Here is a 72089-nt window from a genome sequence, read left to right as displayed (position 1 = left end):
ATTTTAGAGAATGCTTACCTCTGCTTGCAGTAGTGCAATTCCAGTGGGGATTGGTTTGCGCGCTTCATTCTGCCCATATGCTGATGTCAGCTGCCGTCAGAGCATGTGAGAGGTACAGTATTATATATTGAGCAGCTTCATCTCAAAAATTAAACTGGTGAATGTTCACTGCTCTCCCTCTGAGACAAGAATATTCTTGTATACTTCCTGTAAAGTCCTGTATAATTCCTGCAGGATTGCATTAGCCTTATGCATACCATTTACCTTTCCATTCTGTTCTTGAACCTGCATATCATACAATCTAAACCAACCCCCAAGAAACGGTCAGAAGACAATCAACCACAGCCATCCACATCTGCTACCACAACTGCACATGAAGGTGGTGGTGGTGATGATGATGACCCTCTATTCCTGCATTAACAATATTTTTTCAATGTAATGTGTTAAATTTACTTATGTTTCATGATTAAATATGATTTAAACTTTCATTCAGACTGTGGTATACTTTATGTCAGGCTTTTGGGTGATTTTTGAGTGATTGTGAGTGATATGTTTTGCTGATCTGCCCCTAACCCCACTTTTCCAATAGGCCCCATTATTTTTATTAAGTAATTTTCTATTAAGTGAGATTTCGCTGGAATGCGACTATGGTTATAGGAGAACTACCCGTAGTTGAAGCCCTAGCACTGATCTCTGTTGTGCTAATAAGTGACAGTTTGCCAATCTGAGAAAGATCCATTTACTTCTACTCTCTGAGTTGAACTAATCCAAGATGAAAGTTAAAGTTCAAATCTGACTGAAATTGAAACAGCATGAAATTGTAACCCTAGGATACAATGTTGCAAGGCCCATTTCCCTAATACCTCCCCAGAGTTGATGCTTTGGCTGGGAGGGCCAAAAGATAGATTCTGCACCCTGTAGATAGGAAGGAGAAGCCTGCTGTACAGAATAAGACAGCATACTCGGAAGGCACTGAGGAGGGTCACTCAGTTATTGACCTCATTACAGCCTTGGTTCAAACATGGACAAAAGAGCCAAACTCCAGAGGGGAGGTAAGAGTGACATTAAGGCTCCATTTAACTGACCTTGTCATCAGGACCCCCAGTAAAGCTGGTATCAATGTGAGTCAGGAGAAAAACTTTCCACTGGTTGTGAGTTATGCCTGGCATACAATAAAATGGCTGTGGTCACTGGAGGTCAGCCATCTCAGCTCCAGGAGGAAGATCGAGACTTCTTAGAGAAGGTGTCTTGTACTGAGGACAGAATCCATGCTGATCATCCAGGAGTACACATCAGTAGAACCAACAAAACAGGCCATTGGACTTTTACACTCCCACATCATTTAAAGGCAGATTAGATTAGATTAGATTAGATTACAGTGTGGAAACAGGCCCTTCGGCCCAACAAGTCCACACCGACCCGCCGAAGCGAAACCCACCCATACCCCTACATTTACCCCTTACCTAACACTACGGGCAATTTAGCATGGCCAATTCACCTGACCCTGCACATCTTTTTGGACTGTGGGAGGAAACCGGAGCACCCGGAGGAAACCCACGCAGACACGGGGAGAACGTGCAAACTCCACACAGTCAGTCGCCTGAGATGTTAGTGGGTTGCTGCCAGTTTCCTAACATGTGAGTTTCAGTCAAATCAGTTACCCGCTCACAGAACCCTGACTTCCTCAGTTTAAAATTCACCTCAGTATTTCTGATTATTAGCTACGTCAGATAAAAAAAATTTAAAGAGCTACCTTCTTTTTTTTTTCAAGATTGTTTGATCTGTTGAATACTTTGCAATATTTTCTGTTTTTATTTATGAAAATGATAAGGCCTCTTCGAGCCAAAATAACAGATACTTGGTGTTGTTTTAGTTTGGCTTCCAAAAAACTGAAGTCGCTTACACAGCTCCAGATGTTTGTTCTATTAAATCCAACTTCTTTATTTCCAATTTCTGATGGCTCTGAACATCTGCTGTTGGGATCGGAGATTGAATTCAGGAATATATTGCCAAGAACCACCTTACAGACACCTGTCTCCAGAAACTGCAAACTGACATGGTGCCAACACCTGAAGTTCAACAAAAATCAGAAAATAACTGAAAGACAATACAGGAAGTGACAGAAATCAATATTATTGAGAAAAGTGAGGTCCAAAAACAAAATTGCACAAGGTAAGATTAGTGAAAGATGGACATTTACAATGGACTGAATTTTATGTTGTTTTGACCAAGTAACATTTTTACTGGGTTTCATGAAAGGTTTATCTCTGCAAGGCCTATCAAGTATTCTTACTGTTTCTGAGGAGAAAGTGAGGGCTGCAGATGCTGGAGATCAGAGCTGAAAATGTGTTGCTGGAAAAGCACAGCAGGTCAGGCAGCATCCAAGGAACAGGAGAATCGACGTTTCGGGCATAAGCCCATCTGAAGCCCTTCTTATGCCCGAAACGTCGATTCTCCTGTTCCTTGGATGCTGCCTGACCTGCTGCGCTTTTCCAGCAACACATTTTCAGCTTCTTACTGTTTCTTACCAAACATACCTCATTAATTACTTACCTTATACATATGGCACACTTCTCATTTGGTTCTAGCTCCATTGTCAAGTCCGGAATGCAGCCTGGTCCAGTCCATGAGCTGTGTATTATGTCCTCGCTGTAGCATTCCAATGATAGTTGGCAGTGCAGCACTGAAGTACAGAACTATCCTGTAGGTAGATCAGAGATGTGCCAAGAGGGTTCAAAGAGGCTAGCACATGTCAGTTGCCAGTATCCATGGATGTGGAGTGAATGCGGCTGATGTTAATGAATGGTGCTTTGAAAGGTTGGTTCCTGGCATCCGACATGGATCAAACAGTGAGCTAAAGACATTGAGAAATCTTGCTGACAAGTTTTGCTTGTGGCGGTACAAAAGAAAACTCCATATCAATGAGATGAGGTATGAAGTTAATAAGGTTGTTGACAAGCAGTGATCCCACTTAATAGGCAACTCACTGCTACCTTATGAGAATCTCACTTTGATGCCTGTTAAAAGAGGTAGTGAGCTATTATGTCAAGATAGACCTGACTGGAATTCTTACTCAATTCTTTTAGATTACATTACTCATAGTGTGGAAACAGGCCCTTCGGCACAACAAGTCCACACCGACCCTCCAAAGAGCAACCCACCCAGACCCATTCCCCTACATCTACTCCTTCACCTAACATTACGGGCAATTTAGCATAGCCAATTCACCTGGCCTGCACATTTTTGCACTGTGGGAGGAAACCCATGCAGACACGGGGAGAATGTGCAAACTCCACACAGACAGTTGCCCGAGGCTGGAATCGAAGCTGGGACTCTGGCGCTGTGAGCCACCGTGCCGGTCCTTTAAATACTTTTGTTGAGTTATTGTTCCATTTTGAAGAACTATTTATTGACCACTCTTTATTATCCTTGAGAAGGTGGTGGTGAGTCACTTTGTAATCAAGCTTGTAGTGTAGGTAGGCCCAAACTACTGCTGTTAATAAATGTATAGAATTAGCGAAACACTTCCAAGTCAGGTGCTGCAAGATGGAAGGGAACTTTCTGGTGGTGATATTCCCGTGTGTCACCTGCTCTTATTCTTCACGTGGTAGAGATTTTGGTTATGAAAGGCAATGCCAAGGAGAATTGGCAATTTATTGAAGTACATCTTGTAAATGTACACACTGCTGCCACTGTGTTAGTGATGGGGAGGGTAAATGTTTACAGTGATTAATAGGATGCTGATCAAGTGGGCTGCTATGGCCTGGATTTGGTGAGCTATAGTCATCCAGGTAAGTTGATGAATATTCTGTTACCTTCCTGACTTGAGCCTTGTAGATGATGGACAAACTTGCAGAATTCAGGAAATGATTTACTTGCCACAGAACTCCCAACTTCCTACCTGACCTTTTAGCCAGAGTATTTATACCCCTGATTAAGTCAAGCTTCTGGTCAATGGTAATTCCCAGTGTATTGATGGTGATGATTCAGTGCTGGAAATATCATTGAATGTCAAGGGCAAATAGATTTTCCCTTGTTGGAGATGGTACTTTCTTGGCATTTGTATGGCATCAATGTTAGTTGTCACTTATCAACACAAGCCTAGATGTTGTCCCAGTAGCATATGGATGTGGATTGCTTCAGTACTTGAGGAGAACATTATTGAACACTTAGCAATCATCAGAGAACATCACATACTGATGTTGTAATGCAGGGAAGGTCATTGATGAAGCTGTTGAAGATGCAAAGCACATAGCCTGATTATCTTCAGCAGCAAGTCCTGGGGCTGAGATGATTGACCTCCAACAATTAAACGTTATTCTTTTGTGCTCAGTATGACTTAAACTAATGGAGTGCTTTTATCTGATTCTGATTGATGTAAATTCTGCTGGTTCCCTTAATCCCATGTTTAGTTTTGTTGGTACCACATCATCTCTGGAATTTAATTCTTCTCTTCATGCTTGTCTCAGAGCTGTAATGAGGTGTGGAACTGAGAGTTCCTGACAGAGCCTAAAGGGAGCATCAGTGAGAAGTGAATATCTGAATGAGTTCAATAGTGTTATATTTTGTTATCTTGGGACTCTTCTTTCCACCAGAGTCCTGGGTGTGGAATCCAACATTTATTGGGAAATTTTTACAGAAAATATTAAATGGTTGCAGGAAAACAGAAGTTAACTCATTTCCACCTTGCTTTATATGTCACAGGCTATGGATGAATTTCAAAAGTAAAGTAAAATTTTCAAAAAAACATTTAGTAGAACCAGTGATTTCCAGTTACTTTTGATCAGGCATCATTAACAAAATGCTCCTACTTAAATACGTAGAAAAGCTCAGAATTCCAAGTTAGTTTCTAATTGTGTGCACTCAGCCCAAGGGAAGGTCCCTGCCTCATTGTTCTGAGCTCCTCCTTGACAGCAATGGTTTGTGATTGCCTTCCAGCCTTAGAGACAAGAAAGCAGATCGCAATTCTACCTTAGTAAGAACAGGAAGTAAACCCCTGCTGTTGGCATTATTCACACTATTCATTTAGCTCACAAGCTCCTTTTCAGAACCACTGAAGATTTACAGTGCAGAAGGAAGCCATCTGGCCCATTGTGCTTACACTAGCTTTTCAACTGAGCATCGGTATCTAGTGGCATTTTCCTACCATTCCCCCATACCATTGCACATTATTTTTATCCAAATAATCGTCAATGCCTTCTTGAATGCCACATTTAAATGTGAGCTCGCCACACTTCCAGGCAGGGGATTCCAGACCCTTGCTGTTTCTTAAATGTGTTTATTATCATTCTTAAAAATATTTTATTGATGATTTAAGTTGAACTGGCCCTTATTATCAATTTCTCCATCTAGCAACATGCATAAAGGGTATGAGAACTAATGAGGACATTGAATTTGCTTTAGTTGAAGTATTCTGATTCTTGGAGAATGCATCTGCTTTTTGTATTTAAATTGGCAAGGAAAGCGCCCAGTCGCTGCATAAAATTTGAATATCAAGAGATGCACTTTATTGAGCTCATAAAGCTAGAACAGAGAAACAAAGCAGGGTGACAGCAGGAAGTTTGGAAAAGCAGCAGAGGATGAAGGAATGATTTGCTGAACCAAGAGACACCTGGGAAGCAAGGGCAAGAGCAGAACATGGCACATGCAGAGAACAAAGAGTAAAGAGAAAGGCAGGCAAAGAGATGAAAGGAAACCTTCAAATATCAGAAAGCTGAGAAGGGGTTTGAATGGAAAGAGCACTAACATTGAGAAAAATGAAAGTACATTTCAGGAAAGTCAAGTAAATGGATGTTTGAATGAAGCCAACATCTGTATTGTCTGTGAAACTCGTTTGGAAAGGAAGGAAGTCAAAGGCTTAAGGACATTTTAAAAAGTATCTAATTCATAAGGACAAAACAGAAAGTAAGCAAGGAAGAAACAATAAGGTCAACAGCATAATTGTAAAGTACAGAAGTGTATCTGTTAGAAAGAGACAGACCTAATGAGTGATGGAAATAACAATTCAGTTGGAAAAATGAACGGAACTGGCTAATAAAATATATTGGTCTGACCTATCATGTATACTTCAAACTAGTAGTCCAGTACAAGCAGTACTTTCATTTTTGAGGTATTTCTGATTTCTTTTATGGATATTTCACCTTGGAAAGCAAGTATACATTCAATTCAGGTTAAGAAAATTAGAAGCTGAAAATATGGCAACAACCTGACTTGATAAAAATAATGGTGCTAGAGAAAATGGCTCCATGTTAATTGGAAATGAAAACAAATAAAAGCAAACGTACAAAGTTGATAAATGGTAAGCAAGCATTTCTTAAGAGAACTTATTTTACATTAAATTTAACCTGGAAATTCCTGCAGAATCTTTATGGTGCCTGGTGTTAACTATTGAATTGTAAAACCACTTTAATGTGGAGACACTGTAGGCGACAATCTATCCTTTCTCTCCCAAAGCACAAATATGGTTCACATTCACGGACCAGTACCGTTTGATTATGCATCACTATCTACATTTTAAATTTTATTACCTGCTGTGGGGCATACAGCACTGGGACACATATATTGACCAGAGGTGCTAATAAAATTATAATGAATTCATCATTAATGCAAATGATACACAGAGAGTACAATAAATGCTCAGTCTTGACTATTGGTTCTCATAATCCAACAATGAAAATTCAATTCCAGTTGTCACTTATCTAGAAAGGACACTTGCTGAGGATAACTCAAACAGACTAAAAAAAATAATTCTGCTTCTCTCAGCGAAAGGAAAAGTATCTGTGACTCAGATGTGACCAGAGTTTAGGAAAATATTGCCAATATGTTTAAGGCATATTTCATGTGAGAAGATTGATAGCAGAGAAATCTTCCCCAATTCATTAAAAAAAGGTAAATGACCACAAGTTAAGGTACAAAAATGTCTTCTCAGCAGACAGAAAAGCAGATAGCGCTAAACTTGCCGAGCAATAGTTTGATATTTCATTTCAACCCCTCCTTGGATTTCCATCAATCATTCACACTTCTGCTCATTTCCTTGTATTCCACCAAACTCAGTCCTATTAACAGAAAGAAACTGGTTTTAAATTGATTTTGTTAACTCCATGCTTTAGAAATATTTCCTATTTTCTTGCCAGTTTCTTTCACCTTTTTTCAACTTCATTCGTCTTGATCCACTTCAGTGTCTCTATCATTTCAAAGAAGCTCATCTCCAAACTCTGGAACCTAGGTCTCTACTTCCTGCTCTGTAACTGGATTCCTGACTTCCTGACTAACAGACTACACTCAGGATGAATAGGTGACAACACCTCCTCCACCACAATCCTCAAGGCTGAGTACTCTGCCCCTACTAGACTCTTCATACACATACAACTGTGTGGCCAAATTCTGCATCAACTTCATTATGTTGACAACACCACCATTGTGGGTAAAATCCCAAACAATGACGAGATGGAGTACCGGAAGGAGATAGTTTGTTTAACTGCATGGTGTAAAGACAACAACCTTGCCATCAAAGTCAGCAAAATGAAGGAGCTAATCATTGACTTCTGGAAGTGGACTGGAGGGCATGACCCTGTCTGCCTCATTGGTGCTGAGGTGAAGATGGTTGAGACCATCAAGTTCTGGGAGTGATGATCACCAACAATCTGTCCTGGTCCACCCACGTTGACACTAAGGTCAAGAAGGACAAGCACTTCTGGAAGAACACAGCAAGCCAGGCAACAGTCAGGAGGTGGAGAAGTCAATGTTTCAGGTGCAATCTTCATCGTACAAACAAATTCAAGAACAGCTTCTTCATCACTGTTATCAGACTTTTGAATAGACCTCTTTAAAGTTAACACTGATCTCCCTCTGCACCTTCTCGGCAGCTGTATCCAGCACTCTGGTGTGCTACCCTGATGGACTTGTAGGGTACGATCTCCCTGTAGAGCACTTAAGACAACACTTTTCACTGTACATGTGACTGTAATAACGAATCAAATAAAATCAAGCATGATTTCTCCCATGGATTTTCACTGCCCTCTTTAGGTTCTTCTCTGCTCTTCCATTCCAATAGACTAGATTCTACTGACAATAAACAATGTGTGATTAATAGATAGTGTAACTAATGCATAAGGTCACCAGCATAAGGTCACTAGTGTAAATTATAAATTGCCACAAGTTACATCAAGGAAAGGACATCTCACACTTAACCACCCTTATGATTTTCACAAAGTTCCTGTATTTGCATCTTAATTGGCCATTAAACTCTATAAGTCTAGCAGTTAGCCCAATGAGGTGATAATTGTCCACAATTGCCAATCAACCTGTCTTGCTGAGAAAGTGAACAATTATAGGTGTGCAGTCTCACTTCTTCAAGCTGTAAATTGTTTTAGGAGGTTGAAAGATATTAAATTTTACATTTTGACATTTCTCTAACTGTTCTTTATCATTGCTTTTTCCATCCATTCAATCCAATCTTTTCTTGTTTTAAAATTTCTCTTTCTGGTTTAGTGTTGAACGCATCCAAACTGATCCATCCTTCTTTTTAGTCCTTCCTCAGACATTAACTAAAAACCCTGCATGTGTCTTTACCTAGGAAGCAGATACTACCCTGGTTCTGGTGATAGAGGAGAAAATTCAGTGACTAGAAGTGTTCAAAATTGATAAGGAAGAGGTTTTGTTTTAATTCCCTTGTGGGATGTTGGCATCACTGGCTGGGCAGCAGTTATTGCCATCTCCAGTTGCTTTTGAGAAGGTGGTGGTGAGCTGTCTTCTTAAACTCCTGCAGTCCATGGACAAACTATCTGTACTTACATTTGATATTAAACAGAGACCAGACAAGGTGGACCCAAGGAAACTGAAAGATGTAAGAATGAAAATTGCAGACGCACTGACTATAATTTTTCAGTTTTGCTGATACGCAGGCATCCTAGAGGACTAAAGAATGAATAGTTTCCATAAATGGGTGGCACAGTGGCACAGTGGTTAGCACTGCTGTCTCACAGCGCCAGAGACCCAGCTTCAATTCCCGCCTCAGGCAACTATCTGTGTGGAGTTTGCACATTCTCCCCATGTCAGTGTGGGTTTCCTCTGGGTGCTCCGGTTTCCTCCCACAGTCCAAAAATGTGCAGGTCAGGTGAATTGGCCGTGCTCAACTGCCCGTAGTCTTAGGTGAAGGGTTAAATGTAGGGGAATGGGTCTGGGTGGGTTGCTCTTCAGAGGATCGGTGTGGACTTGTTGGGCTGAAGGGCATGTTTTCACACTGTAAGTAATCTAAACAAATGTGAATTTCTTAAGGGAAAATTGTATTTAACTAACTTGATGCAGTTTATTTTTCTCTCTGTTGTAATGTTGTTGATGTGCTGCACATGAATTATCAAAAGGCACAAAAACAGAAATTGTTGGAAAATCTCAGCAGGTCTGGCAGCATCTGTGAAGAGAAATCAGAGTTAATGTTTTGGGTCCAATGGCCCTGCCTCAGAACCGATAGTAGCTAGGGAAAAGTTCATTTTTATGCAGAAATAGGATGGGGGTAAGGAGTAAATGATAGGAGGGGATAGAGTCCAAAGAGAAGGAAGAACAGTTGGACAGGTGAAGGAGTGGATAACAGTTAGCCGAGGAGAATGATTAACTGCTACTGGGGACTTTTAGTGGCTAATAATGGGTAATGTTAATAGCAGACCATGTAATAACCGGCCTAATGTGTAAGGGTTGGAGTAAGGTCATGGGAGAAGGTGCCTCAAGCCCTAAAATTGTTTAACTCAATATTGAGTCCAGAAGCTTGGACAGTTCCCAAGTGGAAAGTGAGGTGCTGGTTTTCCAGCTTGTGCTAAGCTTTACTGGAGCACTGCAGTAAGCCTGAGACAGTGATGTTGGCCAGGGAACAAGACGGTGTGTTGATGCAGTTGATGGCAGGCAAATGGAAGCTCAGGTTCTTTTTTGTGGGTAGAACGTAGGTGTTCTGAGAAGCAGTCACCAAGTCTACACTTCATTTCCCCAAAGTAGAGGAGACCACATTGTGAGCAGTGATTGCAGTGGACTAGATTGAGTGAAGTGCAGAAAAAGAGCTGTTTCCCCTGGAAGGTATGTTTGGGCCCTTGGATACTGAGGAGAGCAAGTGTTGCACCTTCTGTGATTGCAGGGGAAGGTTCTGTGTTGGGAGTGAAGAAGCTGGAGAGAACAGTCCTTGCGGAAAGTGGACAAGGGAGGAAAGGGGAATATGTGTTTGGTCGTGACATCTCGCTGGAGGTGGCGAAATGGTGGCTAATGATCTTCTGGATGTAAATACTGCTGGAATGATAGATAGGGGTAAGGGGGTCCTTATTGCTATGATGCGAGCGAAGAAAGGGGCTGAAGTGCAGGAGATGGGTTGGACCCAGCTGAGTGCTTAGTCAACTACAGTTCCAGGAAATCCTTGTTTGAGGAAGAAGGTGGACATTTTGGAGGGCTCTTTGTCAAAATTGGCATGATCAGAACAGATGCGACTGAGATAGTGGAACTGGGAGAAAGAAACAGAATCTTTACAGAAAGGAGGATGTGAGGATGTATAGTCGAGGTAACTGTGGGAGTCAGTTGATTTGGAAAGTGGGGTGGAAATTGGAAGCGAACTTGATAAACTTTTCCAATTCTGGACAAGAGAGGGAAGCAGCACTGATGTCATTGACATATTGGAGAAAGAGTTGTGGGTGGGGTTTGGAAAAGGACTGGGACAAGGAATGTTCCATGTACCCCACTAAGAGACAGGCATAACTAGGGGCCATGGACATAGCTTTGACCTGAAGAAATTGAGAAGACTACTCTAAAGAGTGCAAAGGAGCAAGTGGACTTACAATCTACATGTGTACCTGTAGAACCCCAACAGTGTGGAAGCAGGCCTTTTGGCCTATTGAGCCCACACTGACCCTCCAAGGAGCATCCCATCCAGATGCAACCCTCTACCCCTCTAACCCTGCATTTCCCAGGAGTATTCCACCTAGCCTGCACATCCCTAACACCGTGGTCAATTTAACATGGCCAATCTACCTAACCTGCACATTTTTGGACTGTGGGAGGAAACTGGAACACCCAGAGGGAACTCACAAAGACATGAGGAGGATGTGCAAACTCCACACAGTTACCTGAGGCTGGAATCGAACCCGTGTCCCTCAAGCTGTGAGGCAGCAGTGCTAACCACTGAGCCACCTGTCATTCTATGTCACTAAAGGTGACAGAAAAGCCAGAGACACCAGTTCGTAAACCATATGGTAACTTATGCTTTATTAATAAGGGCATACAGTACAAAGGCAAGGTGATAATGCTGAACCTGTATAAGACATTCAATAGACTTCAGCTGGAATACTATGTACAGTTCTGGGCACCATTCTTCATTAAGGTGAAAACATCAGAGATAGTGCAGAAGAGGTTCACAAGGATGGTTCAAGGGATGAGAACCTTTTGTCATGATAATCGCTTGGAAAGGTTGAAACTGTTTTTCCTTGAAGGGAATAGGTTAATAGAAGATTTGATAGATGTTTTCAAAATCACAATGGTTCTGCATAGAGTGCAGAAGCTGTTCCCATTCATAAAAGGATTGAGAACAAGAGGATACAACCTTAAATTAATTTCTAAAAGAAATAAATGCGATGCTAAAAAAAAGATTCACTCAATGAAAAGTAAGAATCCAGAAAACGCTACCTGAAAATATAAGCTGAGTTGAGGCATTCAAGAGGGCATTAGATTTTTTCAAGTTAAACAACATGCATGGTCACAATGAAATGACAGAAAAATAGCACAAGTCATAATGCTTATTTAAAACACTAGTGCAGACAATAATGAACTGAGTGGGCTCCTTCTGTGTTGGGCCAAATCTATGATTCCTCCATCTGTTTCCCAAGCGTTTGTCTTATGGATTAAGAAAATACACAGCCAGTCACTAGAATTTGCACAAAACGTGGAACATGGTGAAGAAAAATCTGGCCTAAATGTCGCTTTGTTACCTTAATGATGTTACATTTCTATATTGGACCAGATTGAACTGTGGCAGGAAATTGAAAAGCACCTGCCAATATTTAGACTCAGCCCTTTTCTGGTCAAACATTTTTCCCAAACGTTTTGGACAGTTCAAGCAAATAATGGTCCAATAAGTGAATCCAGATCTTTGAGACCTGAGTGAACAGGGCAACCAACAGGGTATTTTCCTATCAAATCAGATTAAAGATTGAGTAATAAATCAACTTAAGCACTGAGAAGAAGGGTGAATTAGACTGGGTGAATCCTTGATGGAAATTGTAATAATAATATTTTTAATGGGTGTAGGTTTGCTCGCTGAGCTGTAGGTTTGATATCCAGACGTTTCATTACCTGGCTAGGTAACATCATCAGTGGCGACCTGATGTTACCTAGCCAGGTAATGAAACGTCTGGATATCAAACCTACAGCTCAGTGAGCAAACCTACACCCTAAACCTCAACCTGAGCTACAAACCTTCACAAACCTTGCAAAATATTTTTAATTGTGACAGAGGGTTGGGGTTAATCTTGGGGGTAGTTCAGGTGTGAGTGGGTTTGCTAAATGCTGGAAAACTGTTGGCGTATTGAAACTTTTAAGTGATTCTGCCCACTTCTGGGTTTTATTGAGATGCAGTCAGAGGTAAGTGGGAGCTATTTAGGTCAGTCATTTAAATATTCAATTCTTTTCCCATAATCTCAGCGTTATTTCTACATTCTGATTTTAACACACAGTGCACAGTTTCTCAGGCTGCGTGGAACTTGACAGTGCCAACAGATAGGAGCCACTGATCCGTAAATCTGACAGGCTGAAAATCCTTTAAAGTGTGAACTTGTCCAGCCATTGGTCTACCAATGGGAATGGCCTATGTTCACAGTGCTCACTCGGGAAGCTACATTTCTCTGCTTGACAGATATTTTTCTACTTTTTGGAAGTCATTTAATCCACATTGGACTTTACTCATCTTAATCAGAACTTCCCTGCTGTCAGCTTTCACTGTGGCTATACCATGATTCTCCGATGGGGAATAACAGAAGCAGCAACAACACCAACGGCAGCTCTTTTCTGCAGACACACGCAACTCCACATGACTGAACGGATAGACACAGAGGTCCAGCTCAAAAGAAAAGCAACACACCCACAGCAGCGTATACCAATAGAATATTAGCTTTCTCAAAATGACCTCGCTACAGTGTTTCCAGGGCTCAGGTCATCTGCAATTTCCTCATATGACCTCCTTCTAAGAGATCCACCATCAAAGTCACCATGGCACTGAATTTCATTCCCTCAGGCTCTTTGCAAGATCTGCTCATGATATTTGTGGGATTTCACAATCTCAGAGTTCACATGCCCAGTATGTCTTTGTTATGGACCAGGCCAGATCCGTTCAAAGTTATTTTAAGAAGATAGCCTAGACCCTAACTTTTACTTATTTTAAAGGCAGATGTGAGGTGGATATTCCTGGTGTGACACAACTGGTCAAACCACTTGGCTTTAAGCTAAACAGAATTTATTTAAACACAATAGTTGAAACACGAACAAAAGAAAACAGAATTTAACCTACTGCAAAATGCAACCCACCCAATACAGCAACTTGACTAAGGAACTGTTCAAATCTATTAACATCCCATTAACACACCCATTGGCAAAAAGGTAGATTGAAACACAGATTCTTACAGGCAGGATGGAACAACTTCCAAAGAGATTTCAAAGAGAAAAGCGGTCAGGAACCATCTGCTGAAGCTTGGAACCTTTCTCTGGACTTCAGCATATTGTGATTGACACAGCTAAACCAAACTAGAAAAACCTGAACGGGGAGAACTAGCTGCTCCCCTGTCAATGTTAAACTAGACACTTCATCACCTCTGCCTTTATGGCGTTTCTTGAAAAAAAGGATAAAATAACCTTTTTAAAGTGACAGCATCTTCACAGTCTCATAGGTCACCGATACCATGTTTTCTGAAGTTCTCACTTGGGACTACTTTGACACCAATGAAAGCAGTGAGATACAGACTGCTGTTGCATTTGTTGCAGTGATTATTCCTTTAGGAGCAGGGAATTTAGGAGTTGCCATATCAGCCTTGAGCAGTTATTGTTTGGAAAGAATTCTACCTCTTTAATGCTCAGCTCAGATAAGCTATCATGTATGTCCGTGCAAGACCTTGTGGAAGGTGCAACGATTCTTCCATTGTGGACATGTCTCCCACAGAACTACACACCTCTAAGGGACTGAGACAACATCTGTGAGGCGCCGTATGACTAACGTAGAGAAGATATTTGATAATAGCCACATAACAATGAGGGTGATGAATGAACAAGCTCTATTTCCTATGTTCTTGTGTTTGACATCTTCATGTTCCTTGCTGCTGTCCTTAAAATAATGATTGAAGTTGCTTCCTGTTAATGGAAAAGCTTGGCCTCTGGTCTTACTTTCTTGTTTAACAGTATAAATATTCCTGTCACTAATCTCACCTGCAGCAGTGTCAGATGTTAATAAGTGCACTTCCTACAAAGCTGTTTGAAATTGCACATTGAATTCTTTACATGTTTGTGCAAGTGACATTAACAAGGAGCATTACGCTGTGCAATAATGAAAACTGGTTGAGTGGTAATTATTTATATCTCATAGACACAGCTGTGTTTTTTAAAATTTAAAATTCACTGCAAGAGAGAGTTTTTCGCACAATTTTCAGAATCACTCTTCCAACACTGACACCTCCAGGTGAACAGACCCTTCAAAGGGCATCAGTTGGTTGCAGCAACTTAACAACACAGCATAGGAAAAAAATGGCAGTGCTGTTTGAAAGTCAAAACAGAACCTTTGATGAAGGTATGTGCCAAACTGGGAGTTCAGAAAGGATACATTTCCCAAATAGTGGAGCTCAATCCCAAACCTTAAAGTTCGATCCCTAACACGTCTTAATTATGTCTGATTTTAAAAGCCAATTACACTTTATGATTTGTATTCTGTATCATCCATGCTGTATCTAAACCTTGAGAAAAATCAATGCAGCAAATGGAAATTGGTACAGTGATAGCTGTTAAGATCGATAAAGGTTTTTTGCCAACATGGATTAATGAATGTCTTGCAATTGAGCAATTGAAGGATGAGAAAATATCTCAAGGAAGATTTGTTCATATGCTGAGTATCTGCAGCAGCCTGGGGACTAAATTCCGATTTAAAACAAAATACTGTTGTCTTAATTATAACTCCTTCTGGAAAAAACAGCACCTCATTTTTCATTTGAGAACTCTGCAGCCTTCTGGACTTAATAGTGAGTTCAACAATTTTAATATTTGAGCATTTCCTCCAATATTCTTAACACAACCCTCACCCACCAGCCTGTCATCACATGGGCTGTTACCACTTACAACCCATTGTCACTAGCAGCTAGTGGTTCTCTCAGGCAGATCTTTATCCATTTGTTTGCCTGCCCTACTGTGTTTTTCTCTCTCTCTGGGTTCCAGCTATCGTCCCACATCCCCCGCCCCTTCGTTAACATACACACCAAACTCTTCCTAGTTATAGGAGAAAGTGAGGACTGCAGATGCTGGAGATCAGAGCTGAAAATGTTTTGCTGGAAAAGCACAGCAGGTCAGGCAGCGTCCAAGGAACAGGAGAATCGACGTTTCGGGCATAAGCCCTTCTTCAGGAATGAGGAAAGTGTGTCCACCAGGCTAAGATAAAAGGTAGGGAGGAGGGACTTGGGGGAGGGGCGTTGGAAATGCGATAGGTGGAGGGAGGTCAAAGTGAGGGTGATAGGCCGGAGTGGGGTGGGGGCGGAGAGGTCAGGAAGAAGATTGCAGGTTAGGAAGGCGGTGCTGAATTCGAAGGATTTGACTGAGACAAGGTGGGGGGAGGGGAAATGAGGAAACTGGAGAAATCTGAGTTCATCCCTTGTGGTTGGAGGGTTCCCAGGCAGAAGATGAGGCGCTCTTCCTCCAACCGTCATGTTGCCATGGTCTGGCGATGAAGGAGTCCAAGGACCTGGATGTCCTTGGTGGAGTGGGAGGGGGAGTTAAAGTGTTGCGCCCACACCTCCCCCCTTACTTCCCTCCAAGGCCCCAAGGGATACTTCCATATCCGCCACAAATTCACCTGCACCTCCACACACATCATCTGTTGTATCCGCTGCACCCGATGTGGCCTCCTCTATATTAGGGAGACAGGCCGCCTACTTGCGGAACGTTTCAGAGAACACCTCTGGGACACCCGGACCAACCAACCCAACCACCCCGTAGCCCAACACTTTAACTCCCCCTCCCACTCCACCAAGGACATGCAGGTCCTTGGACTCCTTCATCGCCAGACCATGGCAACACGACGGTTGGAGGAAGAGTGCCTCGTCTTCTGCCTGGGAACCCTCCAACCACAAGGGATGAACTCAGATTTCTCCAGTTTCCTCATTTCCCCTTCCCCCACCTTGTCTCAGTCAAATCCTTCGAACTCAGCACCGCCTTCCTAACCTGCAATCTTCTTCCTGACCTCTCTGCCCCCACTCCACTCCGGCCTATCACCCTCACCTTGACCTCCCTCCACCTATCGCATTTCCAACACCCCTCCCCCAAGTCCCTCCTCCCTACCTTTTATCTTAGCCTGCTGGACACACTTTCCTCATTCCTGAAGAAGGGCTTATGCCCGAAACGTCGATTCTCCTGTTCCTTGGATGCTGCCTGACCTGCTGTGCTTTTCCAGCAACACATTTTCAGCTCTTCCTAGTTATAATCAGTTCTGAAGGGTCACCGGATCCAAAACATTAACTCTGCTTTCTCTTCACAGATGCTGCCAGACCTGCTGTGATTTTCCAGCAATCTCCCTGTTTAATTTTCTTATTTCAAGCACCTGTAGTTCTTTGTTTTCTTTTACTTAGGGATGAATCTTCATGTTTTTTTTTGGCTGTGAGTTGTGTAAAGGTTTTCTGAAGGTTGCCTGCTGTGATGCCTAAGACGTTTTCTTGTGATATCTTACAAAACTGCTCATGGCACATTGTTAATATGACTGACATTCCCTTATACATAAAACCCTATTCTCTAGTCACTGTTTAACTACCAGGTTGCACAGTTTACCTGCCCTTAGCTATATCTCACCTAAATGCACTCATTAAGTCACTACTACTTTGTTGCCTACTGCAGACCCCCAGTTGTCATTGTCCAGCAGGGGAACATCAGATATAGACAAGCAATCGGACAATTCCAGACATGAGATTTTATTTAGAGTCAGCAACAGGGAACACAACAAAATCAATAGAGGTTGAAGTTCACCCTACAATGCAAATGGTGGAATTGTATCTAACAAAGATATTTAAGAGGTACGGAGTGTGACGGTTAGTAGGTTTAGAGAGATGGTTACATAGCATGATCAGTCAGATAGATGGGTGACTGTCAGGGAAGGTAAGAATATAGTTCAAAAATCTCCGATGGCTATTCCTCTTTCAAACAGATATTCTGTTTTGGATATTGTTGAAGAGGATAGTCTCTGAGAGGAAAGTAGAAGTGATAATCAGATCTTGGACACTGAGAATGAATCTTATGTTAAACAGGGTTTATCAAGATTTAGAAGAATGATTGTCAGAGGGACTCTATTAGTAGGGACACACACAGTGGATTCTGTGGCCATGAGCATGAACCTAGGATAGTATGTTGCCTACCTGGTGCCTGGGTTAAGCACGTCTCAAAGTGGTTGAAGCGTATTGTCAAAGAGGAGAGTGAAGTGCTGGAAGTTGTTGCATACATTCGTAGGAAAGACATAGTTAGAGATAAGATTAAGGCTTTGCAGAGTGAACATAAGAGGTTAAGTAGAAGTTTAAAAAGCAGAACCTGAAAGGTAGTAATCTCTGGATTACTCCTGGGTGTGCTATGTGCTAATAAGGGTAGGAATAAAACGATAGGGCAGATAAATCAATGGCTGAAGAGATGGTACAATGTGCAAGGATTCAGGTCTTAGGGTCATTGAGATCTCTTCTGGCGCAGTGAAGACATGTTCAAAAGGGATGGGTTTCACCTGAACTGGAAAAGGATCACTATCCTGGTGGGAAGATTTGCTAGTTCTATTTCGAGAGTCTTTAAACTAGTACGGGGTGGTGGTATCCTGAGTACCAGTAAAAATAGAAAAACAGATGATGATGGTTTGGAATCAGAAAATAACAAGTTAATTACAAAAGGCAGACAATAGCAAGTCAGAGAATGAAGTAACTCTGAAGGATTAAACGGCATTTATTTCTATACAGAGGCCTTACAGGAAAGGCAAATGAACTCAGGGCGTGCGTGAGAACATGTCATAGCTATTTCAGAAACTTGGCTGAGGGAAGGACAGGATTGGCAGCTGAATGTTCTGGTTTTAGATGCACCGAAAGGGAGGCAAGAGAGAAGAAAGAGTGATGTTTTTGATCAAGGAAAATATTAGGACTGTAATTAGCAAGGTTCTTTCTGAGGGATCATCCAATGAAACTAAATGTAGAAATTAGAAATAGGAAAGGGATGATCACCTTGATGGGATGATACTCTAGATCCCCCCGCCCCTGTCGTCAGAGGAAATTGAGGAGCAAATATGTAGAGAGATCTCAGGTATATGTAAGAATAATAGGGTTGTAATAGTAGGAGATCTTGATTTTCCAAACATTGATTGAAACTGCCGTAGTGTTAAAGGTTTAGATGGTGAGAAATGTGTTAAATGTGTTCAAGAAAATTTTCAATATATCAATAAGTAATTGTACCTTCCAAAGAAGGAGCAAAACATGGCCTTCTCTTGGAAAATAAGACAGGGCAAGTGACTGACGTATTAGTAGGGGAATACTTTGGGATTATTGATCATAATTCTATTAGTTTTAAAATAGTTATGGGTAAGGATAAGCCTTCCATAAAAGTTAAATTTCTTAACTGAAGGGAGGCAAATTTTAATGGTACAAGACATTGATTGGAGGAGACTGTTTACAGGTAAAGAAATGACTGACAAGTTGGAGGCTTCACGAGTATGATAACAAGAATTCAAAGGCATTATGTTTGTGTTAGAGTGAAGGGAAAGGCCAGTAAGATTAGGGAACAATGGATGAATAAATATATTGAGGTTTTGGTCATAAATAAGATATAGACAATCATCATTAAGCGAATCTCCTGAAAAGTATAAAGAGTGAAGGGACAGTCTTAAAAGGAAATTTAGGAGGGCTAATATGAGATAATCGACATTTCGGGCATAAGCCCTTCTTCAGGAATGAGGAAAGTTTGTCCAGCAGGCTAAGATAAAAGGTAGGGAGGAGGGACTTGGGGGAGGGGCGTCGGAAATGTGATAGGCGGAAAGAGGTCAAGGTGAGGGTGATAGGTCAGACTGGGATGGGGGCGGAGAGGTCGGGAAGAAGATCTCAGGTTAGGAAGGCGGTGCTGAATTTGATGGATTTGACTGAGACAGGGTGGGGGGAGGGGAAATGAGGAAACTGGTGAAATCAGTTCATCCCTTGTGGTTGGAGGGTTCCTAGCCGGAAGATGAGGCGTTCTTCCTCCAACCGTCATTTTGTTGTGGTCTGACGATGGAGGAGTCCAAAGACCTGCATATCCTTGGTGGAGTGGGAGGGGGAATTGAGGATATGCATTCAATTCCCCCTCCCACTCCACCAAGGATATGCATTCAATTCCCCCTCCCACTCCACCAAGGATATGCATTCAATTAGACGAGTATAAAGGCAGTTGGAATATACTTAAGAGGGAAATCAGGAGGGCAAAAATGGGACAGGAGATAGCTTTGGCAAATAGAATTAAGGAGAATCCAAAGGATTTTAAAAATATATTAAGGACAAAAGGGTAACTAAGGAGAGAATAGGGCCCCTCAAAGATCAGCAAGGCGGCCTTTGTGTGGAACCGCAGAAAATGGGGGAGATACTAAACGAGTATTTTGCATCAGTATTTACTGTGGAAAGGGCATGGAAGATATAGAATGTAGGGAAATAGATGGTGACATCTTGAAAAATGTCTATATTATAGAGGAGGAGGTGCTAGATGTCTTGAAACGCATAAAGGTGGACAAATCCCCAGGATCTGATCAGGTGTACCCTAGAACTCTGTGGGAAGCTAGAGAAGTGATTGCTGACCCCCTTGCTGAGATATTTGTATCATCGATAGTCACAGGTGGAGGTTGGCTAACGTGGTGGCTCTGTTTAAGAAAGGTGGTAAGGACAAGCCAGGGAACTACAGAGCAGTAAGCCTCACGTCAGTGGTGGGCAGGTTGTTGGAGGGAATCCTGACGGACAGGATGTACATGTATTTAGAAAGGAGGTAAAAACAATAACTGCAGATGCTGGAAACCGGATTCTGGATCAGTGGTGTTGGAAGAGCACAGCAATTCAGGCAGCATCCAACGAGCAGCGAAATCGCAGCTCGTTGGATGCTGTCTGAATTGCTGTGCTCTTCCAACACCACTGATCCAGAATGTATTTAGAAAGGCAAGGACTGATTAGGGATAGTCAACATCGCTTTGTGTGAGGGAAATCATATCTCACAAACTTGATTGAGTTTATTGAAGAAGTAAGAAAGAGGATTGATGAGGGCAGAGCGGTAGATGTGATCTATATGGACTTCAGTAAGGCATTTGACAAGGTTCCCCATGAGAATACCGGGACAACTAGCCATTTGGATACAGAACTGGCTCAAAGGTAGAAGACAGAAGGTGGTAGTGGAGTGTTGTTTTTCAGACTGGAGGCCTGTGACCAGTGGAGTGCCACAAGGATCGGTTCTGGGTCCTCTACATTTCAGATTAGATTACTTACAGTGTGGAAACAGGCCCTTCGGCCTAACAAGTCCACACTGACCCGCCGAAGCGCACCCACCCAGACCCATTCCCCTACATTTACCCCTGTACCTAACACTACGGGCAATTTAGCAGGGCCAATTCACCTAACCTGCACATTTTTGGACGGTGGGAGGAAACCGGAGCACCCGGAGGAAACCCATGCAAACACGGGGAGAATGTGCAAACTCCATATAGTCAGTCGCCTGAGGCGGGAATTGAACCTGGGTCGCTGGCGCTGTGAGGCAGCAGTGCTAACCACTGTGCCACCGTGCTGCCCGCATCATCGTTTCATCATTTATATAAATGATTTGGATGTGAGCATAAGAGGTACAGTTAGTAAGTTTGCAGATGACACCAAAATTGGAGGTGTAGTGGACAGCTAAGAAGGCTACCTCAGATTACAACATGATCTTGACCAAATGGGCCAATGGGCTGAGAAGTGGCAGATGGAGTTTAATTCAGATAAATGCGAGGTGCTGCATTTTGGGAAAGCAAATCTTAGCAGGACTTATACGCTTCATGGTAAAGTCCTAGGGAGTGTTGCTGAACAAAGAGACCTTGGAGTGCAGTTTCGTAGTTCCTTGTAAGTGGAGTTGCTGGTAGATAGGATAGTGAAGAAGGTGTTTGGTATGCTTTCCTTTATTGGTCAGAGTATTGAATACAGGAGTTGGGAGGTCATTTTGCGGCTGTACAGGATATTGGTTAGGCCACTGTTGGAATATTGCGTGCAATTCTGGTCTCCTTCCTATTGTCTAGATTAGAATGGTGCTGGAAAAGCACAGCAGTTCAGGCAGCATCCGAGGAGCAGTAAAATTGATGTTTCGGGCAAAAGCCCTTCATGATGAAGGGCTTTTGCCCGAAACGTAGATTTTACTGCTCCTCGGATGCTGCCTGAACTGCTGTGCTTTTCCAGCACCATTCTAATCTCGACTCTGGTTTCCAGCATCTGCAGTCATTGTCTTTACCTCCTTCCTATCAGAAAGGTGTTGTGAAACTTGAAAGGGTTCAGAAAAGATTCACAAAGATGTTGCCAGGGTTGGAGGATTTGCTCTATAGGGAGAGGCTGAACAGGCTGGGGCTGTTTTCCCTGGAGCATCGGAGGCTGAGAGGTGACCTTATAGAGTTTGATAAAATCATGAGGGGCATGGATAGGTTAAATAGACAAAGTCATTTCCCTGGCATTAGGGAGTCCAGAACTAGAGGGCATAGGTTTAGGGTGAGAGGGGAAAGATATAAAAGTCACCTAAGGGGCAACCTTTTCACGCAGAGGGTGCTGGCAGGTGGGACTAGATTGGGTTGGGATATCTGTTCGGCATGGACGGGTTGGACAGAAGGGTCTGTTTCCATGCTGTATATCTCTATGACTCTATAACTATGACATTACCTCCCCTACAGTAATGTGTGGTAACTGCAACTCAAACTAATCCATCTTCATCAGTGTGAAATTTCCATTTCTCAAGCAAGATCCCCAAACAACATCTCTGATGGAGATTCTCAACTTGAGAGGCTTGGGGCAGTTGTGTGTTGTAAGCAGTAATAATTTAGTGGAGTCTGCTTAAACTCACTTATACATGACCTTAAAATGTGTTCAAAAATTTTATCCTAATAGTTTAATTTAATGGTCAATCCAGAGGTGAGAAAACTAATAATTTACTAATGTCCGATTTGCGAATGCTTGTGTTTATGAATGCAATCCCATACAGGAGTGTAATTTTAAAGATCTTTGAGGAGAAAGTGAGGTCTGCAGATGCTGGAGATCAGAGCTGGAAATGTGTTGCTGGAAAAGCGCAGCAGGTCAGGCAGCATCCAGGGAACAGGAGAATCGACGTTTCGGGCATAAGCCCCGAAACGTCGATTCTCCTGTTCCCTGGATGCTGCCTGACCTGCTGCGCTTTTCCAGCAACACATTTCCAGCTCTAATTTTAAAGATCTGACAACTAACATTTCATGTACCGGTACTTATGAATAGCTACTGTCCTGTATTGTGTTTCTATTTGCGTAGAAATCAATTTGCGAATGGACTCAAAAACAGAAACCATTCATAATCCAGGGACTGTCTGTATGCCAATCTACCATGTCACTCAGTCACTATCTAATGATAAATTAAAGGTGACTTACATTTGACCGTGACGAGCACTTCTCCACATTAATTGTGAATCTACAACACATTCAAGCAGTCATTTGAAATGTAATTTATGTAAGGTTATTTGTGGGCGGCACGGTGGCACAGTGGTTAGCACTGCTGCCTCGCAGCGCCAGAGACCCGGGTTCAATTCCCGACTCAGGCGACTGACTGTGTGGAGTTTGCACGTTCTCCCCGTGTCTGCGTGGGTTTCCTCCGGGGGCTCCGGTTTCCTCCCACAGTCCAAAGATGTGCAGGTTAGGTGAATTGGCCATGCTAAATTGCCCGTAGTGTTAGGTAAAGGGGTAAATGTAGGGGTATGGGTGGGTTACGCTTCGGCGGGTCGGTGTGGACTTGTTGGGCCGAAGGGCCTGTTTCCACACTGTAAGTAATCTAATCTAATCTAATCTTCACATTCCAAAAGAAAATGAAAAAATGCATAGCAAGTCAGCCAACTTCTGAAGCATAAAAAACATTATACCCTGGCTAGGAACTATCATCTGAACCTTAAGGGTGTTTTGGTTTCAAAGACTTCTTTTATTTGCAAAACTTAGATGAAAGGGCACAGCATTGCAAAGTGCAAGATACCACAAAGACATTCATAAACATTCAATCACTTAAGATGAGATGATTTGGTGACAACTAGTACAAATCTGTAGAATGTAGAAAGAAGGGAAGACAGGAATATGCAAAATGAAACAGTATTTTGTGACTTCAGTTTGACACAATGGAGATAGAAGGAGAAAGTGAACTTGAATCTTATGTTGCACTTTGGCAATGGCGATGAAAGCAGGTCTTAAGCCCACATTTATCGGCATGGGCCCAGCTTGATAATTTCACCACAGGAGGCCTCTTAATTGTTTGCTTTGGGACCTACTGTTCAATTGAAGATGGTGGGCGAGCTCTGCATTTTAATTAACAGACAGCTGCTTTGAAGCCTTAGCAGTAGCATTGGGGCAAGTGCTGAGACAGGCAGTAGGCTGCGAGAGCTATAAAACAAGTCAGGGGTCCACAGTGTGAGAGTGTGATGTCCATGCTCGCAGTCACCCGTTGATCCTGGCTTCACTGGCTGGGTCAGGAATGTCACTTCCTTTCAAATAGTCACCTGCCCACTCGGCATGGATCACCCCCTCTGACAGCAAAATACTGAAGATGCCATAACATGGCCTCTGCTTTAGGCCTATAATTATGATAATCCGTTGGCTCTCTTGGACAGTCAGTCTTCTCACATCCAGATACTGGTAAAGTGTGCCAGATCATTGGGGGGAACTGGCCAGGCACATTGATCCTGAATTTTATCAGCATCACCCTCCACCCCCATTCCCCTGTCTCTCAGCCCACCTCTGGGCATCAGCATAATGCTCCACAAGGATTCTCTGTCCTGTGGAGTGCAATCTTCTGTGTTTTTTAAAAAAATATTCTGCATGTCTGTTGGGTGGCAACTAACATATCGACCCTGCTTCTGAGTTAACTTATTGGACCACCTCCCAGTCGACTCATTAGGAACAGTGAGGTGAATGAGGGACATTATCTCATCCCAACACAGGCCTCTGTATGGCAGAAGGCTACCTCAGCAGAGAAACTGTTTTCTCTCTCTGGAAGAATATATAAGCACATCAAATTGAAATGTTGTGGTTGCTTGGTTCAGGATTCCATGTTGATGTTATTAAATCAATCAGATGACATTTTCTGTACCCTGCTATTTATAAGAAGTCTAACAACTGAATATCAGCAAGAAGTCAGCTAAAAAGCCGACCTCAAGCTAGCTGATGGACCTGGGTGGGTGGGGGCTGTGGAGTTATAGAGTCATGGAGTCATAGAGATGCACAGCACAGAAACAGACCCTTTGGGAGTTGACTGTCTTGGGTTTATGTCCTCTCTGTTTTGGTTAATAAAGGGTCAATTATCAGCCCCCTAGCAGTAGTGTACATTAATGCAGTCTTGGTGATCAGGCAGTCTTTATTATCTGGTAGTTCTTGTCAAGATGCTGCCTTCTGTAGATGAAAGATGGACCTGGGAAGATGGAGAAAGTCTGGAGGATGAATTCCACAACTGTTCAGCTCGATAGAATAATATTGCCATTGCACATTACTGAGATAAACAGATGTGTGCCAACTGCTTGTTGCTCCTCAGGCATCAGTACACCCTTCCTGTCTATTTAGCTAATGCATCATATCTGAACTGTTGCTCTGAACCTAATAAATTCCTTAAAAGTTAAGATTACTTATGAGTATGGAACTGCTTATTTCAGCCATCTGTTGCTGCAGAACCTGAAATCTTCCAGGATGAAGCATGAGTAAAGGATTCGTATTTGAGGGGACATGGGCAGCCCTTTCAGCGGCAGCACTGGCATGTGATTTGCTGCGTGAAGGGCATGAAAGAGGTGAGTAGATGAGGAATGGTGAAGGACTGCCCCTTCACATGTGTGCCCTGAAGGGGATGTTGAAAACAGCTCGGCATGAAGGCAGAGGATAGCAAGCGAAAGCCAGCTGTTCTCACCAGACAGGTTTGTCTGGATGTTCCACAGGAAGTATGTGGCCTATGTTGTACTCTGAATGTGGATGCAGGAAACAGGAAATGTTTCAGTGACCTTCTAAGAACCGACAAGGTTAGGGCCATGCAATTCCTAGCTTGCAATTATCACTGTCACCTCCTCAATGATCTCCAGCACTCATATACCCTGTCCTAAGCTCCACCTTAACTCTCAATCTCTAGTGACAGGACCGATGTTTAGCCTCAGTGCGCTGGACTAGTACTTGCACAGCTCACAGTGACCTATTGAAATTGCTATACCTTCTTCCTGAGCAAAGACTGTAATCCTAATCTTCCTAATGTCTGCCTTTTCTCATGGTAGGAGCAGAGGGCCTACAGCTCTAAGAGAAGCACGATGAAGTTGCATCTGTGGGCTTTCTGATGGCAATGGGGCAAAATCATGGCAGCATGGTACAGGAAGCCATTCAAGTGAGATGAAAAAAGAAGAAACAGAGTGGTATTAGGGACAGTGTGAGAGATTGACACTGTTCTCCTCAGCAAAGAGCGTGAGTTCCAATCCATGTGTCACTGGACTAGTGTCCAGGCTTCAGGACTTTTGCTCTGACTTGGAGAGAAGCTTGCTGTAGGTAGGTGACTATCAGTCGACATGGCTCATGTAGATATGGATGTAGGCAAGATAAAGCAGAAGGTCTTGCATAGTCAGAACAAAGAGCTAGGCACTAAATTAAAGAGCAGAACCTCAAAAATAATAATCTCTAGATTATGACTTGAGCCATGTGCAAATTAATACAGGATAAATCAGATTAGAGAAATGAATGTGTGGCTGAAAGACTGATCTTGAGGAAAATGGTTCAAATTCAGTGAGGACTGGACTCAGCCTGGAGGCATGGGATCTCTAACATCACCTGAACTATGGCCGGGGCTGGTGTACTTATCAGCCACATAACTGGTGAAGTAGAGAGATTTTCAAACTAAATAAAACTTTAAACCTTTGCACATTTCCACCTAACCCGTTTATTTAACTGTTCTTCTTGATTCTCAAGTAATCCATGTAATCATGCCAGACGTAGTAGTGAACTGTCACCTCATCATGACCAAAATGGTTACCTTCAATGTTACCCCCATCTGTCAATGGCCGTAACACTTCATGCTCTATCACCTTCCCCCTTTTCTGTTAAGTTACCCCTCCTTCATACCTATTATCCAGTATACTGCCTCCAATGCACACAACAAAGAGCTAGGCACTAAATTAAAGATTAGAGCCTCAAAAATAATAATCTCCAGATTATGACTTACCTATCACAGCAATGGCCCCTGATAAACCCCTTTGACTTTCCCTGGACATCTCCCCAGGACTGACTGTAGTCCATTGCCTCCCTCTCCAACTGACTTTGAGAGACAGCCCCAACTGATGAATGAACAGATCTTTGGCTGTGCAGCTCCCTAACTGATTTACTGTGACTCCCCAGATTGTTTCAACTGAACTTTCAGCATTGACTGTAGCCCACTCCGTGGATTGTGGAGGTAAGAGCATCCTGACCCTGGACATCCCGAGTGACCGACAGTGTCTGAGCCCTGGACTCACATTTGATGTTGTGATTGACCAGTGCCTTCGACTGAAAGATGTCTCTCTTGGCTTAACTGAGGACTACTTCTCTTTAGAGTCCCAGACATTGCCATTTGCTTGAAACACATGTTTGCCATGAACATTGCTGGCAAACGGTGCAGGTGGTAACATTAAGGTGGCACAGTGCTGTGCTGCAACATTTCCCACTCCTTGATTGGTGACTGACTGAAAACCATGATAAACCTGCCTGGTTTTCCAGAAAGCTCAAGAACACTGTGAGCCTTTAAGGTCTGATTGAGGCAGCAAAGGAGCAAAGCAAGACAAGGCAAACAAAGATACTGTGAGCATCCGAGTAGCTGCAAAGTGAGTGATCACTAAGAAAACATGCAAGGAGCTCTACTCTGTAGCCTGGACCAATCCATGATTTGGGTGCTTGTCCACCTAGATAAAATGTCCTGGCAGCAGAGTTACGATGTAAGGTGCTCTAACATTAAGCATTGAAGTGGAGAACTGTATTGTAAGTGGGTTGGAGATATGCCATGAGGATGCAGAAAGGCTGGTATGCCAGCCTTCATGGGAGTTGTGGGTAGTTGCTTCTTGTGGAGTGTGCCCTAAAACATTGGTGTCTGCAGTCTGAGATGGAGACCCAGAGGAGAAAACAGTGAGCTAGGGTCGTGCTGATTTTCTTGTCAGGAGTTGTCACCAACCAGTTTCTATTTGGTGGGTGGAGAGAATGGGAGAATGCACATCAATGAAATGATATTAGGTAGTAATTGGAAATAGACCTCTCACCAATCACAAGTGAGATTCCCATCTCGCTGTTCAGAGGATGGCTGTAGAATCATACTGTACATGGCTTCTCTCTGCAAAGATAGAAACACAGAAAATAGAAGCAGCAATAGGCCATTTGGCCCTTCGAACCTGCTCCATCATTCATTATGATCACGGCTGACCATTCAACTCACTACCCTGTTCCCATTTTCTCCTCATACCCTTTCATCCCTTTAGCACTAAAACGATATTCAACTTCGTCTTCAAAATGTTCAACATTTTGGCCTCAACCACTTTTTGTGGGAGAGAAGTTTGTGACAGGGCAGTACGGTGCCTCAATGGGTAGCACTGCTGCCTCACAGCGCCAGGGATCTGGGCTCAATTCCACCCTCACGTGACTGGCTGTGTGGAGTTTGCTCATTCTCCCTATGTCTGCGTGGGTTTCCTCCACATGCTCCAGTTTCCTACCACAGTTCAGGGATAGGTTAGGTGGATTAGCCAAGCTGAATTGCCCTATAGCGTGCAAACTCTGCACAGACAGTCATGTGAGAATGGAATTGAACCCAGGTCCCTGGCACTGTGATGGATGTGCAAGATAGGTGGATTGGCCATGCTGAACTGCCCCATACTGTGTAGGGATGTGCAGGTTAGGTGGATGGCAGCGTTACAGGGATAAGGTACAATTGGGGGTGGGGGGGAGGTGAGTGTGGGTGGGATGCTCTTCACAGGATTGGATGCGATGGGCCAAATGGCCTACTTCCAAACTGTGGGAATTCTATCATTCTATGAATTCTGCATGCTTGCCATGTCTGGGTGAAGAAATTGCTCCTCGTGCCAGTCTTAAATAGCCTACCCCATACCTATAAACTGTGTCGCTGGTTCTGGATTGCCCATTTCAGACTTGCTGAGTTTCTAAAGCATTTTCTATCATGTTGCTGGCACAGGAAGTTTGCTGCTGAGGTTTGTCGGATTAGGGATTTTCTTTTTGTCGGTAATATTATCTGGAAAGATCTGTATATTTCATCTTGCTATGTATTATTTCAGCACAAAGGCATTATATCATTATGCAAATACATTGTTCATTCTATTCTGCTGTTGTCTCATCTCAGTTTGAAAAGCACAGCGTAAAGGCCAAAATCTGATTTGTAAAATTCATTTAATTAATTATGAAAATTGTGCTTATAACTGACAGGCAGATCTTTAACCATAATTTCAGTATAAATGTATTCTCTTCTCTCACTGTTACTTTCCGAGACACTGTTCCTTAGCTGTCTAAGTTGAATCACCTGAATAGTGTACATTTACAGCTCCCTGACATTGCTATTCCCTAATGCATTTTTTGGAAGAGAACATTGGCAGGAACATCACGATTTTCTAGCTGAAATTTCATGAAGTCAGTGGGTAGCTTGTTAGGCTTTCTAACAGTATTTTTAGTTATGTCTTTTTCTGGGAATAGAGACAGCCTTGCATAGATTAATTAAATAGTGAACACTCCAGCAATAAATCGGTTTAATGCCTCATTTTCCAATTGCTTTTATTGTCATTAACTTGTTAAGTTGTAAGAAATGTCAAACTATTTCATATCTTACAACTGAGCTCCACCAATAACATTCACTTTTTAGGTACTGCCCTCTGGGTACCTGTGCAAAACACAATCACTTTCACTTCCTCTTCAACTGATGTTCCCAAACAATTCTGAATCAAGCTTTGGCTACAATCCCCAACAAGCAGTTGTCATTGTTGAGGCTTGCATATCTATTGGTGCAGTATGGCTTGTCTCCACACTGTATGGATTCTATCTATTAGTTCCATCAGGTTGCAAAGGAAAAATCTCAGAACAGATGTCTGCCAGCCTCCAACATATTTTGTGAAATTGAGTATACACTTTGAATGTTATGTACACTCCAAGGATGACCCTCAGAAAGGAGTGGAAACAGGTGAGCAGGAAGTTTGACTTCCAGTATCTGGACCTGAAGACTTGGCAGCAATTTTAAAAGAGGTGTAATGACCTTGTATGGGTGGTCAAGGTGAGTGAATGCATTTTAACAAGACATCTCCTAATCACAAGCTCTCAGTCTGCTCAATCCATTGCTTGTCCAGCAGTGCAGCCTGGCACACAGCAGTCAAGCTAATGATACTAAGTTACTCAGTATGGGCAGTTACAGATCAGCAATAGTGCTATCCTAACCCTCATATCTCATAAATGAGTACAAAAGTGTTTTCCACTTATTGAGTGGATGCAAATTCAACAATAGATCTCTGAGAAAATAAAGCATTTATATCCAAGATACATAAGCAGGTGAACTCAATGGAATGGAGAACAATGTTAACCACTTCCAACTTCTTCTAAACTCGTGTACCATCCTGACTTGGAAATATATCACCAATTCTTCAATGTTGGTAGGTCAAAATCCTGGAACTCCTTAACAGTTCCATGGATGTACTTAGTTACTCGGACTGCAGCAGTCAAGAAGGTGGCTCAGCACCACTTGTTCAGAAATCATTAGGGATGAATAATAGATGCTACTCTTGCTAATAATATTCACATCCAAAGAAATATGAAATAAAATCCAAATTTGATTTTGATTTTGTAGGTTATAAAAAAGATGGTTGTTCAAATGTTATGTAAATGATCTATTTTGTTTTTACTATTAAATATCTGATAATATAAGAAAATTGTTGCATTGCTGTTGAATTTATATTGAAAGAAGCCATATTGTGAGTAATTAATCATCACCTGGTGGGATTCATAATAATCTCCTTTGTTTCTATAACTCACTCTTTAGAAGCTTATGTGGGTGTATTCTTACAATATTTGATCTGTAATAAATGAAAATTGTTCTATATATTTGTCTACTCACTGTCAAGGTTTTAAAGAAAGAATATTATAACTATTTCTGTACAAGTTTAATAAACCTTGCAAGTTTGAAAATTGGGACATGCCTGAGGCTCTCGTGAGAAATAGATTAACTGTGCTTACTGTAAATTATACAGAATGAAATATAACAGACAGATTGTACTGAACACTGATTGTGTTTTGAGTCAATGGTGTGGGAATCTGAAAGATTTTTCTCATGTGAGTTCCTAGGGTGAGAGAGGTCACTATGAGAGTGCTGATGTCTGTTGATTTTAGGGGAAAAAAACCTGATTAAGTAAGGCAAGAGAAGCCATTGTGGGTAATGATTACAGGAGGGAGAAAGGTTCTGAAGACTGGGGTGATGAACATTGTTGGCATAGTAAATGGTGCTTCACTTTCATTGAAGGCAATTATAAATGAACATAGGTATGGAAGTTAATTGCAACTGTGACAAGTCCTCCCAATATTAGAACACAAAGAAAAAATGAGATCTCATAACAGAGCAAGCAAGGTTGAAAGCAACTGAAGACAAATTAAAAGAATTCATCACAGTGGGGAGTAGCTGCAAAAACCCATCATTGCGGGCTGTAAAACTGAATTATATTGTCGAGCAATTGGATGATGTTTCTGTCTAGGGGTCTAAAATAGTGAGCAGAAGCATACTCGAAGCCACAAGTGCATCTCTTGCCATATTGGTTAGGGATCCTCTTTAAACATTAAGAATGCATGTCTAAACTGGTGTTAGCTTCATTGCAGCCAAAAGCGTTTTCAGCTCTTTTCTGAATTCGACCATGAACAATTGTAGTTTGAAGTGTTTATGCAGAGGTCAGTGTTTTAACTTTCCTTTCAGGGAATACTGATGGCTTCCATCCAAGAGGGAAGTTAAACATTTTGCACTTACTTTATTGCACAGCTAAGGGGAGCTGTGCCTCTCCCAGCCCAACATTTAATCCACTAATGGTCCCCATTTCATTTTTCAGCACATCCTCCACATTAATACTTTTCTTAAAACTCTTAATAATGGGATGTGAGCATCACTGGCTAGGTCTGCATTTATTGTCCATTCCTCATTGCCCAGAGGGCAGTGAAGAGTCCAGCACATTGCTGTGAGACTGGAGTCACGTGTAGGCCAAATCAGATAAGGATGTTAGATTTCCTTCCCTAAAGCATGTTAGTAAACCAATGTGCTGTTACAACAATTGACAGAGGTTACGTGGTCTCCATTAGGCTAGCCTTTTTATTCCAGATTTTTATTGAATTGAAATTTCTCCATCTGCCATGGTGCAATTTGAGCCATGTACCCATAACATTAGTTTTAGATTCCTAGTCCAGGGACATTAACATTGTAGCATGTCTCCAGGACATTAGGTTGGGGTTCTGGATTATGAGTTCAATGACATTACGTCTTGCCACCATCTCGGTCTCCTTAATGACCACGAATGGTCCACCAGAAAACATATGGAGTTAAATCTCACATTTTATTTGTCCTATGTTCGAGATGTTTTGGAGAGTTAGTCACCATGAGGCCTAGCAAGCTTTCTTGCCATGTCTCACCAAATTTGCCATATTAATTGCCCACCATGCTCTAATGGCCTTCTTCCCATCTGATTTCTGCTCCGTCTTACGATGGGCTATTCCTGGAACAATTCAGCACACAGTGGATATCCCCTGCACCCTTGCACCCGTACATTCTTTGAAACTTGCTGTGCACCAGGACAAAGACAAGCCCTATTAGTCTGGAGCTGTCCTACACAGTTTCTGACATTTGCGCAGGACAACGGCAGACGGGGTCCCACTTTATTGACATGATCCTGAAGGAACTGGTGAAGGAGGCTATGCAAATACAGGACTGGCACCTTTGCCAGGACTGGCAGTGTCGGCCATGACACCAGAACGTTCCGAGGTTTCCACCTAAGTCTCCCCTTATGTTGAGAGAATCCTGACTCTGACTACCCCAAGCAAGGCCTGCAAATGGTATCGGAGGCTGCCCTTCACTTACCTTGCCAGGATCCTCTGAGTTAACGCTATTCCCCCTTGGCTTGCCTGAGGTCTGCTGATGACCATTACAGGTTTCCTGGCTTGTGTCTACACTAAATGGCCTGGCGTGACAGCAGTCATATGAGTATATATTTCTGGCTGAGGGGGCAGAGCTCAAAAAAGTAAGGCAAGGCAATGCAAACAGAGATACTTTAAGCATCCAGGTCAGCTCAAACTGAGTGAGCACCACGGGAGGAAGCAGAAAGCCTGTACATGTAGCCTGGTCCAGTCGATGAGCTGGGTGCTTGTCCCTGCCTGCACAGTGTCCTTGCTGCAGCATTGCAATAACAGTTTCTGGTGGAGACTGAGATGTAGCACTGAAGTGCAGAACAGTCTTGCAAGTGGATGAGATACACCATGACTGTATTTAAAGGCTGCCACATGTCAGATGCTAATGTCTGAGGACAGGAGGTGCATGTAGCCTGTGTCCGAGGTGCATGCCTGGAGATATTGATGCCTGGTTTCCAACATGGAGGTTATTCAGAGCAAGCAGTGAGCTGAATCCATTGGTTACTCCCATCAGGTTTTCCTGATATTGAGCTTGTTTGGCAAGTTTGATAAGGTGGGAGGTTGAATATTAAAGAGATGAATTGGGCTGTTAGCAATAAGCACTAACCATCGTCAGTTGGCAACTTGGCATTGTCCAGTGGGAACCTTGTTATGCCACTCATGAAAAACATTAAAGCTGGTGCAAGTTTGCTCCAGACGTTGAGATGGGTCTTGCTGCACTTGTCACCCAATTCTGCTGCAGATTGGTAAGATATTTTGCTCACAGTAGCTGATATGACGCCAAGAACTGTTTTTATTTTGGTCGCTACTGACATAAAAATTGATAAATACACGGAAATATTACTGTTAGTCTGCCCTTCATCAGTCGGTAGTATTTATTTTCAGTTTGGCTCATGAGCTGATCACAATAACAACACCGATAAGGAAACGTTGGGGTTTAATACAAACATGAAATCAGGCTGCAAAATATGTATCATGAAATTGGCTTTATTCACATGGGAATGACTTCTAGCCACCAGAGGGCAATAACATATAGCAGTGTGACCTTTCCTTTCTCTCTTCCTCGTACTTCAAATTCCCATCTTATCTGAACTACCAATGCAAAAAATCTTCAGAATGAATATCATTAAAACAAACTCTCAATTGAACATAGTTCCCTAAAAAATGTAACATCATAAAAATGATTTTGGGATTGCACTTACTCTCTACCCACGGAGAGTTATTCTGCCTTTAATACATGCATTAATCCTTAATTATAAAATCTGCTGGACTTCTTAAAGCAAGCACTGAGGTTATGTCAGTGATACTCATTGATCGATGTGTTAAAAACCAGTACCATAGGATCAGGAATCTAGGCTGGGCTTGTGGGATACCATGATGCCAAGAGGTCCAAGTACTCTGACAGTCATTTCCAAGACATCTCGGACCCCTTGGGGTAGCCCACAAACCCACCAAAACATTAATACAGCAGCTAATGAACTTGAACTATACAGACAAGAATCAAAACTAATGTCATTTACAAAATATCGTGCAAGAACTGTAACAAACACTACATTGGACAAACAGGCAGAAAACTAGCCACCAGGATACATGAACATCAACAAGCCACAAAAATTACATTACCCTCTCCCACTAGTATCCCTACATACAGATAAGATAGGACACCACTTCGACTGGGACAACACATGTATCCTAGGACAAGCCAGAGACACGCACGAGAATTCCTAGAAGCATGGCATTCCAACCGGAACCCTATCAACAAACACATCGAGTTAGACACCAACTACCACCCCTGGAGAAAAAGAACTGGAAATGACATCACCACAGGAAATGACATAACCAACCTAAACATATAAATAGAAAGCAGGAACCATGTTCAGTGTCTCTTCTGAGCTATATTCCCCCCCTCAGAGAATAAATGCACCAACGGTTTTATTTCCAGAGTTTAATATCTATGTAAACAGAGGCCTATTGAAGATGTTACCTAGTAGGGTGACAAAATGTCTGGAAATGAATCTTCCAGCTCAGTGAGCAAACCTACATCCAGAACCTCAACTTGAGCTGCAAATCTTCTCAAAGCTCGATAGTGTTAGAATATTAATCAAGTTTCCAGTTAGAAATACCATGATGAGTGGGGCACCATATCTATGGAAAGATTTATGAACTCAAAATGGTAAATGTAATTAGTTTTAAAGTAAATAAATTATAGAAGAAAAATTAAGCTCTTGTTTTCCTATCAGAGGGCTGGGGTTAATGAAAGCAAAGGGAGGTTTGGCACCTGGCTGGAAAGCCACTAAGAACTTATGTCACCTCTTTTCAGGACATCCTGCTGAGCAACATGATGTTAGGCACATATCTGGGCAGTGGTGAGTCTTCTGAGTGTGTTTGAATAAGGGAACCATCCTGTGGGAGCCCATGGACATTCCCAGACAAGTTCCCTGCATAGTGAGCCCACAGCTACCCGTGGACTGGGAAGAACAGAGATCTTACATAACTTTTTTAACCTCTAGTCTCAACAAAGAGAGAGATCCAAAGAGGTTAACAGCATAAATTCTAAAATAAAGTAAAACGATATTAATAATAACCAAAAGAAAATGGCCGTTATATGTGAACTGTTTTTTTTTTCTTCTTTTTTTTCCCCCACACTACCACCTAACTGTGGTAGTGCTTATTTTTTCCCCCCAGCACCCATGGTGCATCTCCTGTTTATTTTTTTTTCACCCGAGTGGCCGGTGACGAGCGGTGACCTTACACTCCTTTTTGTTTCTCTTTTAACCCCCACACTACCGCCTCAGTGCGGTAGTGCTTATTTTTTCCCCAGCACCCATGGTGTGTGTGTGCAGGTGTGAGACACAGTGAAAGGCACAAAGTGCACGAAACTTTATTCAATTTCCACCACCAGGAAGATAGAAAAACACCCGGGTGGCCAGTGACAAACACTGCCCTTCACATCAAAGGACAGTGCTGTGTGATCAAAACAGTGAAGGGGAGGGTGGGGACTAAATCAGAATAGAGTTGGAGGGAGAAATGATGCACTCCACTCCCTGCGGCGCCCACCTCTCCCTGAACAACTCCAGGGTGTTGGTCGACACCGCGTGCTCCTTCTCCAAGGACACCCGGGCACTAACATAACCGCGGAAGAGGGGCAGGCAGTCGGCTGTTTTCTTTTTTTTTCTGTTTATTTTTTTTTTCTTTTCTTTTTTTTTTCTTTTTTAAACCCCCACACTACCACCTAAGTGCGGTTGTGCTTATTTTTTCCCCAGCACCCATGGTGTGTGTGTGCAGGTGTGAGACACAGTGAAAGACACAAAGTGCACCAATCTTTATTCAATTTCCACCACCAGGAAGAAAGGAAAACACCCGGGTGGCCAGTGACAAACACTGTCCTTCACATCAAAGGGCAGTGCTGTGTGATCAAAACAGTGAAGGGGAGGGTAGGGACTAAATCAAAATAGAACTGGAGGGAGAAATGATGCACTCCACTCCCTGCAGCGCCCACCTCTCCCTGAACAACTCCAGGGTGTTGGTCGACACCGCGTGCTCCTTCTCCAAGGACACCAGGGCTCTAACGTAGCCGCGGAAGAGGGGCAGGCAGTCGGCCCTAACGACCCCCTCCACGGCCCGCTGCCTGGACCTGTTGATGGCCAGTTTGGCAAGGCCCAGGAGCAGAGCCACGAGGAGGTCTTCAGACCTTCGGCTGTTTTATTTTTTTTATTTTTTTTTCTCTTTTTTTATTTTTTTTCTTTTTTTTTCTATTTTTTTTTATTTAACCCCCACACTACCACCTAAGTGCGGTAGTGCTTATTTTATCCCCAGCACCCATGGTGTGTGTGTGCAGGTGTGAGACACAGTGGAAGACACAAAGTGCACGAATCTTTATTCAATTTCCACCACCAGGAAGATAGGAAAACACCCAGGTGGCCAGTGACAAGCACTGCCCTTCACATCAGAGGGCAGTGACACTTCCCTTAATATTTTTTTCTTTCTTTTTTTTTCTTTTTCTCTTTTTTTTACCTAACTGCGGTAGTGCTTATTTTTTTTCCCCAGCACCCATGGTGTGTGTGTGCAGGTGTGAGACACAGTGGAAGACACAAAGTGTACGAATCTTAATTCAATTTCCACTACCAGGAAGATAGGAAAACACCCGGGTGGCCAGTGACAAACACTGCCCTTCACATCAAAGGGCAGTGCTGTGTGATCAAAACAGTGAAGGGGAGGGTAGGGACTAAATCAAAATAGAGTTGGAGGGAGAAATGATGCACTCCACTCCCTGTGGCACCCACCTCTCCCTGAACTCCTCCAGGGTGTTGGTGGACACCGCGTGCTCCTTCTCCAAGGACACCCGGGCCCTAACGTAACCGCAGAAGAGGGGCAGGCAGTCGGCCCTAACGACCCCCTCCACGGCCCGCTGCCTGGACCTGTTGATGGCCAGTTTGGCCAGGCCCAGGAGCAGACCCACGAGGAGGTCTTCAGACCTTCGGCTGTTTTCTTTTTTTTTCTTTCAGACCCTTCAGCCCAACAAGTCGGCACCGACACGCTGAAGCACAACCCACCCATACCCCTTACCTAACACTACGGGCAATTTAGCATGGCCAATTTACCTGACCTGCACATCTTTGGACTGTGGGAGGAAACCGGAGCACCCGGAGGAAACCCACTCCTGTTTAGATTTTTTTTTAAGATAGGAGAACACCCGGGTGGCCAGTGAACACTCCTGTTTTTTTTCTTTAATCTCCTGTTTATTTTTTTTTCTTTTTTTCTCTTTTTTTATCTTCTTTTTTTTATTTTAACCTCCACACTACACCTAAGTGCGGTAGTGCTTATTTTATCCCCAGCACCCATGTTGTGTGTGTGCAGGTGTGAGACACAGTGAAAGACACAAGGTGCACGAATCTTTTTTCAATTTCCACCACCAGGAAGATAGGAAAACACCCGGGTGGCCAGTGACAAACACTGCCCTTCACATCAGAGGGCAGTGCTGTGTGATCAAAACAGTGAAGGGGAGGGTAGGGACTAAATCAAAATAGAGTTGGAGGGAGAAATGATGCACTCCACTCCCTGCGGCACCCACCTCTCCCTGAACTCCTCCAGGGTGTTGGTGGACACCGCGTGCTCCTTCTCCAAGGACACCCGGGCCCTAACGTAACCGCAGAAGAGGGGCAGGCAGTCGGCCCTAACGACCCCCTCCACGGCCCGCTGCCTGGACCTGTTGATGGCCAGGCCCAGGAGCAGACCCACTAGGAGGTCTTCAGACCTTCGGCTGTTTTCTTCTTCTTTTTTTTACTGCCCTTACCACGTTGTTTTATTTTTTTTTTTTATTTTCCCCTTTCTTTTTTAACCCCCACACTACCACCTAAGTGCGGTAGTGCTTATTTTATCCCCAGCACCCATGGTGTGTGTGTGCAGGTGTGAGACAGAGTGACTTTCCTGGATATATATATATATTTTTTTTCTTCCCATGGTGTGTGTGTGTGCAGGTGTGAGACACAGTGGAAGACACAAAGTGCACGAATCTTTATTCAGTTTCCACCACCAGGAAGATAGGAAAACACCCAGGTGGCCAGTGACAAGCACTGCCCTTCACATCAGAGGGCAGTGACACTTCCCTTAATATTTTTTTCTTTCTTTTTTTTCTCTTTTCTTTTTCTCTTTTTTTTAACCTAACTGCGGTAGTGCTTATTTTTTTCCCCCAGCACCCATGGTGTGTGTGTGCAGGTGTGAGACACAGTGGAAGACACAAAGTGCACGAATCTTTATTCAATTTCCACCACCAGGAAGATAGGAAAACACCCGGGTGGCCAGTGACAAACACTGCCCTTCACATCAAAGGGCAGTGCTGTGTGATCAAAACAGTGAAGGGGAGGGTAGGGACTAAATCAAAATAGAGTTGGAGGGAGAAATGATGCACTCCACTCCCTGCGGCGCCCACCTCTCCCTGAACTCCTCCAGGGTGTTGGTGGACACCGCGTGCTCCTTCTCCAAGGACACCCGGGCACTAACGTAACCGCGGAAGAGGGGCAGGCAGTCGGCCTTAACGACCCCCTCCATGGCCCGCTGCCTGGACCTGTTGGTGGCCAGTTTGGCCAGGCCCAGGAGCAGACCCACGAGGAGGTCTTCAGACCTTCGGCTGTTTTTTTTTTTTTTTTCTTTTTTTTTTTAACCCCCACACTACCACCTAAGTGCGGTTGTGCTTATTTTTAGACAGTCTTTTCATTTTTTTTTTCCCCCACACTACCACCTAAGTGCGGTAGTGCTTATTTTATCCCCAGCACCCATGGTGTGTGTGTGTGCAGGTGTGAGACACAGTGAAAGACACAAAGTGCACCAATCTTTATTCAATTTCCACCACCAGGAAGATAGGAAAACACCCGGGTGGCCAGTGACAAACACTGCCCTTCACATCGAAGGGCAGTGCTGTGTGATCAAAACAGTGAAGGGGAGGGTAGGGACTAAATCAAAATAGAATTGGAGGGAGAAATGATGCACTCCACTCCCTGCGGCGCCCACCTCTCCCTGAACAACTCCAGGGTGTTGGTGGACACCGCGTGCTCCTTCTCCAAGGACACCCGGGCTCTAACATAACCGCGGAAGAGGGGCAGGCAGTCGGCCCTAACGACCCCCTCCACGGCCCGCTGCCTGGACCTGTTGATGGCCAGTTTGGCCAGGCCCAGGAGCAGACCCACGAGGAGGTCTTCAGACCTTCGGCTGTTTTCTTTTCTTTTTTTTTTTTTCTTCTTCTTTTTTTTTAGGGATAGTCACCTTCAAGGAGAGTCCTTGCACAAACACCCAAGTGGCCTGTGACCAGCAGTGCCTTTCCCATCAAAGGGCAGTGCTGTGTGAATCCCTATTTATTTCTTTTCCCAAAAAAGAGAAGCAGAAATAAACAGTGACATACTGACTATAACACCAGCCAGCACAGAGTCAGTTCCTAAACTGAGAAGACTCTGAATCCCCTGTTTATTTTTTTTTTTTAATTTTTTTTTTCTTTTTTTTTCTTCTCTTTTTTTATCCCCACACTACCACCTAAGTGCGGTAGTGCTTATTTTATCCCCAGCACCCATGGTGTGTGTGTGCAGGTGTGAGACACAGTGAAAGACACAAAGTGCACCAATCTTTATTCAATTTCCACCACCAGGAAGATAGGAAAACACCCGGGTGGCCAGTGACAAACACTGCCCTTCACATCAAAGGGCAGTGCTGTGTGATCAAAACAGTGAAGGGGAGGGTAGGGACTAAATCAAAATAGAGTTGGAGGGAGAAATGATGCACTCCACTCCCTGCGGCGCCCACCTCTCCCTGAACAACTCCAGGGTGTTGGTGGACACCGCGTGCTCCTTCTCCAAGGACACCCGGGCCCTAACGTAACCGCGGAAGAGGGGCAGGCAGTCGGCCCTAACGACCCCCTCCACGGCCCGCTGCCTGGACCTGTTGATGGCCAGTTTGGCCAGGCCCAGGAGCAGACCCACGAGGAGGTCTTCAGACCTTCGGCTGTTTTCTTTTTTTCTTTTTTCTGTTTCTCCTTTTTTTTTTATTTAACCCCCACACTACCACCTAATGCGGTAGTGCTTATTTTTTTCCCCAGCACACATGGTGTGTGTGTATACGTGTGAGACAGTGAAAGGACACTCCTGTTTTTTTTTCGGCTGTTTTCTTAAATGCAATCTGCCAATCAAGTCTGAATTAATGACCAATTAAACTTGAAAGTAGAAACTGCCTCACATTTCTAATTACAACCCCCCCCCCCAATTTGCAAATTCCCCGACAAATCTTTTCTTGGAAATTTCTAAGACCCCAAAAATGTTGCATTTTACATAGATATTAAACTCTGGAAATAAAACTGTTGATGTATTTATTCTCTGAGGAGGAGAAGTATAGCTCAGAAGAGACACCTGCTACTGGTGGGAAAGCCTCATCAAATACTGAGAAAGAGTGGGAGTTTGAAGCTAGGCTTGTAATTGAAAGATAAACACACCCCCACCTTTCCCAGACTGCCAACCTGTCATACTACCATCCATTATTTATTACTCCAAATCTTTCGTTAAGGCTATCAAAATTCTACCTTTCTTAAGGGATAGAATGGAATACATGTCAGCTGAATGCATTTTATCAGCACAAAAAACAACTGTGGTTCTATTTAATTTATAACTGGTTAATTAATAAAATGGATTATGGAATGAGCTGAAGTGTGATTTGATAAAATTTAAGCGAGTTTAAATTCCCAAATTGAAGAAAGAACTCATGACATAATTAGTTTAAAACCCAGCAAACAGATGTTCTTCTGTCTCTCTCAAATTAATACTGTCTTCCTGTAGCTGAAGATCAACATCATGTGAATTCATTAGTGACTTAATATAATATTTAGCAGTATTGAATATTCTATCACAGCCATCCAGCTATGTATTTGTGTTATTGCAATGGTTATATGTGTGCCTGGTTTTTAATTAATTTTAGTATTGCGTGCACTCTGGTTATTACAAAATTGTTTATAAAGCAATCAATACTGCTTAATGTGAACTTTCAAGACCAGACTATCTAAATGTCATTGAGAAGTATTTACCATATCTTTCTTTCTATGCCAACCACATTTCTTTGATCAACAGCTTAGGCAATACTCTGCCAATTCTTAGTGTATAGAAGTTTATACACTAAGAATACAAGCCGTCTGCACTAACATAAGCAAACCTTGAACTGCAGCCCTGAATTATCTTTGCTGAGTTTGATCACTGCATATACATCTCATGGTCAGTTTCCTGAGGTAGCCAGGAGAAATAGTTGCAAGCAGTCATTTCTTGGTAATTCCTTCTGTGAATAGCTCTTTTGTATTTACATCCTCCTCTTTTCTCCCCCCAAAGTTGTACAGAGCATTTCATGATTATATCAGCTAAGGCAAGCTGTTGCCTCTCAAGCCTCTGGCACTACCATATTGTCAGTGGCTGCCAAGTAAAGGTTTAGTGAGATCTTCAGATCTTCAGATCTTCCTGAAGAAGGGCATGTGCCCGAAACGTCGAATCTTCTGTTCCCTAGATGCTGCCTGACCTGCTGTGCTGTTCCAGCAATAAAGTTTCAGCTTTAGTGAGATCTTGCTCTTCGGGGTAACCCTGTGCTTCCACACCCTGCTGCTCTTTCCTCGCCTGTACCTTGAAGATAGGTAGTTACATAACTAAATAAGTTATTAATTCAAATTAACACAATGGAAATTAAATGGGAGAGCTTGATGTATGGATTAGTAGTTTATTTTCCTGAAAAGTGTTGCTATGGAAATAGCGTTACAATACAGGGTTGTAGGAATCTGTGATGGTTTTATTGCTGTCTCTGATCGAATCCCAATTTTAAATGAACAAATTCTGCGCCATATGGGCACACACATTAGGATCACTGAAATAATCCTGCCAAGTGAATGTTTGAAAAGGAAAACCTTTGGCATAACGATAGGTAACGGTAGGATTGGTGGAGACAAGAACATTGATACGGTAGAATCTTGAGAGAGAAAGATCTGAAAAACCATCACCTGAAGCTTATGTATTTTTGGCTCAGTCCAAGTTGCATCGAGTATTTTGGAAGAACTTCCATCACGAGGCTTAGCAGATTTTCTTACCACGTCTTACTAAACTAACCTCATTAATAACCTCTCACATGCTGTGGCATCCCTCATATCCGATTCCAGCCCCATCTTTCCATGTTCTGTTCCTGGACCAGATCGCCAATCAGGATTTTCTTAAATTCACTGGCGTCTCTGGTGCCAGAAACATCTTTAAAAGTCCATTGTGCCCCTGGACAGGCAGTGTCAATCCAGAGCTAGCCTGCATGGTTACTGCATTCTGCACAGACATAGCATACAGGAGGAAGTCCATACATTGCTTTGTAGGCACAGTCGTGGAGGTGGTATAGATATGGATGTCCTCTTCCCCCAGGATCCCCAATGGAAGCCACAACAACCGACCATGTCAGTTTGGTTCAAGATTGCCCCACCCATCAGTGTAATCTCAGTCATCTGGAGGAATGGCCAGGACAATAGGAAGCAGAGCAATGACATTCTCCACTCCATCAGTGTGAGTGTCACCATTTTCTTCTCTCCGCTACCTCACTCTCGCTCTGTCACTGCTGCTGTCCCACCTCTCACCAAGGCATATGCTCTACTGTGTTCAGTAAGGCTTGTAACATCTTCCCTCGCTCACTATCACCCAACCAACCCAGACATCACTAACCCTACATGTGCTCAGCGCCACCTACTCGCTCACTCTGGACACCTCCCCAGCTGGACCAACAGCTGTCCAGTCCACTTTAGCTCCATTAATACTTGCCTCTCTCTCATTCCGGGAGGAAAGCAGCCCCAACAGGGCCGAAAGCTGGGAGATGGCCAAAAGCTAGTGGAGATTCAGTCCCTCACTCCTTATTTGGATAGCATCCTGTTCTGACCACCCTGAGTGGCTGACTATTTTCAAGCATAGCACTGTTATTGGAGGCTGCCCTTAACTTACTGAGCCAGATCTCCCTGAGTGAAGGCTACCATTCTCAACTTGATTGAGGCCTGATGACTACCAAGGGAATCTTCCTTCCTTTGTGTCTGTGCTAAATGACAGGATAAAACAGAAACAATATGAGCCTTGTATCTGGCTGAGGGATTAATGTGCAACTTTAATTTGAGCCATTCAAAAAAGCAAATGAGATGGTGAAGCTGTTCCTCTTCTGCTCTGTGACAGCCTCTCTCTCAGATGATTCCAGTCCAGTCCTTTGTTCACACTCCCAACAGCATGGTTGTGTGACCTTTCTCTGAGAACTTCATGGACTCCTGCACCTCCCAAAAGAACAGTCTGTTTTTGTGTTAAGAATACACAGAAGTTCAAATGAAAAGAAATGATGCGTACAAGCACTGAAAATTTCATTAAAAACAAATCATGCTGAAAATGCACAACAGGTCAGCCAGCAAGTAAAAAGAGATTATAAAAAAGTTCTGTAATGTTTCAGATTGCTGATAAAAGACACTTCTTATTGAAGGTTTCCATTTGCACTCATCAATATAATTTACAAGAGATAGCAGTGTAAAAGGAAAACAACATTATAAAAAATACTGTATGAGTATCAAATACTGATTAATTGCAAATTAATTATGAATAGTAGAGCTCAAAAAGACATTCTGCCTATCACACAAATTAATAACATGGTGTATTCATTTCAGCACCTGCATAGTGCCAGACAGGCAGATCATATCAGACAATGCATCCATCACGAGCTGTACTCTACGTGCAGCGTTACCTGTCACTTACTGTGTGAGAAATATGCTGGTATATGAAATATTAATTATTAGGTTACAGTGCATTGTATTTTCCTACATATTGCATCTTGCCTTTTATAAGACAACATATTCTTAATTTATCAGAAACAATATCACAGGATATTGTGTCTCCAACACTCCCACCCACTTCAGAGTGACTTACACTGAGCTTCATGCTGTTTTAGAGTGTTATAAAAGGCATCTAATGACCTTCCATTTCCCACCTTGTTGCTTCAGTTAATGGTGTTTCTTAAACATGCACAGCTGGCCAGTATTCAGTAACCAAAGGGAGCCTCCCCAGTAGTGCTATTTAAAGGGATCACCATTCAACTTGCAGGTTACTTGGCTTTCACTGTCTATTAAGTGTTGAGAATGCTGCTCAGAAAGTCATATCTGACAAGATCAGCTCCATCTGGTGTGAACACCTTGCTTTTGGATATCTCCAGGATATCTTGCAGCATGGTTTATTCTGAAAGAAAGTATTAGTTACAAAAAGTTTGCATTAGCAGCAAAACCCAAGTAGTTTCTGTCTTTGATTATTTTGTCTTTCCCAGGCCATGATGTCTGAGGCAGGAGGACCATGCCACTGAATTCCCACTACTCCATCACTAACAGAATAGTCTGCATTTTCACCAATCCTTTAGCTATCAGACTGCTCAAGTCTTAAGGAATATTTGTCCATCACCAAGCTGATGGCTCACCTTGAAAGCCAACCACATGTGGCTAACACTTCATATGAGAGCCATGTTGCCATGACGAATGGCATCAGCTACAGCAATGGCTCCATTGCCCGGACTGTTGTGGAGCTACAGCTGCCAGCACTCACCAAAGTGGGCTTCCCTGTGTTCGGTCAATTTTCCTAAAATTCAACAGAAGATCACAGGCCATCAGACCATAAGATACAGGAGCAGAATTAGGCTATTCGGTCCATCGAGTCTGCACCACAAATCGGTCATGGCTGATATATCTCTCAACCCTATTCACCTACCTTCCCCCCGTAATCCCCTTAATTAATCAAAACTATTCAAAAAATTAGGGTTCGCATGTACCCCAAGAAATAGTGCATTCTGTCCTCCAGGGTTTCTGCAATTCTCCTGCAAAGTTTCAGTAGTATTATGAGGATCTCTTTGTTTACTTTCATTGTTCAAACCCCGCTGCTGTATTCTTCATTTTTATGATTTATTTTGCATGTTTCCACAACACATTTTGCACTTGATTGCTAATTAATTTTCTGTGAAATGTCTACCTATTTATGGCTTATTTTTGCTTCGAGTCTATTCTTCCCTTTGTTATGCTGTGTTGCTAGGTTGAACACCAATAACAGTGAAACAATAGAACATATGGAGAAAGCTACATTAAGCAGATTACAATGCAAACAATGCAGACATGTGTCTCTACTTCACAGAATGTGCTCCAAATAATTGTGTCCAAGATTTACAATTGGAGCATTTACAATTGGATGCTTACGGATAGTTTTCCTGCAAGCAGAAGAGGACAGTAGCCTTGTATTGTCTGCAGAGAGAGAGAAAGAAAGATGGATTTGTAATCATATATTGTCTCTGACAACCTCATGGCACCCCAAAGTGATTTACACAAAAACAAAGAAGTCTTGAAGTGTACTCACTGTTGAACTGGAGGAAATGTGATAGACAGGCTTGGATATAGCAAAGTGCCCCAAACATAAATGTAAAGGCACAGCTCATTGTATTTTAATGGTTATTGATCAACTTACAAGGGTGGCATGATGGCTCAGCGGTTAACACTGCTGCTTGACAGCACCAGGGACCCAGGTTTGATTCCAGCCTTATGTGACTGTCTGTGTGGAGTTTGCACATTCTCCTCATGTCTGCATTGGTTTCCTCCTACAGTCCAAAGACGTGCAGGTTAGGTTGATTGGCCATGGGAAATGCAAGGTAACAGGGACAGGATGGAGGGCTGAGCCTGAATGGGATGGTCGGTGCAGACCTGATAGATCATATGGCCTCTTTCTGCACGAGAGGGATTGTATGATACATTGCCGACAACTTTGGCAGAACCATCTGTCGTTACTTTGGAATGATGTGGAGTCCTTTAATCCAACTGAGAAGACAAACAGGCCTTGGTTTAAAGTCTCATCTGAAAGATTTCATCTCTGACAGTACAGCACTGGAGTGTTAGCCTGAATTTTGAGACGGATAAGGTTGTTGCCTGTGTACCCTCTATTTCTCTTTGCTGCACACTCACTGGGAAGCCATTGACTCACCAATCGACATGCTGTGTACAGCTGGCACCTTCAGGAACTGTTGCCAAGCTCACACCTCAGAGGTTTACAAGAGAGCAGGGAAAGTTAGAGGGAACATTGCCTAAACCCCACTTCACTGAAGCATGAAAAGCTATTTCAGATCACCTTCCCTATGAGGAGAGTTGATAGAATGGACATGGTGCCTGTGCATATTTAACACCGCACACTTGACTTGCTAAACAAAAATTGATAAAAGTGATGCCCAGAAGTCAACCATGCACATATATGAGTCAGAATTTGATGCTAAAGCTCACTGTCTCTGATTGGGAGCAAATTGTTTTTATTATTTTGTTTAAATCCTTGAACACTCTGGTGCAGTATGAGAAAATCAGATTGCATTTACACATTGTAGAACATGGAACATTATTGTACTAATGACACACCAGTTTTTGGAATAGGCAATTTTCATTGGCTTTTTATTATAATTTACTATGTGCGAAGCTATTGTCAAATTGCAGTATTAACTAAAGCATTCTAGTTTAACTGAAGTAACCAAATTGTTTTTCACAGTTGAACTCCACCGTATTATGTAAAAATATTTTGCAAAATGAGAAACAAATACTGCATATGAAAACAGCACACCATTATTTTGTTGCATAACATCCACACGAATCAAACCATAATCTTATTCCCGAAGCATTTGTCGGACAATTATGGAGATTCATATTCTTTTACACAATGGTGTGATGATCACCTGTAACAAGGCTATTTGTCATTAAACATTTTAAGCAAAACAAGAGCCATGCAGGTGTGACTGCAAAAGTGGGTCAAGGAAAATGCCGGGCCTGGACTGGCAACCAGGCTGTACCCTCTATCTTTTTTCACCTCTCCCCATCTCACTACCCTGCCCCCTACTCCCTTTATCTGCAGCTCCCCTTACATCCACCCCCAGTCCTGAAGAAGGGTTACACCTGAAACGTTGACTTCTCCAACTCCTGATGCTGTCTGGCTTGCTGTGTTCTACCTTGGATTCCAGCATCCGCAGTTTTCTTTCTTTAAGAAAGGTTGGGTTAGCATTGGATGTTTAACACAAGACAAAACAAGACCAAAGAATGCACTATATAATCAACTGGTTTGAAATGTCAGTTTATTTTACTTGGTTTGTGCTGACCTTGGCACTGTTGGATTTATTTAACTGACAATTCTTAACAAAGTACATGGTTAATTTTAACATCACAGAAGTACTTGAAAATTCATTAAAGAGGCATTATTTAACTGTCAATCACATAGTGTGCACCAGGTTAACAAGTGGAAATCTCTCAGTAATCTATTCACAATCATTTGTTTGGCTTCTAAACATTGTCTGTTCTATAAGCAATTCTATAATTTATCCACATTCAATACCCATCAAAAATGCATTACTGTAGGGAAAGAGCATGCAAATTGGATGAATGAATGGTGGGGTGTATTTCTGACTTCTGGCAGTGGCCAGCCTATGCATGGTGCAATAGCATTTTCCTCAGGCTACAGGGGCATATGAGTGGAGTTGACACAGAGCAAGACGAGCTGCTGGAAGAGGGAAGGGGGCGGAGGAGTTCTCCCAGCAGGAGGCCAAGTTCACAAAAAATAATCAGTGAGAAATTGTGCCACCTGAGACTCAGCGAGACAGAGTGGGTCAGACATAACTGCTTCAGGAACTCTGTGCTCACTGAAGTCCACCACATGCTGTAGTCACAACCACAACCTCAAATCAAAGCAATGGCTGAATTATCAACGGCTGATGGGGTGGGGAAGTGTACATGGCAATAACATTTCACACACCTGGGTCTTCTAAGGCAGACATGTGGTAATCATAATGTATGTGCTACAGGGGAAATAATGGCCTAGTGGTATTTTCGCTAGACAATTAATCCACAAAGCAGAAAGTGAGGACTGCAGATGCTGGAGACCAGAGTTGAAAAATGTGGTGCTGGAAAAACACAGCAGGCCAGGCAGCATCCAAGGAGCAGGAGAATCAACGTTTCGGGCATAAGCCCTTCTTCAGAAATTAATCCACAAACTCAGCTAATGTTCTGGGGACCTGAGTTCAAATCCTGCCGTGGTAGAATTTGAATTTAATAAACAATATGAAATGAAGAGTCTGATGATGACCATGACATGATTGTTGATTTTAAAAAAAATCAGCTGGTTCACTAGGAAAGGAAAACTGTTATCTTTACATGATCTGGCCTACATGTGACTGCAGGCCCACAGCAATGTGGTTGGCTCTTATCTGTCCTCTAGGAAATTAGGGATGGACAATAAATGCTGGCCTAGCCAGAGATGCCTATATCCTCTGAGTGAATTTTTAAAATCATAGGATTACATAGGATATCCAACAGGGGCAAAGGCCTAACTAGTCCAAGCTAGATTTTACTTACCATTTGAAGCCTTCCCCATATTTTTTCATTTAAATTTATCATTGTAACCATCAATTTGCTTTCACCTCAATGCTTGTTGAACTTGCTCCTAAATTGACCCAAACTATTTGCTTCAACTGTTCCCTTGGATAGTGAGTAGCACTTACAGTTTACCATCCACTGTTGCATAAGAGAGACCATTGAACATGGGAACAGAAGAACAGGAAGAGGTAATTCTGCCCCTCAAGCGTGCTCTATCATTGTTCATTGTGATTTTGGGTGATTTTAATAGAAGTGAAAGAACTGCAGGTATTCTGAGGAAGGGTCACTCGACCTGAAATGTTAACTTTGATTTCTCTCCACAGATGCTGCCCGACCTGCTAAACTTTCCCAGTAATTTCTATTTTTGAGTGATCTTAATTCCACAAATCTGTCATTGCCCCACATCCCTTAATACTTTTAACACAAATCTATTGAAAATCTATTAATCTCATATTTGGTATTAACAATTCATTGAGCAACTTGCAGAAGGGAGTTCCAAACTTCTACCACCACTTTATATCTGGAAGTGTCTCAGTTCTGAGAAGTCTGGCTCCAATTTTCAGAATATTCCACAACTAGGTGAAAAGCTGTATCTCTGTCTATTTTCATATCCCCTCAGTACCTTGAAGATTTCATTCAAATAATCCTTTAACCTTCTAAATTCTGAGGCATTGAACTCTAATTTGGGTCGTACAAAGTTAAAAATTCTGGACATATTCGGGAGGTCTGGCAGCAACTGTGAATAGAGAAACAGAATTGTTGGGTAGTATTTAACTGTGTGCATCAAAGAAAGATGGAGTTTCTTCTTCATCATTGTTCTTTTACTACTGTTACTACATGAGGTAAACACTCCTGCTTAATTTAAAGCAACACAGAAAGGATTTATCCCGTGCAGTAATCTGTGAAAATTCGAGAGGCCAAGAATTATTTAAAGTAAAAATTAAACAACCTTATTTCTTAAAATATAACAGAGAAAGATTAGTTAACAACTATGTACAAGTCCTTCCTCTAACCTATCTTTTACCTTCCCTTCTGTAATACTAGTCTGATAAAACGTCCGATTAAGATTTACAAAACAAAACTTCTTATTGCAAAACCAGGCAGCTTTTGATTCTTCTCTGTACAGTATTCCTGTCTTCTTTTCTTCTTCTTGGGGATTCTACTTCACAGTTACTGATCGATAGAGATACCTTTAAGAGAGCTATTTTTCTGTGCAGTATGCAGATGTTGTTGGCCTGGCTGTTCTCCTCCCAACTGTTCAATTTTCCTCCCAGATCATTGGATTGTGTACATTGGTTTTGGAGATTGTCAATATACTAAATTCAAACTTGATTGGAGTTTTTTTTTGAGAGCATAATTTAAACCAATTGGCTGAATTTGAATCTGTTTTTGTCTCTAGGCAGCCAGCTACCCTAGCTACCCCAGTAGCTGGAACACGTTACATTGTATCTTATTGAGAACACTTGGTGCTGTCACTGCTAGCTTTTAACTGTCTTAAAGGTACAGTACATCCACATCTTCATAACACTACAGTCTGGCCAGATTGCAGTTCTTAAGTATTTGCAAGGAAAGAGTGGCATTGTCAGTATTATTGTGAGCTAAGTCAAGGAAAGCAATTCTTACACCATCTGCAGCTTGTAAATCAGCAGAGATTGTAAGATGGAGGTAAAGTATGATGTCAGATAGCCCTACCGCTGATCTCAAGCTTAATGAATGCGGATCCATTGAAGATCACCAATGAAACCTTCGTTAGGGTTAGAACATGCAGTTGTGCGCACTCTGACGGGGAGATTCTGATCTCTTTAGTTATGAGAAAGTTAGTCCTGCAATGGCAGAGTGGTGAGGAATGTGTCTGAGAGAACAATGTGTTTGGTAATGTGGCTGTCATGGCTCAATAGCAAGCAGTGTGTTTAAGTTATGAGATTATCATGACCATGATCAACTGACATTTTGAACTTTTAATTGCAACAGGTGCTATTTAAAAAGCAGACTGAAATGGCCAAAAGATAATTGCAGATGTATATCCAGTGGCTGTTTGGTGAGCAATTCTAGAATGTCATACCTGAAGGTATCAAAGAGGCTTCAAAGTGAGGAATGCACTAAAAACTGAACTGTAATTTCCTGTGACTGAACAAGACAGGAAAAAAGAGAGTAGTTTGTGGAAGAGACACGTTTGTATTTCTCTCTTTCATTGATACATTAACTGCAATGCTATTTGTTAATTAGCATGACTGCATGCAGCCAAATGTAAATATGCTGTTGAATGGCTGCATTCCTTATTAGGAGATTCAAGTTTCTGCAAGGTCAACTGCATTTCAAAACAGTTCAAGCTCACATGTACAGCCTGTTTGTGCTTCTTAGAGGCACAGCCTGGCTTGATTAGATTAGATGCTGCAACTGCTTGTAGGAGAGAGACTGATAGAACAGGAGGAAGAGTGAATTATGGTGCGATGAAAGAGAGAGTGAGTGAGAGGAAGCTCCAAGTTCTCTGAAGCTGCACTAAATGTCTTTAGTTGAAGATTAACTTGGGATTGTGAGTTTCAGCCATGGTGTCTGTGGGCCAGTGGCTGAGGACTCTCTTGTGTTGTCTGCTGGAAGCTTGTTAGCAAGCCAGTTCAAAACTAAAGGGTAAAAATCAAGAATCTCAAAATTGACTGCTCAACTAACACAACAATTCTGGATCAGTGGTGCTGGAAGAGCACAGCAATTCAGGCAGCATCCGAGGACAGGCTGCCCTCGGATGCTGCCTGAATTGCTGTGCTCTTCCAGCACCACTGATCCAGAATCTGGTTTCCAGCATCTGCAGTCATTGTTTTTACCTAACACAACAATTCAACTACTTGCTCAGAATTGATTGCTCAGAAATCAATGTTTCAGTGTCTTCCTGTCATGAACAACCCTGAGATGGATCTGTATCTCTTTTAACTTTTATCTTCTTTCTCATTTCTAAGCTGTGCAAATGTGTGTTGAGTTATCATTCCTACTTATGTCAGGAGCCACCTGTATTCACTAATAAACTCACTTTGTCGCCAACTTAGGAAAGCCTCATTAAAATAGCTTCTTTTTGTGCCTAAACACCTTTGGCCCACACAGGGGAAGTGATTCTTTTAAAATTAATCTTGTGGTAACCAACTATGATGGTCGGTAAATAAAGAGGAGTCAGTTCCTACCATCTTATCCAGGATGGAGTTTAAGATTAGATTACCTACAGAATGGAAACAGGCCATTTGGCCCAACAAGTCCATACTGACCCTCCAAACATTAACCCACCCAGAGCTATTCCCCTACCCTATATTAACCCCTGACTAATGCACCTAACACTATGGGCAATTTAGCATGACCAATTCACCTGACCTGCACATCTTTGGATTGTGGAAGGTAACCGGAGAACCCGGAGGAAACCCACACAGACATGGAGAGATGTGCAAACTCCCGCAAAGTCACCCAAGGCTGGGATCAAACCCGGGTCCCTGGCACTGTGAGGCAGCAGTGCTAACCATTGAGCCACCATGATGCCCTTAAGTAAATTAACAGTTTAAGGTATACCATCCAGAGCCATAACACATTAAGGAACCTTAATGGGGAGTGGTCATAAGAAGGTATAGATGTGAGGCTTGCAGCATTGCTAAATATTTGGGGATGAATAAGCCAGAGATGTTGATTATTATTATACAGGATATGTTAGATTCCAGAGTGAAACTAGCTTGATAGGTTATTTGCAATTAATTTACTGTGGCAGATTAGTTATTGAACATTTTCACACAAGGCTGGCAATGTACTTTTAACAAATGAACATCAAAGTTCATTACACACATGAACTGAGGAAAAAACAATTTTACATTATATAACAACTAATTGAAAGAATCTTGTTACAAAGGTCAGAAATGAAGCTTTACTCCCAAGAAAAACCTTACAGATACACAAACCGAAATGAAAGCTCACCCTGTATTCACTTTATAGTTGCCTGTTCAAGTAACAAGTTGGCATGGCTGTACTTGGTTTCTTTTTGACAACCCTCTGAACTCACTTAATGCTATCTTCTTTAGTTTACGGCGCTTCATGAGATCTTAAACAAATTGCAAACATAGCTTCGTTACTCTTTAACATGTATTCCTTAATCTCGTGTATTGAACGGGATACCTTCCTTCCTGACACCATTAAATTTTCTGTTTCTGAAGCTTTTCTCTTACTAACTTCTAAACCACTCATATGTTCTTTTCTCCTGCCCTTGATACTGTAGAGATTGTTAAGCTGCACACCTGATGTTATTGACCTTATCTCTCTGAGTGACCTGTTTCTTTTAGAAATAATTCTGCACGCTCATCGACCTTATGGATGGTTCTGCTTTTTGACAACTTACTTTTGTCTCTGTCTGCCTGTGCCATTGGATGCCTTGTTGCTAGGCAACAGCACATTTTGTTTTTCTTTGTTCTGTTCTTACTTTCTAAAGTATTTTTATCTGTAGGGTTTTCTGAAACCTCATTTAAACGCACGAAAACACATTTCCAGACAATGCAGAGCCACCCACAGAGATAATCTAAATTGAAACTAATACTATCTTCTTCCCATATTAACACATCAAAAATGGAAGTGGAAATCAAGCTACGCATGGTTCTGTCTATTTTAGAATCCAAGCTTCAAAATGATAATAATATATCAGGAACCTTTATCACAGCGTGAGCATGATTAAAAAAGATGGGTGAGTGATGGAGCTGTGGTGCATTCACCAAATATCATTTGAGGCTAATGGTTCAGTTGATGCAATAGGCATTTGAAAATATATTCACTGACCTTGATGTCTCATATGAACATGTTGAGCTTTCTGTAAGGGTGAGTGTGTGTGTGTCCCTCTCTAAATATCCCTTCAAGAAGTACATGCAGATTATACTTGTTTAACTGTTTTGAGGTGCAGCTAACATTGCATGAACAAAGATACTCTACTAAGGAATGAAGCCACTCAACAGCACATTTGTCCTTGGCTGCATGCAATAATCGTTAATTAACAGACAACATTCAGACTACGTCATCAAAGGCAATGAGCATATTACAATCATTGTGCCTATTTTACTAATATCCAATTTAGCACCCAAAGACAAATGTATTTACTTCTCCCAAGTCATAAACCTATATTAAAAAGTCTACAGAAAAGAGCAAGGTTTCTTGTGGTGCAGTGGAGTGTCTCTGGGTTGGAGGCCTTGGTTCAAGTCCACCCACCTCCGGGGTGCAGCATAACATGCATTTAAAGGCAGCATAAGGTTTTTCTCACTTCACCCAAACTCCCTTCTCCGTTCTCCCTCAGACATCAAGCCTGCTGATACTCGACAAGTTTCACTGCATTATACATGGTTATTTCACAGCAAATGAAAAGTTATTTCAAACAAGTGTCAAAGGTTATGTAAAAATGTTAACTTAACTTGAGTATTAGGGCAGCAATGTGTCTCCTGAGCATGTCTAAGTACAACTGATGAGGTGAATTACTGAAAGGGAGACAAGAAAATTTTGTATCGGTGATAGTACAGTATAACACAATGTGATAGATTTGAGACTAAATTTAAAATACCTCCAATTGGTTCATTTAACCCACTATGAATTGTCCTGTTTTCTTCTTGGCATTTCCTCAGGATCAATGGTGAGTTACTTCCATTCCATTCAATGGTTTGGTAGATGGCTGATAATATCAATGTGTGAGTTGCAGACTCTGTCACATGTGGAGCTTGCTCTTTGAGAGTGGCGTAGTTGAGTTTTTGTCGGCGTTTTGCACTTTCTCTAATGTTTCAGCTTCAACTCTGCATGCTCCTAGCAATGTCTTTTTACATTCTAGGTCTTCCCAAGTGTATCTTTTTCATACCATGGTTGACACCATTACCACCACATGGAAATCGATTGTCAACTTGTCTGATTACACCCTTCAACCAGACAAAATCGAAGCTCTCAGCCGAGGGCTCAATTTCTACCCCACAACCAAAATGGTCCCCATTGGTCTCACAGCCAACACAGAGGAAATCATCAGATGAATGAGGCTCGAGGAATTTTTCCACAAACCCCAAGATGTCAGCAGCAAGCCCAATGAGACAACCAACAAACTGGAACAGTCAACAGAGAGACCAATGGTTCTGCGACCAAAGAAGAAAGAGTCGAATTGGACCCCTCCAGAAGGCCGCTGTCCTGGGCTCGACATGTATGCTCAAGCTCTCAGGAAATGGATTAACACCAGAGTCATCAACCGTGCTTACAAGGTAGCGCAGAATGTTACTCAAGCACAATGCAATGCCATCAATGCTCTCAAAACCAATCACAACATCATTATCAAACCAGTGGGAACCATTGTTATACAGAATAGAATGGACCACTGCAAAGAAGCATACCGACAACTGAACAACCCAGGAACACTACTAAGAGCTACCTGCCTATCCAACCAAAGAACACACCCATCAAGTCAACAGACAGATCAACACCTTTGATCCAGACCTTCAGAGTATCCTATGTGCTCTCCTCCTGTGTACTTCTCTCATAGAGAGACATCTACTGCCTTCTAAAGATACACAAAGCCAACACACCTGGATGTCCCATCGTATCAGGAATCAGGACCCTGTATGAGAACATCTCTGGCTATGTTGAGGGCATCTTTAAGCCTATTGTATAGGGGACCCCCCAGTTTCTATCATGACACAATGGATTTCTTACAGAAACTCAACACCATGGGACAGTTGAACAGGAACATTCCTCTTCACAACAGACGTTTTAGCACTCTACACCAGCATACCCCATGACGATGGCATCACTGACCGAGCCTCAGTACTCAATATCAAAAAGTGCCAATCTCCAGACACCATCCTACAACTCATCTGCTTCATCCTCTTCACCTTTGACAACCAGTTCTTTATCCAGATACATGGAACAGCCATAGGGACCAAATTTGCACCTCACTATTCCAGCATTTTCATGCACAAGGTCAAGCAAGACTTCTTTGCTGTGCAGGACCTCCAACCAATGTTATACACCAGATGCATTGACAACATTTTCTTGTTCTGTACTCATGGCGAGGAATCACTGAAATGACTACATAACGATATCAACAGGTTTCATCCCACCATCAGACTTACCATGGACTATTCTTCAAAATCACCACGCAACCCTGCCATGGCAACCACTGCAAGACATGTCAGCTCATCAACATGGATACTACCATCGCCCATGGGAACACTACCCACCATGTACACAGCAGATACTCATGTGACTCAATCAATGCTGTCTACCTCATACGCTGCAGGTAAGGATGCTCGGAGGCATGGGATATTGCCGAGACCATGCAGACGCTACGACAATAGATGAATGGACACTGTGCAACAATCACCATAGACTTTATATACAATAGACTTTATATTATCCAGCACTTCATTCGCACCACTTGTATGATCTTTTGATCTCTCTGCCATTGATTACTCTGCCATTCTGTGTCTGTGTGCTGTTCTCTCTCACTTCACCTGACAAAGAAGCAATGCTCTGAAAGCTATTGGACTATAACCTGGTGTCGTGTGACTTCTGACTTTGTCCACCCTGAGCCAACACTGGCACTTCCACATCATTCTTCGCTTTGGTCAGTCAAAAGTCAGAGTCTCTGATGAATCAGCTGGGATATTTGACTTTGGTAGCTCAGTGGGTAATATTGCTGCCTTACAGTGCCAGGGATCTGGGCTTGATTCCACCCTGTGTGCAGTTTGCATATTCTCTCTGTGCCTGCATGGGCTTCCTCTGGGTGCAGAGGTTTCCTTCCACAGTCTAAAGATGCATCGGTTAGGTGGATTGGTCATGTTAAAATCTCTTTAGTGTCCAGAGATGTGCAGGCTAGGTGGATCAGCCATGGGAAATTCCTGGGATAGGGTGGGTCTGAATGGGATGGTCTTTGGCGATGTGAACTTGATGGGCCAAATAGTCTGCTTCCACACTGTAGGGATTCTATGATTCTTAAGGGATATTTTTAGGACATCCCAAAAGTGCTTCCATTGCCATGCTGCCATGACTGACATCCGAGTAGAGCATGAGGAGTGTGGAGTCAGGGATATGAATTATGTGTTCAAGCCAGTGAAGTAGTTTCTGAGTAATTGACACCTCACTGCAGGGCACATTGCTGTTGGCCATCTTGCTTGCCCTGCATTTGAAGGGTCTTGGAAAGACTTTGATGAGTCTACTCTAGGAAGCCTAAGTCTTTGAAGCACATAAGAGTGTGGAAGTCACTGCTGCCCGGTACATCGTGATCACAGCCTCAGGTTTGACACCCTGATTCTTAAATATGCTTTTCCAAGTCATATCATACTCGCCTTATCCACAAAATGGTGACATTGAAAATGGATAATATAGATATCTATTTAATATTAGAATGAAGTATAAATCACATGAGTTACACCAGTTGACTCACTCTCTTTAGCACGATGAAAATTTGTCTAAAAAAAATTCTGGTTTCAGAAATGTAATGAATGGAGTGTCATTTTAAAATTTGTTTTCTTGGCATAATCAAAGTAGAAGAAAAATGCAATATGGTCAACTTATAGTCTGTCCTAATGAAGGGTCCTGCCCAAAACATCAACTCTCCTGCTCCTCGGATGCTGCCTGACCTGCTGTGCTTTTTCCCTGGTGCCACACTTTATCAATTCAGAGAAGTCTGCATATATTTGAAGTAATCTAAAATCCAATGTTTCTTCTATCTTATAGAGAGCACATGCTTATCTTTATCAGCCAGCTACATCAGGAAAATGGCATTATTCATTTATAGTAACACTTGTAATAATTATTATGCTTACAACATGCTAAATTTGTCAGCTACTTTGGCCAGCTTAGTAGGTTTAACAATAAATTTATGCCGAATATATTGATTTTTATGCATGGAAAGCACCAATGAATGCACACCCTTTAACTACTTCATTTGTGAAATTGACCCTTTGTCTTGGGAATTGAATTCCAGCTGAGAATGAAACAAGTTCCAATAAGATTCCCCTTCATTTCAAGTAATCTAAACAAAGCTGTGAAGGTTTGGAAGAGAGGAAAACTTATTTCAAACAACTGTGGACCTACAGGCTCTGGTGTAATTCTTATCCCCTGAATATTGTTTGATTTCAGACTTGAAAAGAATCCCACTGCTGACAAATACATTTCAGAAAAAAAGACATCAGTGCTGTGAAGCATTGAAACAAAATGAAATGACTTCACACTGGTTCATTGGTGTACAGTAAAAAACTACTATGGTTTAGATTCCTAGCTGTTTAAAGGGCCATTTTCTCATATGCTTTCAATTGACAATTGTCAGGAACGCTGTTTCTGAATGAGCACGTATGTAAATATCTTCTGCATACTTGAACTGAATGACTGAGGTTAGACTGATTTTGGTTTTTGGACTGAAGGCAGCATGAGTTGAAGAGTTTCCCATCAGTCCTATCTCAATCACCACGGTGTGTGAGTAATTTGCTGTACAAAAAAGGTTTAGACTTGCATTGAGGAAAATGGAGATGCGTTGAAACAATATTGTTTGATTCATGTACTGAGTTAGGATCCTGTTGCTGGGAATAATGGCTTAAATATCACCACTGAGTCTGCTCATGGTGGTGACAAATTTCAGAATTCAAGCAAATCTGAGCAGTTTACTTCATAAACCTTCATGTTTGACAGAGTCAAAAACTTATTGAGATTAAAAAAGGGCTACACACAGTTCCTTTGTCCTGGAGAAGGGTTATGCCTGAAACATCGACTCTCTTGCTCCTCAGATGCTTCCTGGCCTGCTGTGCTTTTCCAGTGCCACACTTCATCAACTTTGTAATACTCTTTGCATTTTTCTTGAATTTACCACATAGTAAAGATCAGGTTTCTGATTTATCTTGGTTGGCAAAAACTGCCCTGTCATTCTGGAAAGATTTCCTTGGCCACTGGGCGGAGTGGGAATTCAGGAGGATCCTAGCAAAGATCTTGCTTTGGAAAACAGCAGGGAAACTCCTCTGGAGCTACTGCATTCAGAGACATCTCCCTTCTTCCATACAAGTCACATTCACAGCTTTCCTAGCATCTCTTGGCTTGCATTCTTTCTTCTAGATGAGTGGTATGAGATCATGCATTTGTGTCAGGAGTACATCTGCACTTTGTTTCTGAATTTTGGCAGAGATTGCACCAGCTGCAGGACGTTTTGGCTGTTGATTGGCTTTTTTACCATCAATCTGGACTAGAGTGGTGTCGAAACTGAAGTGGATGGGGTAATGAGGAGTTAAGGTTTTTCAAGACAAAGACATTGTCTTTGTTAAGGAGTTCTTAAAAACGTCCTCTCCATTGAGCACAAACTGTCTTTCTGTCCTTGATGAGCTCCCTCTATATTTTATTGTCAGTGCTGTGGAATCCTTGAATGGTTGGGCTATTGATCATCTTGATAACGCAGAAGACCATAAGACCATAAGACATAGGAGCGGAAGTAAGGCCATTCGGCCCATCGAGTCCACTCCGGCATTCAATCATGGCTGATGGGCGTTTCAACTCCACTTACCCACATTCTCCCCGTAGCCCTTAATTCCTTGTGACATCAAGAATTTATCAATTTCTGCCTTGCAGACATTTAGCGTCCCAGCCTCCACTGCACTCTGCGGCAATGAATTCCACAGGCCCACCACTCTCTGGCTGAAGAAATGTCTCTGCATTTCTGTTCTGAATTTACCCCCTCTAATTCTAAGGCAGTGTCCACGGGTCCTAGTCTCCTCGCCTAACGGAAACAATTTCCTAGCGTCCACCCTCTCCAAGCCATGTATTATCTTGTAAGTTTCTATTAGATCTCCCCTTAATCTTCTAAACTCCAATGAATACAATCCCAGGATCCTCAGCCGTTCCTCCTATGTTAGACCTACCATTCCAGGGATCATCCGTGTGAATCTCCGCTGGACACGCTCCAGTGCCAGTATGTCCTTCCTGAGGTGTGGGGACCAAAACTGGGCACAGTACTCCAAATGGGGCCTAACCAGAGCTTTATAAAGTCTCAGTAGCACAACGGTGCTTTTATATTCTAACCCGCTTGAGATAATTGACAACATTGCATTCACTTTCTTAATCACGGACTCAACCTGCATGTTTACCTCTAGAGAATCCTCAACTAGCACTGCCAGATCCCTTTGTACTTTGGCTTTACGAAGAAACTGTGAAGTCCTCCTGTTGATTCAGATTAATGATGAAATTCTTGAAAAAGTGAATCATTTGCTGTATGGTGGTGCCTCCTGTTGATGAAGGCAGACGATAGACAGTGAGACGTGTCGTTGTCATGAAGTGCCAACTCAGCCTTCAGCTGAAGTCCTGGATCTCAAACCGCAGAGTGAAATCTTGCTTTGTTGGGCAGCAATGATTCCCGTGTTCCTCTACCCTTTGAAGACTTGGACAACTTAGAGCAGGCACCTCAAAGGCCTAGAGAAGTACCATCGGTGGTACCTTTGCAAGATCTAGTGGCAGGAAAGATGGTCCAGCAGCAGTATCGCTTGGTGAGCCAGTACAACACTGAGGTGCTCTCAGAACCAGCTCTTCTAGATGTGACATGTCCTTCATATGCCTGACAACAGACTCCCAAAACAACTGCTCTACTCAGAACTCGATTGCAGCAGGAGACTTCCAGGTAGACAGTGGAAATGTTTTAGGGATCTTCTTACAGAATCCATGAAGGTATCAATATCCTCACAGAGGAATCTGGCTAATGATTGACCAAAACATAAAAAGTTTATTCTGGAACATATCAAGAGACTTCATCAAGAGTACATCAAGGTGAAGTTGGTAAAGGGAGTGCATAAATCTCCAAGCACTTCATCTGCTCTGCATGTTACTGATCCTGAGGTCAGACATTGGACTTAGCAAGCATGTTGTACATCCATAATCTCCATCATTGATGGCTGTGCCTCCATTTGCACAGACTGTCCAGCTCTGCAATAAGCTCTGCAAACCTCCTTCACTTTTCTCCTCTTTTAAAAAGCTCCTTAAAACTTGCCTTGTTGTCTAATATTATCTACCCTAATACTTCCTCATGTGACTTTGTATTAAATTTTGTTTGAGAATGCAGTCAAGAAGCCAATATAATGTTTTCTTACGTTAAAACTAACTATATAAATGCAAGTTGTTGTTGCTGTTCCTATAGTAGATAGTTGGCTAAAATGATCAAGTTATTTTTGGGAGGGATTCTTGCAATCAACGAACAAAGAACAAACATAATTTACAGCCCAGGAACAGGCCTTTCAGCCCTCCAAGCCTGAGCCGATCCAATCCACTGTCTAAACCTATCGCCCAATTCCAAAGCATTTGTATCCCTCTGCTCCCCACCTACTCATGCATCTGTCCAGATGCACCTTAAATGAATCTATCGTGCCTGCCTCTACTAACTCTGTTGGCAACGCGTTCCAGGCACCTACCACCCTCTATGTAAAGTACTTGCTGTAAATGTTTCACCTCTCACCTTGAATGCGTGACCTCTCATTATTGAATCCCTCACCCTGGGAAAAAGCTTATCTCCATCTACTCTGACTATACCCTTCATGATTTTGTAGACCTCAATCAACTCCCCCCTCAATCTCCTTTTATTATAATGAAAACAATCCTAACTAACTCAACCTCTCTTCAGAGCTAGCATCTTCCATGCCAGGCAACATCCTCGTAAACCTTCTCTGCACCCTCTCCAAAGCATCCACATCCTTTTGGTAATGTGGTGACCAGAACTGTACACACGTATTCTAAATGTGGCCGAGCCAAAGTCTTGTACAATTTTAACATGACCTGCCAGCTCTTACACTCAATCCAATGAAGGCAAGCATACCATATGCCTTCTTGACCACTCTATCCACCTGTGCGGCTACCTTCAGGGACCTGATCTCCCAGATCTCTCTGCCCATCAACTTTTCGCAAGGCTCTTCCGTTTATAGTATTGTTTGCTCCAGAATTAGACTTCCCAAAGTGCATCACCTCACATTTGCCTGGATTGAACTCCATCTGCCACTTCTCCGCCCAACTCTCCAATCTATCAATATTCTCCTTTATTCTTTGACAGTCCCCTATGCTTTCTGCTACTCCACCAATCTTTGTGTCATCTGCAAATTTACTCAGACCAACAATGCCCTCTTCCAGATCTTTTATGTTTATTACAAACAATAGCGGCCCTAGCACTGATCTCTGTGGAATAGCACTGCTCACTTTTCTCCATTTCAAGAAACTCCCTTCAATTACTGATCTCTGCCTCCTGTTGCTCAACCAGTTCTTTATCCACCGAGCAAGAACACCCTGCACACCCCGTATGACTTCACGTTGTCCATTAGTTTACCATGAGGAACCTTGTCAAACACCTTACTAACTTTCATGTATATGATATATACAGCCCTTCCTTCATCTATCAACTTGGTCAATTCCTCAAAGAACTCTATTAAGTTGATAAGGCACGATCTCCCCCGCACAAAGCTATGTTGCCTATCACTGATAAGCTCATTCTTTGCCAAATGTAAATAGATTTTATCCCTCGGTACCTTCTCCAGCAACTTTACTACCACTGGCGTCAGGCTCACTGATCTGTAGTTACCTGGAATATCCCTACTACCCTTCTTGCACAGGAGGACAAGATGAGCAGCCCTCCAGTCCTCATGTGTTTAAGGATGCTACAAAGATATCTATCAGGGCCCCAGCAATTTTCTTTCTCGCCTCCCTCAGCAACCTGGGATAGATCCCATCTGATCCTGGAGATTTGTCCACCTAAATATCCTCGAGCCTACCCACACATCTTCCCTCCTTATGTCAACATGATCCAGAGTAAACAAACTTCTATCTCTAATCTCAGCATTCATCACCTCCCATTCCTGAGTGAACACTGATGCAAAGTAATCATTGAGAATCTCACCCATTTTCTCAGGTTCGACACACAGCCTTCCTTCCTTATCCTTTAGTGGACCAACCCTTTCTCTGGTTATACTCTTGCTTCTTATATAAGAATAAAAGGCCTTGGGATTCTCCTTAACTCTGCTCGCTAAAGTTATTTCATGACCCCTTTTAGCCCACTTGATTCCTCGTTTAAGATTGGTTCTACTCTCCTGATACACCTCCAAGGCCCATTTTGTTCTTAGATGCCTGGACCTTATGTACGCTTCCCTTTTCCTTTTGGCTAGTCGCATGATTTCTCCTGTCATCCACAGCTCATGAACCTTACCTTTCCTATCTTTTGTTTTCAATGGGACATGCCTATCCGGCATTATCTTTAATCTATCTTTGAAAGCCTCCCACATTCTCAAATGTGGACTTTCCTTCAAATAGCTGTGCCCAATCCACATTTCCCAGCTCCTGCCTAATTTTGATATAATTGACCTTGGCCCAGTTTAGTACACGTCCCTTAGGACCACTCTCATCTTTGTCTATGAGTATTCTAAAACTTACACAATTGTGGTCACTATTCCCAAAGAAATCCTCTACTGCAACTTCTACCACCTGGCCTGGCTCATTCACGAACACCAAGTCCAATGTGGCCCCTTCCCTTGTCAGACTATTGACATATTGGGCACTCCTTACAAAGACTGCCTTATCTGACCTCTGACACTAAGCACATCACAGTCAGTGTTGGGAAAATTAAAATCTTCCATCACCACCACCCTGTGGCTCTACATGGTTCCATAATCTGTTTGCCTATTTGTTCTTCTACCTCATGCTCACTGTTGGGAGGCCTGTAGTACAGCCCCAACAATGTAACTGCACCCTTCTTATTTCTCAGCTCTACCCATAATGCCTCACTGCTCAAGCCCTCCATAGTGTCCTCCTTTAGCACAGCCATGATATCATCCCTGACCAGCAATGCAACTCCTCCCCCCCTTTTACTTCCTTCCCTGTCCTGTCTGAATCATCTATATCCTCGTACATTTAGTTGCCAATCATGCCCTTCCTTCAACCAAGTCTAACTGATTGCAATAATGTCATACTCCCAGGCACCAATCCAAGCCCTAAGTTCATCTGCCTTATCCACTATACCCCTTGCATTAAAGTATATGCACCAGGCTGCCAGTTCTTTTGCGTTAGTCTACTCTCTGCCTACTCTTCCCCTTGATAATGCTAACTTCACGATCCTTACAGTCTCTAGTTTCCACCTCACTGTCTACTAGTCTTCTCTTCTGATTCCCAGCCCCCTGCCACATTAGTTTAAAACTCCCCAACAGCAATAGCAAAAACTCCCCCAAGGACATTGGTTCCGGTCTGGTTCAGGTGTAGACCGTCCAATTTGTAATAGTCCCACCTTCCCCAGAAACTGTTCCAATATCCCACAAATCTAAACCCCTCCCTCCTACACCATCTCTCAAATCACCTGCCTATTCTTTCATTTCTAGCCTGGCTAGCACGTGGCACTGGTACAATCCTGAGATCACTACCTTTGAGGTCCTCCTCTTTAACTTCTAGCTCCCTGAATTCTGCTTTCAGGACCACACCTCGTTTTTTACTTATATCATTGATGCCTATATGCACCATGACAACTGACTGTTCACCCTCCCCTTTCAGAAATGCTCTGCAGCCGAACGGTGACATCCCCAATCCGAGCACCTGGGAGACAACATACCTTCCAAGAATCTCGTTTTTGGCCACAGAATCGCCTATTTACTCCCCTTACAATAGAATCCCACAATAGATGACTTTGGCCCTACAAGTCTTTTTCCCGCCTTTCTGAACAGCAGAGCCCACCACTGTGCCATGATCCTGGCAACTGCTGCCCTCCCCGGTGAGCCATCTCCCCCAACAGTATCCAAAACGGTATACCTGTTTTGGAGGGAGTTGACTGCAGGGGACACCTGCACTGCCTACCAACTCTTTCTCTGCCTTTTGGTCACCCATTCATTGTCTCCCTCAGCAATTCTAATCTGTGCGTGACCAATTCACTAAACGTGCTATCCACGACCACCTCAACATTGCGGATGCTCCACAGTGAGTCCATCCGCAGCTCCAGATGAAAAAAAGACTCTGTAAAGTAAGGTTCTTTTTTTCTTTTAGATATTTAAGTGCATTATTTGGTGTTCTTTAGTTGATATAAAGCTAAGGCTTGCAATGGCAGGGGACCTCAGACTTGTTGCATGTGGTCAAACAACAGCTGCAGCTGGACACACTTCTTGCAAGTGTAAGAGTCAGGAACGTCAGCCACGTCCCTGAGCTCCCACATCAGACAAGAGGCACATGCAACAAGTCTGAGGTCCCCTGCCATTGCAAGCCTTAGCTTTATATCAACTAAAGAACACCAAATAATGCACTTAAATATCTAAAAGAAAAAAAGAACCTTACTTTACAGAGTCTTTTTTTCATCTGGTCAGAGGAGGAGGGGGGACAGTGGTGCGGGAGGATACAAGTGTAGTATCTCAGGTTTAGCCGCTGCCAAATTACCTTCCCGGCAATCTCCTTGACTTCAACGTCACCTCCACTCTGTCTCCCTCTGCTCCCGGACAGGAAAAAGCATTGTCTTAAAAAATATTTCTGTTCCTCCAGAACCTCAACCAAAGATAGTAAACATTTGAGAAAACCACCAAGGAAATTAAAAGCAATTTCTCTGCCTTTTGGTTCTTAAACTCACCTGTGTTACTAGGACAACTGGACATAGTCTCTGGAAAGATATTCTTGTATTTGTAGGTGTTCCACATTCCAGGAAGCTCACAGAATCCTTACAGTGTGGAAACAGGCCATTCGGTCCAACAAATCCACACTGACTCTCCATAGGGCATCCCACTCAGACTCATCCACCTACCCTTTCCTTGTAACCTTGCATTTCCCATGGCTAATCCACCTAAACATGCACATCCGCTGGACACTATGGACAATTTAGCATAGTCAATCCACCTAACCCAGGTCCCTGGCACTGTGAGGCAGCAGTACTAACCACTGAGCCACCTTGCCATAACTGTTATGTAGTTATATAAACATTTAGTTTGCGTGTACACATTGTGAGTTCTGTTGAATTTTACAACACAACACTCACCATCTCATATTCCTTTGCTCTCTGAGCATGGAAAATATGTACAGGCAGTTAAGCCTGCAAGCTGATCAGAACATCTGTTCAACAAGCTGCACTTAACTCTCTGTGTGGAGTTTGCACATTTTCCCCGTGTCTGCGTGGGTTTCCTCCGGGTGCTCCGGTTTCCTCCCACAATCCAAAAAAATGTGCAGGTTAGGTGAATTGGCCATGCTAAATTGCCCATAGTGTTAGGTGAAGGGGTAAATGTAAGAGAATGGGTCTGGGTGGGTTACGCTTCGGCGGGTCGGTGTGGACTTGCTGGGCCGAAGGGCCTGTTTCCACACTGTAAGTAATCTAATCTAATCTAATCTAATCTAACTAAACAATGCTTGGACAAAAGAATTGCCTTTTTGGATTTAGAGAGTGAAATTGGAACACTTGGGTCATACCAGAGAGGATCAAAATGGACAACACAGTCGTAAGTGAGAACAAAACCCTGGGAGAAACAGTGAAAGTCCAACCTGAATATTCATTAATGGATGATAAATGGACAAATGATAAATGGCTGTGAGAGAGTAGGTAGGCTGGTAGGTGGATGGATGGGTGAGGCGGGGTGAATGAGTAGCAGAATTGGGTCAGGAGTACTAGTCATGTCAGAGAGGTAGTCAGAGTTCAGTTGCAGGATAATTGAGTGGGTTAGCAGCGATAGTTGGGCTGAAGGGGTTATCCTATTGATGGTGGAGGGATGCTGCAGGAGTTCAGAGAGAGCAGTCAGGTTGGGTTGGTTGGGGAAGTACTCGAGTTAGGGTGTTAGTTGGGGGGTTAGTTGTGAGGTCAGGGAATAATATGGAGAGTGGGGGCGGGGGGGGGGGGGGGGCGGTGGCATAGGGTCACTGAGTCATGATGCCTAGGGGTGGGAGTTTAGTTAAGTTGATCCAGCAGTTGGAGGGTGATAGGGTAGGGTGGCAGATTGTATGTTGGCGGGGTCAGTGTGTAATTGTGTGATCAGGGGAGGGGGACAACTCAGATAGAGTGGGTTGGGGTGGTGTGGATTTACCTATGTTTTAACGTGTTCAACATTTTCTGTGAGGCTATTCAGGAAAGTACCTGGTTCTGTTCAAAGGCTCCAACTCGATCTCAGATAATGGTGGAGGATCCTAGGAGAATTGTTTGCGAGAAGTTTCAACTTCCCAGGCAGTTCTGTACATCAGAACTTTCACAGGTTCCCAAAATGCATTTTTTAAAATCAAACATTCAGTCTCGAATAATCGCCACCTGAGGAAGACCTATTCAGCATCAGCTGAAATGCAAAGACTACATTCTACCTCCGTTTTCACTGATGTTACTTCCTGTGTGATTTGACATTTCCAGTAATTTCACGTATTTGTGTTGCAAAACTGTGAGTCTGCCATTTGACGACTCACAATCTGTATCCGTGAAAGCTGTTGGAATTGATCTGTCACTTGCATCAATTTCAGCAGGAACTGGGTTCTGGACATAGATTGCAAGCCGTGAATCGGAATCCAGGATGGGTTTCTCATCTAACTGCGGAAGGGCAGTAAAACGGCCATCATCCAGAGCCTAGATTAGAGTGGTGCTGGAAAAGCACAGCAGTTCAGGCAGCATCCGAGGAGCAGTAGACGTTTCGGGCAAAAGCCCTTCATCAGGCTTTTGCCTGAAACGTCTACTGCTCCTCGGATGCTGCCTGAACTGTTGTGCTTTTCCAGCACCACTCTAATCTAGGCTCTGGTTTCCAGCATCTGCAGTCATTGTTTGTACTCTAGGCCATCATCCAGAGATCATTCTGAACATTGTCCGCTTGTAAAGCAAAGAACCTTTGAAGTTGGAGATCAGAAACAAAAGCAGAACTTGCTGGAGAAACTCAGCAGGTCTGGCAGCATCAGTGGAGAGAAAGCAGAGTTAACATTTTGGGTCCAGTGACCCTTATTCAGGGTATCCAGGAAAAGATGGTTTATAACTGAAGACAGAGTGGAAAGGAACAAGTGGGTAGGCGGAAAGGGAGCCCAGAGGGAGAGAAAGTGACAGTTAAGGAGACAAAGGGATGGTTGATACTATGCCGGGGAGAAAGAAAAGTTGATAATGGGAGCGATAATGAGGTGAAAATGGGTTTTGGTTGTGTTGATAGCAGTCCATGTCATGACAGGGCCTGGGGTATGGTGATAGGTAATGGACATGGAAGAAGGTGCTAAGGCTGTAAAATTATTGAATTTTATGAGTCCAAAGATGTGCAGGTTAGCTGGATTGGCCATGCTAAATTGCCCATAGTGTTCAGGATGTGTAGGTTAAGCGTATTAGTCAGGAGAAATGTAGAGTAATCGGGTAGGGAAATGGGTCTTCAGAGAGTTGGTGTGGACTACTTGGGCCAACTGGCCTGTTTCCACACTACAGACATTCTATGATTCTATGAATATTGTGTCCTGAAGGCTGCAAAGTTCCCAAGTGCAAAGTGAAATGCTATTCTTCCGGCTTGCGCTGAGCTTTGCCCTGGAGCACTGCAGCAGGCCAAAGCAGAAATGTTGGCCAGGGAACACAGCGGTGTGCTGAAGTGGCAGGCAACTGGATGTTTGGAATCATTTTTGCAGACAGAACTGCAAAGCAGTTGGCCAGTCTGCTCTTGCCTCCCCAAAGTAGAGGAGACCACACTGTGAACAGTGAATGCAGTGGACTAGATTGAGTAAAGTGCTTCACGTGGAAAGTGTGTCTGGGGCCTTGGACAGTGAAAGGTGAGGAATTAAATGAGCAGGTGTTACACCTTCTGCTATTGCATGAAAAGGTACCTTGGGAGTGTGTGGGGCTGTTGGGAGTGAGGGACAATTGGACCAGGGTGTCCCAGAGGAAAAATCCCTGTGAAAGGCTGGCAAAGGAGGGGAGGGGAATATGTGTCTGGTGGTGGCATTCAATTGGAGATCTTGGAAATGGCGGTTTATGATCCCAAAGTAGCTGATTCCCTAGGAGAATTGAAACTTCTGACAGGTATTAACCCAGCATTTGGAACCCTCCAAAACTGCCACCAACTTTGGGCCAAATACTTCAGATAGGTTTGACTGATGTAGCTTAGTAGTCATCCTGGAAAAAAATATACTTTAACTCATGGGTAACTATTAAACTGAACTTTCCAACTCTCCACTGACCACACAGACTTGACTACTGTCCTGGATCTGTACCCCCACAGATACATGACCACATCCCTTTGCCGCCATAACTTGTGCTGAAGTGTTGTAGTCAGCTATTTTTCTTGTTTAGAGTAACAGTTACGAAACAGTTTGGAAATTTTAATTTGATGCATAAAAACAGTACAGCCTATGTAATCATTACATTGAGACTAAATGTTTATTTGATTATTTCATTTTGAGTTCTGTTACTATAATTTCAATGTCAAACCATCTAATGAAGTGGTTAGAAACTTGTACTTTTTAATTCATTCATGGGATGTAGGCATTTCTGGCAAGGCTAGCATTTATTGATACTATCAAATCTTTGGATTAGGTGTTGGTGAGGTGCCTTCTTGAATACAACTGATGGCTTGATTAGCTATGATAGAGAACAGTAAAAAGTCACACATAGAGCTGAGCAGTTAAGGATTCTGTATTAGTGAATAAGATGTGTTTTTTCAGTGGAGTCTTGGGTCATACAGCCAGAAACAAACCCTTCGGCCCAACTCATCCATGCCTATCAGGTTTCGGAAACCGTGCAAGTTCCATTTGCCTGCACTTGGTCCATATCTTGTTTAAACTGTATATATCACTCTTGAATTGGATCTTCCACATTTGCCCCAGATTGAACTCCATCTGCCATTTCTCTGCCCAACTCTCCAACCTATTTATATTCTGTTGCATTCTCTGAGATTGATGAGGGCAGAGCAGTAGATGTGATCTATATGGACTTCGGTGGGGCGTTTGACGGGGTTCCCCATGGGAGACTGATTAGCAAGGTTAGATCTCATGGAATACAGGGAGAACTAACCATTTGGATACAGAACTAGCTAAAAGGTAGAGGACAGAGGGTGGTGGTGGAGGGTTGTTTTCTGACTGGAGGCCTGTGATCGGTGGAGTGCCACAGGGATTGGTGCTGAGTCCTCTGCTTTTTGTCATTTACTTAAATGATTTGGATGCGAGCATAAGAGGTACAGTTAGTAGGTTTACAGATGACACCAAGATTGGAGGTGTAGTGGACAGTGAAGAGGGTTACCTCAGATTACAACAGGATCTGGACCAGATGGGCCAATGGGCTGAGATGTGGTAGATGGAGTTTAATTCAGATAAATGCGAGGTGCTGCATTTTGGGAAAGCAAATCTTAGCAGGACTTATACACTTAATGGTAAGATCCTGGGGATGTTGCTGAACAAAGAGACCATGGAGTGTAGGTTCATAGCTTCTTGAAAGTGGAGTCGCAGGTAGATAGGACAGTTTTGGTATGGTTTCCTTTATTAGTCAGAGTATTGAATACAGGAGTTGGGAGGTCATGTTGCGACTGTACAGGACATTGGTTAGGCCACTGTTGGAATATTATGTGCAATTCTGGTCTCCTTCCTATCGGAGAGATGTTGTGAAACTTGAAAGGGTTCAGGAAAGTTTTACAAGGATGTTGCCAGGGTTGGAGGATTTGAACTATAGGGAGAGGCTGAACAGGCTGGGGCTGTTTTCCCTGGAGCGTTGGAGGCTGAGGGGAGACCTTATAGAGGTTTACAAAATTATGAGGGGCATGGATAGGATAAATAGACAAAGTCTTTTCCCTGGGGTCAGGGAGTCCAGAACTAGAGGGCACAGGTTTAGGGTGAGAGGGGAAAGATATAAAAGAGACCTAAGAGGCAACCTTTTCATGAAGAAGGTGGTACGTGTATGGAATGAGCTGTCAGAGGATGTGGTGGAAGCTGGTACAATTGCAACATTGAAGAGGCATTTGGGTATATGAATAGGAAGGGTTTGGAGGGATATGGGCTGAGTGCTGGCAGGTGCGACTAGATTGGGTTGGGATATCTGGTCGGCATGGACAGGTTGGGCCGAAGGGTCTGTTTCCATGCTGTACATCTCTATGACTCTATGACTCTATATCCATGTACCTGTCAAATGTCTTTTAAATGATGGTAATTGTATCCACCTCTATCACTTCCTCTAGCAGCTTGTTCCAAATATGCACCACCCTCTGTGTGAAGAACTTGCCCCTCAGGTCCCTTTTAAACCTTCCCTCACTCATCTTAAGATTCTGCCATCAAGTATTGGACTCCCCTACCCTGCGGAGAGAACCTTGGCCATTAACCTTATCTGTGTCCCATATGATTTTATAAACCTCTATAAGGCCACCCCTCAGCCTCCTATTCTCTAGGGAAATAGGCCCCAACCTATTCTTATAACTCAAAACTCCAGTCTCGATAACATCCTTGTAAATCGTTTTTTGCATCCTTTCCAGTTTAATAACACCCTTCCTATAGCAGGGCAACCAGAATTGTATGCTGTACTTCAAATTTGGCCTTATCAATGTCTTGTACAGCTGTAAATGACCAACTCCACTACTCAATGCACTGACCGATGAAGGCAAGCATGCCAAACATTTTCTTCACCACACTGTCTACCTGTGACTCTACTTTCAAGGAACTATATGTCTCTCTGTTTGACACTACTCTCCAGGGCTCTACCATTTAAGTGGTTTTCCTGCCCTGATTTGTCTTACCAAAATGCAACACCTTGCATTTATTGGAATTAAACTCCATCTGCCATTCCTCAGCCCATTTTGCCCCATTGATCATGGCCACCATTAACGATACCAACTTTTAAATTCCATATTTATTTAGTTAACTTAATTAAAATCCCCCATTGCTCTGATGGGATGTGAACCCAAAGTAGATGAATACTGTTCCATGGACCCAAGCACAATAAAACAACAAACAATTTGTATTTAGAAATATTCTATTCATCCCATTATCACGTGAAGCCACATGAATAATGCAATTCTCTCACAAATTTAAACCCTTACACAATTTGAATTGATTCTCTGCTTTCTCAAAATAGTTTTCCTAGTGTCTGTGCTTTGGTTGATATGACACCCTGGAAATCCAACAGCTAGCTGTGTGGATTTTCTCCAGTTTTCCAGGTGTCCTATCACAGTCGACCCAAAGTAATGTCCAACCAAAGGACTGTGAAAAAAACAAATTTCTGCAGATGCTGGAATCTGAAACCAAAAGAGAAAATGCTGGAAAATCTCAGCAGGTCTGGCAGCATCTGTAATGAGAGAAAAGAACTGATGTTTCAAGCCCAGCTTTGACAAAGGGTCAGTTAGACTCGAAAACGTCAGTTCTTTTCTCTCCTTACAAATGCTGCCAGACCTGCTGAGATTTTCCAGCATTTTCTTTTTTGGTCTAAGGACTGTGAAGTTGTTTTGATGAGGGGATTTTGTATTGCTATACTCCTTGACCTAGATTTTGTCCAACCTTGAAGTTATCATTTTTGAGTCACAGCAAAAAGGAACAATGTGACCATATCCTAGATGGTCTATCTGATGCAATTTGACAGTTGGATTGCTTGACACAGGGATTGTGTGACCTTCACCCTTACACTACTTTATAGTAATGCCCCAGACACTCTTTGGATTT

At 42.8% G+C, this 72089-nt stretch overlaps 1 long non-coding RNA gene across 1 annotated transcript; it reads right to left on the bottom strand.

Annotated features, from left to right (window-relative positions):
* Positions 1-43134: 43134 nt before the first annotated feature.
* LOC122551970 (uncharacterized) lies at positions 43135-65015 on the bottom strand. The gene is made up of 3 exons (XR_015757514.1): positions 64818-65015; positions 45336-45380; positions 43135-43407 (listed from the first exon to the last, which is right to left on the bottom strand). It is a non-coding gene; the product is annotated as an uncharacterized LOC122551970 (long non-coding RNA).
* Between the last annotated feature and the right edge of the window lie 7074 nt (positions 65016-72089).

This window comes from Chiloscyllium plagiosum, unplaced genomic scaffold (assembly GCF_037043375.1).
Source record: "Chiloscyllium plagiosum isolate Xiang-an unplaced genomic scaffold, Cpla_swu_hap1 HiC_scaffold_7, whole genome shotgun sequence".
NCBI lineage: Eukaryota > Metazoa > Chordata > Chondrichthyes > Orectolobiformes > Hemiscylliidae > Chiloscyllium > Chiloscyllium plagiosum.
This window is presented reverse-complemented; position numbering and strand designations above follow the sequence as displayed.